The sequence below is a fragment of the Ochotona princeps genome, chromosome 24 (assembly GCF_030435755.1).
Source record: "Ochotona princeps isolate mOchPri1 chromosome 24, mOchPri1.hap1, whole genome shotgun sequence".
Taxonomy (NCBI): domain Eukaryota; kingdom Metazoa; phylum Chordata; class Mammalia; order Lagomorpha; family Ochotonidae; genus Ochotona; species Ochotona princeps.
The window spans coordinates 33,966,704-34,038,792 of record NC_080855.1 but is presented as its reverse complement, the minus strand read 5'-3'; the positions used below and the strand labels follow the sequence as shown (position 1 = coordinate 34,038,792).

At 41.2% G+C, this 72,089-nt stretch overlaps 1 protein-coding gene across 1 annotated transcript; it reads right to left on the bottom strand.

Moving 5' to 3' along the window:
- Window positions 1-21,630: 21,630 nt before the first annotated feature.
- LOC131483199 (cytochrome P450 3A6-like) lies at window positions 21,631-70,230 on the bottom strand (the record flags this gene model as incomplete). The annotated part of the gene is made up of 13 exons (XM_058680605.1): window positions 21,631-21,708; window positions 23,296-23,458; window positions 26,339-26,565; window positions 28,326-28,486; window positions 29,790-29,856; window positions 30,075-30,202; window positions 50,061-50,209; window positions 52,152-52,240; window positions 52,586-52,699; window positions 54,253-54,352; window positions 56,609-56,661; window positions 63,074-63,176; window positions 70,220-70,230. Coding segments are annotated over 13 exons (1,443 nt in total), but the record flags the coding sequence as incomplete, so codon positions are not given.
- Window positions 70,231-72,089: the final 1,859 nt, after the last annotated feature.

Genomic DNA, 72,089 nt, shown 5'->3' with positions numbered 1-72,089 from the left:
AGGAGATCCAGAGGAAGATCCTGACTTGTGGTTTCAGATTTGTTCAACTCCAAATATTGTGGCTATTTGAGGAGCAAATTGGCAGATGGAAAATCATTCTCTGAAAATTCCCAGTTTTTAAATAAAGAAAGCTATATCACCACAGCACTTGCGGTAGTGCCTTCAGTGTAGACAGAGATCAAAATAACAGAGAATTAGTCTAGAAATAAACTTTATTTTCATGATCCATTAAATTTTGTGAAAGTATTACAAAAATTTAAGTAATGAGGCCTCCAATTCAACAAATACTGCTAGCAAATTGGACAGTCACACACACAAAAATACAGTCAGTTCTTTTTTTGTTTTGTTTATTTATTTTTTAAAATTAATTACATGCATTATGTGACACAGTTTTATAGGTACTGGGATTCCCCCCACCCCTTTCCAAACCCTTCCCCCATGGTGGATTCCTCCACCCTGTTGCATTACCACAGTTCAAGTTCACTTTAGATTCTTTCAAGGCAAGGGTATACCAAGCATAGAGTCCAGCATCTTATTGTTCAGATAAGACCAAAGGCTTGTTGGGGAGACAATCTCTACTCTGAAGGCAGAGCCAGCAGAGTATCATCCCTATCAATTAAAAGCCCGACATAACATCAGCAACAATCTATAACGTTATGAAATTAATTGACATAATATTCAGTAACCAACATGTTAAAAACTGCAAGTACTTTTCCACATCCTGTGACCCCTTCATTGACATTTCAATTTTAGCTTACACACACCGGGTTCTGTACACCTTAAAATGGGTATAGGATACTATTCAACTGTCTTGTGTCTATTTTCATTTTAGTATTTAGCAGTTCATAGTGTTGAAGCATAATTTTGCTGAACTTGGCTTTTTTGGGGGGGCAGTCTAGACTGGCTTATAACTATAACAAGGCATATGTCAACAGTTTAGTTGCAGAACAATTTTAGGAGGTGTGTGCAGAGAAATTTTCAATACCCTAGTGAGGAGTAACCAATCTTTGTGTCCCACCTAGCAATGTATAAGTGAATCCATGCTGATCGTTTCCAGTCTGATTCCAAGTTTTCCTTATTGTTCTCTTTTTATTCTAGAGTTTTGTTTGTGTGTTGTTTGTTTTGAGGGGTTTCAGGAGCGATCTTTGATATAGATCATAAAGAGTCTCACATTGATTGTTGGTTCATTGGTTACTTCACAATATCTTATTGCATGTGAGATAGGCTGTGTGAGTTTGAGATAATAATACAATTTGCATATACTGTTTCTCATATTGAGAGCATATCATCTTATATTAAGGTAAACAGGTGGTATCTAACCTTTTGGGATTGGCTCATTTCCCTTAGCATTATGGTTTCCAGTTGGGCACATTTGGCCACAAAAGAATGCATTTCATTGTTTTTTTAAATAGCTGAGTAGTATTTCATGGAGTAGATGAACCATAGCTTTCTTATCCAGTCTTCTGCTGATAGGCATTTTGGTTGCTTCCATGTTTTTGCAATTATTGATTGTGCTGCTATGAACATAGGGGTGTATGTTGATTTCTCATGAAACAAGTGTTTTGGATATATTCCTAGGAGTGCTATTGCTGGATTATACGGTATACAGATTTTGAGTTGTTTGAGTGTTCTCCATACTGATTTCCACAGAGACTGTACCAACCTGCAGCTCCACCAGCAGTGGAGTAGGGTTCCCTTTTCCACACATCCTCACCAACAAGTGTTTTTGGTGTTTTTGTGTATGTGGGCCAAACTTATTGGCGTTAGGTTTTATCTCATTGATGTCTTAATTTGGATTTCCCTTATTGCCAGGGAACTTGAGCATTTTTTCATATGTTTGTTTGCCATTTGGGTTTGTTCATTTGTGAAATGTCTGCTCATTTCCCATGCCAATTTCTTTTTCTTTTTATAAGATTTATTCATTTTATTACAGCCAGATATAACAGAGGAGGAGAGACAGAGAGGAAGATCTTCCGTCCGGTGATTCACTCCCCAAGTGAGCCACAATGGGGCGGTGCGCGCCAGCCCGAGGCCGGGAACCTGGACCCTCTTCCAGGTCTCCCACGTGGGTGCAGGGTCCCAATGCATTCGACTGTCCTCAACTGCTTTCCCAGGCCACAAGCAGGGAGCTGGATGCGAAGTGGAGCTGCCGGGATTAAAACCGGCGCCCATATGGGATCCCAGGGCTTTCAAGGAAAGGATTTTAGCCACTAGGCCACGCCGCCGGGCCCAACATTTCCATTTCTTGAGTGGCTTGTTTGTTTTGGTATTTTGGTTTCTCTGGAAATCTTTGTATATTCTGGAGATTAACCCCCTATCACCAGTATAGTGTGCAAAGATCTCTCATTCTGTGGGTTGATTTTTTACTTTGTTGATTGTTTTCCTTGCTGTACAGAAACTTCTTAGTTTGATGAAGTCCCATTTGTTTATTTTGGTCTTGATTGCTATTGCTTTTGGTGTTCTATTTAATTGATCAGTGGGTATGCAACAAGGTGGAATATTCCATATTGGGGGAGGGCAGGAGGAGGGGTGGGGTGATTCCCAGTTCCGACGAAACTGTATCACATAATACGATGTAATCAATGAATAAAAAAAAAAAAGAAAAAAAAAAAGAAAGACAGGGCCTACACCTAGCTCTTGCATCTTGTTTCCTACATTTTCTTCCAAACGTTTGAAGGTTTCTGGGTGTAGGTTTAGGTCATTTATCCATTTACATTTGATCTTAGTGTGTGGTGAAAAATATGGGCCTATGAAACTGTCACATAATGCAAAATAATTAATAAAAATATAAAAAAAATTTGTATGTAACACACTAATTTTTGGTCCTTACTTTGTTCTAGCATAGTCATTAAAAATGATCATTTTCTTTGTAAAAAAAAAAAAAAGAAGAAGAAGAAAAAAAAGACAAAAAGAAAAGACCTTCCCATTTGCCTGGATTGTCGTTTCTCTTTTCGTCAAAGATTATTTGGCTATATCTGTGTGGGGTCCCTTCTATTGTTTATATTCTGCTCCTTTGATCCTCCTCTCTATCTTTGTGCCAGTACCAGGCTGTTTTAGTAACAATCGTCCTATAATGCGTACAGAGGTCCGGAACTGTGATTCCCCCTGTTAACTTCCTATTCTTCAAGATAGTTCTAGCTATTCGTGCTTTTTTGTGTTTCCAGATGAACCTTTGGATCATTGTTTCCAGTTCCAAGAAGAACATTTTGGGCAATTTGATTGGAATTTCATTGAATGTATATATTGTTTTTGGCAGTATAGACATTTTAATGATGTTGATTTTACCTATCCAGGAGCATGGGATTTTACTCGATCTTTTGAGGTCTTGTTCAATTTCTTTTTTTTTTTTTTAATGTGTGCTGGTACACCTTTTTAAGATTTCTTTGTTTTCATTACAAAGCCAGATATACAGAGAGAAGGAGAGACAGACAGGAAGATTTCCCTCCGATGATTCAATCCCCAATTGACTGCAACAAACAGTGCTGCGCCGATCCTCAACTGGGAACCTGGAACCTCTTCCAGGTCTCCCACGTGGGTTCAGGGTCCCAAAGCTTTGGGCCATCTTCGACTGCTTTCCCAGGCCACAAGCAGGGAGCTGGATGGGAAGTGGAGCTGTCAGGTTTAGAACTGGCACCCATGTGGGATTCTGGCGCCTACAAGGTGAGGACTTTAGCCACTAGGCCATTCCGCTGGGGTCTCAATTTCTTTTTTAAGTGATTTATGGTTTTCTTCATAAAGGTCTCCTATGTTTTTGGTTAGGATTATTCCCGTATACTTAATACTTTTTTCAGTTATTTTGAATGGCATTTGGCTGGTTACATATTTTTCCAACTTGGGGCTGCTTGTATACACTATGGCTGTTGATTTTTGTTCATTTATTTTGTACCCTGCCACTCCAACAAACTCTCGTATATGTTCTAGAAGTCTCTGTACCATGTATCTTGGGTCTCCTATGGAAAGAATCATGTCATCCATGAATAGTGAAAGCTTGATTTCTTCATTTCCCATCTGAATTTCTTTGATTTCTTTGTCTTATGGCCTCTGCGAGTACCGCTAGGACTATGTTGAATATCTGTGAAGATGGGAGAAATCCCTATCTTGTTCCAGATCTCAGTGGGAAGGGTTCCAGTTTTTCTCCATTCCGTGTGATGCTGGCGTTGGGTTTTTCATATATTGCTTTGATTATGTTGTGGATTGTTCCTTCTATGCCTACCTTGGTTAGGGTTTTTAGCAGGAAGTGGTGTGGGATTTTGTCAAAAGCTTTTTCTGCGTCTATTGATACTATCATGTGATTCTTGTTTTTCAGTTTTTGGATGTGGTGTATCACATTTATGGATTTCCTTATGTTGAACCATCCCTACTTGATGAATCCTACTTGATCCAGATGAATGATCTGTCGGATGATTTTTTGAATTCTATTGGCTAGGATTTTGTTGAGAATCTTAGCATCAATTTTCATCAGAGAGATCAGTCTGTAGTTTTCCATCTCTATTGGTTCTCTATCCAGTTTTGCGATTAAGATGATGTTGGCTTCATAGAATGAGTTTGGAAGGGTTGCTTCTTTTTCTATTGTTTTGAAGAGTTTATAGAGGATTGGAGTTAGTTCTGTACCGAATGTTTTGCAGAATTCTGTAGTGGAACTTTCTGGGCCTGGGCTTTTCTTTGTTGGCAGATGTTTAATCACTGACTCTATCTCTGCTTTAAGTATAGGTTTATTCAGGTCGTTTGTTGCCTCTGGGCTAAGTTTTGGTAGGTTGTGTGAGTCTAAGAACTTTTCCATTTCTTGGTGGTCTTCTGATTTGTTGGAGTACAGTTCTTTGTAGTGATTTTTAATTATGTTCTTAATAGTTGCAGTGTCAGTTGTTATGTTGCCTTTTTCATCTTTGATGCTGTTAATTCTCGCTTTCTCTTGTTTTTTTCTCTGTCAGTCGGGCCAGTTGGGTGTCTATTTTGCTTATCTTCTCAAAAAACTAGCTTTTGATTCATTGATTTTTTTAATAATTATTATGCATTATGTGACAGTTTTTTAGGCTCTGGGAATCCATCCACCCGTCCCCACGCCCTTCCCCCTTGGTGGATTCCTCCACCTTGGTGCAGTATTACAGTTCAAATTCAATCAAGATTCTTTCCTTGCAAACATATACCAAACATAGAGTCCAGCTATGTATTGTCCAGATGGGTTGAACAGTTTCTTGGGGAGACCATTTCTGGTCCAAAGTTAGAGCTGGTAGAATATCATCCCAGTCAATTAAGAGTCCCAATATAACATTAACAGCAATTTGCAACATTATGGAATTGACATGGTTTTGCGTAACCAGTATGTCCAAAAAAAACAAAAAAACATGTTCTTAACCACAACCTATGATTTGCTCATTGACATTTCAATTTTAGTTTGTATACAGAACCGGCTGCTATATACCTTAAAATGACTATAAGGTACCATTCTGCTGTCTCATGCCTATTTCATTTTAGTATTTAGCCATTTGTTGTGTTGAAGTATAATTTTGCTGATCTTGGCAGATTTTAGGATAATCTAGACTGGCTTGTAACTCTAACAAGACATTTGTCAACATGTAAGGTGCAGAACATTTTTTGTGGGGGGGTGTGCAGGAATACCCCAACACCACGGTGAAGAGTGACTAATCTTCATGTCCCACCCAGCGAGGCATGAGCAAATCCATGCCAGCTTTTTCCTGTCAGATTCCAAGCTCTACTTTTTGTTGTTTGTCTATTTATTTTAGGTTTTTTAGTTTGTATGATTGTTTGTTTGCTATGAGGGGTTTTCGGAGCGATCCTGATGGTCATTGCAAGGGAGGGTGGGGGTCCAGAGGTGGAGCCAGGCTCTGACCAGAGAAACCTCTCCTCCCTGGTCCCGAAGGACGTTTATTGTTCTTCTGTTTCTGCGGACCACTCAGGGCTTCTGGTTGTCTTTCCGATGACGTTGGCTTCTGCGCGGTAGTGTTTGGACTTCTTCCATCCCCTGTGGAAGCTCCAGTTGGAGGTGGGTGACCTCAGAGTACTCGGCCTCCAAGGCATCCAATTCCCTGTGGCCTCCTTGGCAGTTGGGATATAGTCCTTGTTGCTCGTATTAATAGTTTGTGGTGAAGGTCTGAGAGTCTTCATGGTTGGGATCCAGGCTTCCTCCTTGCCACCTGCTCCACCCTGGAGTGCCCCCTGCTCTACGCACATGACCTCCTGTTAAGAGGTTGTCAGGATCACACCTCATACCCCCCTCATGCATTGGTATAGTAGTTTTATTATTGTTTAGTGCCGCTTTGAATCTGTTGTCTATGAATTACCAGATTTGATCTTGATAGACTATATTGTACTTTTTCCTCACTCTTTTTATGGTCCTGAAAGGCTTCCCTGCACTCCCCCCATTACGGATTAACATAGCATATTGAGGGTATAGTAGGTTTTACAGTTTTTCGATGTAGATCTTAAGTATTCTGACATTAATTTTTGGTTTATAGATTATATCGCATTGTCTTATTGTATTGGATACAGGTTGTTAGAGATTGCACTAATATTGCAATATACAGGTACTATCTTTCAAGTTGTCATCTTTTCATCTCAGATTAAGGCAAACATGTGGTATTTAACTTTTTGGGATTGGTTCATTTCTCTTAGCATGATGGATTCCAGTCGGGCCCATTTGTCCACAAAGAACTGCATTTCGTTTTTTTTAATAGCTGAGTAGTATTCCATAGAGTAGATGAACCATAGCTTCCTTATCCAGTCTTCTATTGATGGGCATTTTGGTTGCTTCCAGGTTTTTGAGATTGTAGGTTGTGCTGCTATGAACATAGGCGTGCATGTTGGTTTCTTGTGTAGGAGATGTTTTGTATATATCCCTAGGAGTGCTATTGCTGGATCATATGGCATGTTGATTTTCAGTTGTTTGAGTATTCGCCAAACTGATTCCCATAGAGGCTGTACCAGTCTGCAGTCCCACCAGCAGTGGAGAAGGGTTCCCCTTTCCTAACATACTCGCCAGCAAGTGTTGCTGGTATTATGTATGTGTGCCATCCTTACTGGGGTTAGGTTGTACCTCAACGTTGTCTTCATTTGCATTTCGTTATTGCCAGGGAACTTGAGCATTTTTTCATATGCTTGTTTGCCATTTGGGTTTGTTCCTTTGTGAAGTGTCTGCCCATTTCCCATGCCCATTTCTTGAGTGGCTTGTTTGTTTTGACATTTTGGTGTTTTGTAGTTCTTTGTATATTCTGGAAATTAGCCCTCTGTCACCTATGTCGTGCGAGAAGATCTTCTCCCATTCTGTGGGTTGCTTTTTTACTTTGTTGTTTCTCTAGCTGTACAGAAGCTTCTTAGTTTCATGAGGTCCCAATTGTTTATTTTGGTCTCGATTTCTACAGCTTTTGGAGTCTTTTTTAGGAAGTGAGGGCCTACCCCTAAGTGTTCCAGTGTGTTTCCAACATTTTCTTCCAAAAGTTGGAAGGTTTCTGGATGCAGGTTTAGACCTTTTATCCATTTATATTTGATCTTGGTGTATGGTGAGAGATGTGGGTCTATCTTTTTGTTTCTGCAGGCTATCAACCAGTTGTCCCAACAGCATTTATTGAACAGACCTTCCCATTTGCATGGATTGTTGTCTGTCTTTTTGTCAAAGATTATTTGACTGTATCTATGTGGGTTCCTGTCGGATGTTTCTATTCTGCTCCATTGATCTTCCTCTCTATCTTTGTGCCAGTACCAGGCTGTTTTGATAACCACTGCCCTATAGTATGTCCAGAGGTCTGGGACTGTGATTCCCCCTGCTAACTTCCTGTTCTTCAGGATGGTTCTGGCTATTCGTGGTTTTTTGTATTTCCAGATGAACCTTTGGATCATTGTTTCCAGTTCCACGAAGAATGTTTTTGTCAATTTGATTGGAATTGCGTTGAATGTATATATCGCCTTTGGCAATATAGACATTTTAATGATATTGATTTTACCTATCCAGGAGCATGGGATGTTACTCCATCTTTTGAGGTCTTCTTCAATTTCTTTTTTAAGTAGTTTGTAGTTTTCCTCAAATAGGTCTCCTACATTTTTGGTGAGGTTAATTCCCAGATACTTCATACTTTTCTCTGTTATTTTGAATGGTATTTTGCTGGTTAGATCTTTTTCCAACTTGGGGCTGTTTGCATACACTATGGCTGTTGATTTTTGTTTATTAATTTTGTACCCTGCCACTTTACCGAACTTTCGTATAAGTTCTAGGAGTCTCTGGGTTGAGCCGCTTGGCTCTTCCATATAAAGAATCATGTCATCTGCGTATAGTGAAAGTTTGACTTCTTCATTTCCCATTTGGATTCCTTTGGTTTCTTTTTCTTGTCTTATTGCCTCAGCGAGTACCTCTAGGACTATGTTGAATAGTAGTGGAGAAAGTGGACATCCCTGTCTTGTTCCAGATCTCAGTGGGAAGGGTTTCAGTTTTTCTCCATTCAGTATGATGCTGGCGTTGGGTTTTTCATATATTGCTTTGATTATGTTGTGGATTGTTCCATCTATGCCTACCTTGGTTAGAGTCTTTAGCAGGAAGTTGTGCTGGATTTTGTTGAAAGCTTTTTCTGCGTCTATTGATACTATCATGTGATTCTTGTTTTTCAGTTTTTGGATGCGGTATATCACATTTATGGATTTCCGAATGTTGAATCACCCCTGCATTCCAGGGATGAATCCTACTTGATCCGGATGAATGATCTGTCTGATGCTTTTTTGAATTCTATTGGCTAGGATTTTGTTGAGTATCTTAGCATCAATGTTCATCAGAGAGATAGGTCTGTAGTTTTCCTTCTCTGTAGGATCTCTGTCTGGTTTTGGGATTAAGGTAATGTTGGCTTCATAGAATGAGTTTGGAAGGGTTGCTTCCTTTTCTATTGTTTTGAAGAGTTTGTAGAGGATTGGGGTTAGTTCGGGTCTGAATGTTTTGTAGAATTCTGTAGTGAAGCCATCTGGGCCTGGGCTTTTCTTTGTTGGGAGGTCTTTAATCACTGATTCAATCTCTGCTTCAGTTATGGGTTTGTTCAGGTCGGTTTTTGCCTCTGGGCTAAGTTTTGGCAGGTTGTATAAGTCTAAGAACTTTTCCATTTGTTGGTGGTCTTCTGTTGTTGGAGTATAGTGCTTTGTAGTAATTTCTGATTATGTTCTTAATGGTTGCAGTGTCTGTTGTTATGTCGCCTTTTTCATCTTTGATGCTGTTAATTCTTGCTTTCTCTTGTTTTTTCTTTGTCAATCGGGCCAACGGGGTATCTGTTTTGTTTATCTTTTCAAAAAACCAACTTTTTATTCATTGATTTTGTGTATCGTTTTTTTGTTTCTATCTGATTAATTTCCTCCCTTGTTTTGATGATTTCTTGCTTCCTGTTGTATGTGGGGCTCTTCCGCTGCTGTTTTTCCAGTTCCTGGAGGTGTGTGCTTAGTTCCTGTATTTGGCGCCTCTCTTGGTCCTTGACATGGGCTCCAATTGCGATGAATTTACCCCGCAGCACTGCTTTGGCCGTGTCCCATAAGATTTGGAATGTTGTGTCAGAGTTTTCATTGGTTTCCTAAAATTTTTTGATCTCATCTTTAATTTCTTCTCTGATCCATTGTTCATTTAATAGCATATTGTTTAGCCTCCAAGAGTTTCTGTATTTCCTGGGACATTTTGAATTGCTGATTTCCAATTTCATTTCGTGGTGGTCTGAGAGGATACATGGTATGATTCGTATCTTTTTGAAGTTATTTAGGTTTGCTTTGTGTCCTATCATGTGGTCAATCCTGGAGAAGTGCCATGTACTGCTGAAAAAAATGTATAATCTGTGGCCTTGGGGTAAAAAGTTCTATAAATGTCTACCAAGTCCAGTTGTTCTAATGTTTGTATGAGCTCTGTTGTTTCTTTGTTGAGTTTTTGTTTTGTTGATCTGTCTATAGTTGTTAGCGGAGTGTTAAGATCGCCCACTATTATTGTGTGTGTATCTATGTCTCCCCTTAAGTCTGTAAGTAATTGCTTCACGAAGCTAGGCGCATTGGAATTAGGTGCATATATGTTCACGATTGTAATTACTTCCTGATGGATCAGACCCTTCACCATTATATAATGTCCTTCTCTGTCCTTTTTGATGTCTGTCAGCTTGAAGTCTAGGTCATCTGAGATTAGAACAGCTACCCCAGCCTTTTTTTCTCATCCATTGGCATGAAATTTCTTTTTCCATCCCTTCACTTTCAGTTTCTTGGTGTCTTTTCTGGTTAGATGTATTTCTTTTTTTTTTTTTTTTTTTGAAATTCCAAACTCTTTATTATCACCATTATTTTGCTGCATGTATTTTTTTTATCACTTTCAGTTCTGTATCCTATTGCAAAAATTTCATAATGCCAAATAACCTAGAATATATTCTTATTTTATTACACTCAACACTTTCAATAATGCAAATGCTTTGGAATTAATTACAAACATAGTTTCTTCAAATAAACCACCATACTTATTCTGTTGATTTATAATTGCATATATTTTAAAGCATACAATGCAATTTTATACATTTAATATTATGCAAAAAATGCTTAATCTGTTTTCATTGTTTATTCTTATATTATGGGTTCTTAAAATTTTTTCAAAATGCCTAAATAAAGTCATTATTTTTTTCCCTTTTTCATTTCTCCTTTACATGACCTGCAGATTGAAGCTGAGATTGCACTCAATATATAGATCAATTTAGGAAAACGAACTAGTCATGGTTAATATTAAGTAGATAGCATAGCCATAAAAAGTAAGTTTCAAAAAAGTAACAAAATGAATGGATTGATTTCATAGAATGGTCAGTTCTTCTTGGGTTCTTCTTCACTGATGGCAGACCTACTACTAGAAATTCTTAGAATAATTGCAATCCATAGAGTCAGTTACTATAAACCGTTCCGTAAAACTGCTGTGCAAGTAGGTATGTAAGAGGACTTATAATAAAAAATGCATGGTCCATTATCCCCAACAGAAGTTACATTAAGGTGAATTACTAGAGCTGAGCTTGTGGAGGGTAGCTGGAAACCAGTCCTGCAGAAAGGCTTTGAGTAATGATCTAAAAACACAAGCCTCAGATTCTCCTAAACAGAAAACAAGAAGATGAAGTGTTTGTTAAGAGCCCCAGGTTGAGCTTTGTTCCTGGGTTGTTAATTCCTGAGTAACTTCTGGCTAGAATCTTATCCATGATTGGGATAAAAATATCAACAGACGGAAGCAGATGCTTGCAGTTGGATGTGAAAGATCATGTGGCAGGCCCTCACATGAGGGTGAAATGCTGAGAGCACCCTACTGCAAGATTTTAAACATTTGGTGATCTTTTGTTTTTCATTCACTAAAACAGATTATTGAATCTTCCTGTTGCCTTCATGATAGTTTAGTGACATGTAGGATATAGGATGTAAGCAGTCAATGTTACTGTTCTCCCCTAATTTAGGCTCCTGCAGCATAAAGTTAACACATCCCTGGTCTCTACAAAAACCCGTGGCATTCAGACCGATTACAGGCCATTGACTTTTAGGGTTTGCAGTTCCGTGAGACACATCTTCCTTCCCTCTGCTCTTCGCAGGTATTTTACTTGGCATTTAAACTGGCTTCCCACAGGAAGTCCTGGTGTTTTCATCGCCTCAACCTCAGTATCATCCCACATCATACCACCTTTTTTTATTAAATTTATTCATTAATTACATTGTGTTGTAATTACATAGAATCTGGGATTCTCCCCCCACACTCCCCACATGGTGGGTTCCTCCACCTTGTTGCGTAACCATAGTTCAAGTTCAGTTGAAATTCCCTCTTTGCAAGTATATGCCAAGCATAGAGTCCAACATCTTATAGTCCAGACAAGTCCAACTACTTATTGGGTAGACCCTCTCTGGTCTGAGGGCAGAGACAGCAGAGTATCATCCCGGTCAAATAAAAGCACTAATATACCATCTGCAACAATTAACATCGTTATGGAATTAATTGACATGGTATTGAGCAGTCAACATGTTAAAAATAAATGCGATTTCTTAACCACTTTCTGTGACCTCCCCAATTCACAGTTCAGTTTTAGTTTATATACTACATATGACATAATATCCATAACATAACATGTTGTGCTTAACATCATATCATCTTTAGATGTGTTTCTTGTAGGCAACAGATAATTGGGTCCTGTTTGATGATCCATTCCGTTAATCTATGTCTTTTGATTGGTGAGTTTAGGCCATTTGTGTTAAGAGTTAAAATTGAGTGGTTGCGATTTTGCCCTGCCATGCATGTGTGTTTTTGTGGGTGTTGGTGTCTGTTTAATTTCCTCTCCTTGTGTGGACTTTAGTGGGGAGACCGTCCTCTTTGCCTTCTTTGCTTGTGGTTTGTCTCCTTTTTTTCTGGATTTAGTGCATTTCTAAGGAGATTTTGTAGAGCTGTTTTGTGTTGGCATGTTCTTCTAGTTTCTCTTTGCTATGGAAGTATCTAATTTCATTCTTGAATACAAATGAGATCTTTTTGGGCAAATTATTCTTGGTTGACAGTTGCTCTGTTTCAGGATTTGAAAGACTTTATTCCATTCTCTTCTTGCTTGGAACGTCTGTTGTGAGAAGTCAGCTGTGATTCTGATTGGGTTTGCCCTATACGAGTTCTTTTCTGTGCTTTGTACATGTCTCAGGATTCTTTCTTTGTCTTCGTTGGAGTAGAGCTTGAGCACCGTATGTCTGGGTTATGGTCTCTTTGGATCGTATCTGTTGGGAATTCTCTGTCCAGTTGGATTTGGGATTGGCTCATTTTCCACGTGTTTTAGAAGTTTTCCTGTATAATTTCGTCGAACACCCTTTGCATTCCTGACTCTTTTTCCGCTCCCTCGGGAATACCTATAATCCTGATATTTGATTTTCTGAGGTTGTCTTTCATTTCCTGTATGATATTGTTGGTTTTATTCAGACTTGTCTCCAGCTGTTTCATGAGCTGGGTACCTGCATTCTGCATGTCTTCAGTCTCAGAGATCCTTGCTTCTGCTGTATTTATTCTTTTGGTTTGACCCTCAACTTTGTGTTCTAAGTTGAGGATTTTGGTTTTGATTTATTGTATTTCTGTGACTATGTGGTTCTTGAATTCCTTGAAGTCTTCCCAGTTTTTCTCATTGTCTCTGATGAATTTTATCATTTTTTAAAGATTTATTCATTTTTATTACAGCCAGATATACACAGAGGAGGAGAGACAGAGAGGAAGATCTTCCGTCCAATGATTCACTCCACAAGTGAGCCACAACGGGCCGGAGTGCCGATCTGAAGCCGGGAACCAGGAACCTCTTCTGGGTCTCCCACGCGGGTGCAGTGTCCCAATGCATTGGGCCATCCTCAACTGCTTTCCCAGGCCACAAGCAGGGAGCTGGATGGGAAGTGGAGCTGCCAGGATTAGAACTGGCACCCATATGGGATCCGAGGGCTTTCAAGGCGAGGACTTCAGCCACTAGGCCACGCCGCCGGACCCCTAATTTTATCATTATTTTTTAAAATTCCTTATCTGGTAGAACTTCCATGTCCTCCTCTCACATCTCCAAAATAGATATTGGCTTTTGGTCTTTTTTTGGTGGAGTGCTGGCTCTCTCGTCTGGATCATTACTTTTTCTGATACTTCTTCCAATTGCCTTATTGTTTCTTGTTGATTTGGGGGATTTATTCTCTGATTTGTTTATTCTCAGTTTCTGGTCTCAGTGCAGAAGCCTGGAGTAGGTGTGAGTCTGTTACTGCTTTTTGGTTTGCATATGGAAGAGAATTTGCATATGGAAGAGAACTGTAATGGACCTTGATCTTGGGTGTGTGGAGGGCTAAGGCAACAGGCCAGCACACGTGGAGCTTGGGACTGGCGGTTTAGGAGAATCTCAGATGAACATACAATCCACTTGGCTTCCAAAGACGGGACAGGAGCACTCATACACTCCTGGGTCAATGATTGTGGATTGAATGGGGAAAGGAGCATGGAATATGTAGTTGGGAGGGCCACTCTGGGAGTATCTTGCAGGTGAGGAATGACTCCTGTGGAGCTCCCAATGACAGGACCATTGAATCTATAGGTAAGCTAAGCGACTGTAACATGACATTGCCGTATACAGGGGAGAAGACAGAAGACCTTTATGGATCAGACCAATGCACCAGGGCACATGGGAGACCTGAGCTGGGCTTGTTAGCGTGGAGCACTGTCATCCACCACACACCAGCCTACACAAAAGCTAGGGCTTGGGGCATGTCTGGCAAGGGCTATATCCCAGGTTCTGACAATGAGTGTCAGAACAGGTGACAGGTCACATTAGGCTGGCCCATGACACAAACCAACATGCAAGATAATCAGGTTCAGGGGTAGATTCTTTAGGGAATATATGGGTCTAACCATGTGGAATTACAAGTCCCACTGGTTAGCTTAAGAGTTTGGGAGGTGAGGGATTGAGATAGGCATGACCATGGAACCTGCCAACACTGGGCCTCTGTGAACAGGCTCAGGCTAAGCAGGTCCAGACTGCAGCACCCACATGAATATTATAAAAGAGGATGTAGAGCAGACTGGGACACAACATCCCCTAGCTCATACAAGGCTATGGTGAGGGTAGGGGACCAGATGTCTAGGCAAGGGCCTAATACCCTCTGGTATGTGTGACATATCTTGGAGCAGGCAAAATGGGAGAACTTGGGAAACTAGGTGGGTAGGTCAAAGCGCCCAGTGGTGAACAGGTGGTGCAGGTCTGGGCTGAGCAGCCTAGGCAAGATAGCTCCATCCATGTCAAGTTTGTGGGTTGGTTTTGGATGTGGGTGGAATAGGCTGGCTGAGCAAACCTTAGCCTACTGGTGAGTGCAGAAACCAGGCTGGAATGTGAGTCATGCTGTGCTAGGGTATCGTACCTACTGCCTTACAAGAGCCAGGGATGGGAGCAGACTGAGCAGGGCCAGATTGCAGCACCTGCCAGCAAGAGTTAGGACTGTTTGCAGGCAATATCAGCCTGGCTGTGGCAACCAAACCTAAAGCCAAAGGCCAAAACAGGTACGAAGCTGTACAAAGCTGGGCCTGGCAGGGGTTATTCTACCTCACTCTGACTAGGCTGCAGCTCCCATTGGTTTGCATGAACGCTAAATGTGTGGCGGAAAGGATGTGACTAAGCTGCAATACACATTAATATGCTCAGAAGACAGAATTTGAGATTACTGACCCAGCCATTGGAACTAACGCTGTGTGCATAGGCTGATTTGGATGGCAGACTGCCAGACCCTGTATTGGCAATTAGGTCTGGGATTACCTCAGATAAAGTTTCTTTTGGAATCCCCCCAACTGAAGTGCTGGCTAAAAAGCTCCAACCATGGAGGAAATTGTAGGTTCCATGGTCTGAACATGGAATGTATGTGTCAGATCTGGGCCTCTTCAGTGGTTTTGAAGGAGCGGTGGACAGTATACTCAGATGCATATGGAGGATATGCCTTACACTGGAGCCTGCAGAGAACAAATGGTACCATAGCAGAGGATGGAAGATTTGCTTCTGGTCATACAGTGTCTGGGGGCAGTTTGATTTCACCCCTGAATCTCCTAGGCAGCCTCGGGTGACCTGTGGGCTAACATGGGAGCTAGAGGAGTCAGCCTGGGATCTTGCTCAGATGAACAGGGGACGGCAGAGTGGAGGGGGCCTGGGGTCTTTCCCTCACTCTCACTCTCTTCATTTAAAATTGAACAAAATTTAAAACAAGGCCCAAAATGGGTGCAGGAATTCCTTAGGCCAAGAAATTCTGTACGGAAAGCCATGAAGAAGAGACACAGGGAAAGGCCTCAAAGCATTTGTTTAGGGCTGATAACAAGCAATAAATCACTTGTACAAGGGACACAAAGTACATTTCTGTACTGTCTTATCACTGAACTTCCAGTTTGCAATTGGGTGTCTGCAAACACAGAATCATTGTTGTGCATGCCCTGATAGGGAAAATTTTTTTACTAAATTCCTTGGAATCCAACATTACACCAAAAGAAACATAATGCCTGTCCGTAGAACAGGGAACACAAAAAAGTACAGTATATACCAAATGTGCACCTAAGTCAAAGCACATTTTTAAAGATTTTCTCTTAATAATTTGACTTAAAATAAAAAGAGCACATGGGAATTTTATCTGCTCCTGACTTACATCACAGAGATGTGAGAACAATGTAGCAACAATTCTTATTTTCATTGGCTTCACCACAGTTCCCAACTGCTGCCACCAGAGTAAATGTCTCCTTTTTCCAGTTTGAAGTAATGACGGACTTTATGTTCAGAATTGGCTCACTAACAGGTTCACATCTGATGCTTCTCTGTGAAAAGGCAAATTCACAGGAGAAAAACACACGAAATGCAAGAGGATGTAACATGTAGAATCTATTTAACCATAGTCACCTCTGTGTCCCTGGTCATTGGGAACAGCAATGCTCCATTTATTAAAATACAGAGGGGCACACTCAAGCAGGAGCATTTTATGACCTCACTCAGAAGAGAATGACTAGGGTAGGGGACACTGACCTTCCTTCTGCTGCTTTCCCAATGTCAAGAGTCCGTACGGTAGAAGTATGTGTCCTGAATAACATCGATATCAACACAATGAGACCAGGAGAGTCCCTCACTGCATTTCTGTGTCCAATCAGACACATGAGTCCACAGAAAGAGAAAAATCATCAAAATGCCTTTAAGGGATAACCCATAACTCTGCCACATGGCACAGAGATTGGGAAAGAAAAGGGACAGTTAGGGTGGAGAAGATGTCAGAGTAGTTCTTTAGTCCATAAATACAAGTAGTCAAGAGTGTTGCCATAAAATTCTCTTCTTCACAACTCACAGGGCAACATCTCTGAGGCTGATAATGGGAATGACTGAAACTCATAAAGTTCTCTCCAGAATCCAGCTAGTCACTCTGAGCAGTGAACTCCAGGGATTTGATCTGGAACATTGAACTTACCACATTGTTTATGAAACTTATTGAGCACTCTAGGAAGAAATTATTTGATTAGCATATATCAATGATGCATAATAATGGGCCACACTATGATGTCTCAATACATCTATACAGCATGTATTGATCAAGTCAGATTAATTAGCACTGACATTGTACACCACTGCTTTACACTTGGGGCCTTTAATCTCTTCTAGCTCTTTATTAAAAACAAACAAAAAAACTGTTAGTATGAACTGCAGTCACCCAGCAGAAAGTGATGTGGAGCATTCACAATTATACCTTCCATTTAGCCATTTTGGGACCTGTTGTCCAATCTTGAAAAACACTACCTCTTCTATTTCTTCTCCACAACTTCACAACAATTTTAATAGGTTTTCTTGAAAATAGCCATTATAACTGGCAGGAGGTTACTTTTCACTGTTGTTTTGACTTGCATTACCTGGTGATTTGAAATATTAACAATTTACTCATATTCTTTTTTTTTTTAATTATTTATTATTTAACTTCAGTAATTACATTGTATTATGTGACACAGTTACATAGATACTTGGGTTCTCCCCACCCCTCCACAAACCCTCCCACCATGGTGGATTCCTCCACCTTATTGCATAACCACAGCTCAATTTCAGTTGAGATTTCCCCATTGCAAGCGTATACCAAACATAGAGTCCAGCATCTTATTGTCCCGTCAAGTTCAACGGCTTCTTAGGTATACCCTCTCTGGTCTGATGACAGAGCCAGCAGAGTATCATCCCAGTCAATTGAAAGCTCCAACATACCATCAGCAAAAATTTACATCATTATGGAATTAATTGACATAGTAATGAGTAACCAATATGTTAAAAGTAAATGCGGGTTCCCAGCCACCTTCTGTGACCACCTCACCTATACTTCAATTTTAGTTTATACACAACATATAACATTCAAAACATAACATGTTATACATAACATCATATCATCTTAAATTAAGGCAAACATGTGGTATTTAACCTTTTGGGATTGGCTCATTTCCCTTAGCATTATGGTTTCCAGTTTGGCCCATTTGGCCACAAAGAACTGCATTTTGTTTTTTTTAATAGCTGAGTCGTATTCCATGGAGTAGATGAATCATAGCTTTCTTATCCAATCCTCTGTTGATGGGCATTTTGGTTGTTTCCATGTTTTTGCAATTACTGATTGTGCTGCTATGAACATAGGAGTGCATGTTGGTTTCTCATAGAACAAGTGTTCTGGATATATTCCTAGGAGTGCTATTGCTGGATCATACGGTATGTTGAATTTGAGTTGTTTGAATATTCTCCATACTGATTTCCATAGAGGCTGTACCAGCCTGCAGCCCCACCAGCAGTGGAGCAGGGTTCCCTTTTTCCCGCAACCTCGCCAACAAGTGTCGTTCGTGCTATTATTCATATGGGCCAGTCTTACTGGTGTTAGGTGGTACCTCATTGATGTTTTAATTTGGATTTCCCTTATTGCCAGGGAACTTGAGCATTTTTTCATATGTTTATTTGCCATTTGGGTTTGTTCCTTTGTGAAGTGTCTGCCCATTTCCCGTGCCCATTTCTTGAGTGGGTTGCTTGTTTTGACATTTTGGTTGTTTTGTAGCTCTTTGTATATTCTGGATATTAGCCCTCTATCACCTATGTCGTGTGCGAAGATCTTCTCCCATTCTGTGGGTTGCCTTTTTACTTTGTTGATTGTTTCTCTAGCTGTACAGAAGCTTCTTAGTTTCATGAGGTCCCAATTGTTTATTTTGGTCTTGATTTCTACTGCATCTGGAGTCTTTTTTAGGAAGTGAGGGCCTACCCCTAAGTGTTCCAGTGTGTTTCCAACATTTTCTTCCAAAAGTTTGAAGGTTTCTGGATGTAGGTTTAGATCTGTTATCCATTTAGATCTGATCTTAGTGTATGGTGAGAGATGTGGATCTATTTTTTTGTTTCTGCAGGCTATCAACCAGTTGTCCCAGCAGCATTTATTGAACAGACCTTCCCATTTGCCTGGGTTGTCGTTTGTCTTTTTGTCAAAGATTATTTGGCTGTATCTGTGTGGGCTTCCTTCTGGTGTTTCTATTCTGCTCCATTGATCTTCCTCTCTATCTTTGTGCCAGTACCACGCTGTTTTGATAACCATTGCCCTATAGTATGTCCAGAGGTCCGGAACTACAAAGCACTGTACTCCAACAAATCAGAAGATCACCAAAAAATGGAAAAGTTCTTAGACTTCTACCACTTGCCAAAACTTAGCCCAGAGGCAACAAACGACCTGAACAAACCCATAACTGAAGTAGAGATTGAATCAGTGATTAAAGACCTCCCAACAAGGAAAAGCCCAGGCCCAGACGGCTTCACTCCAGAATTCTACAAAACATTCCGAACAGAGCTGACCCCAATCCTCTACAAACTCTTCAAAACAATAGAAAAAGAGGCAACCCTTCCAAACTCATTCTATGAAGCCAACATTACCTTAATCCCAAAACCAGACAGAGAACTAACAGAGAAGGAAAACTACAGACCTATCTCTTTGATGAACATTGATGCTAAGATTCTCAACAAAATCCTAGCCAACAGAATTCAAAAACACATCAGACAGATCATTCATCCAGATCAAGTAGGATTCATCCCTGGAATGCAGGGATGGTTCAACATTCGAAAATCTATAAATGTGATACACCACATCCAAAAACTGAAAAACAAGAATCACATGATAGTATCAATAGATGCGGAAAAAGCTTTCGACAAAATCCAACATCACTTCCTACTAAAAACCCTAACCAAGGTAGGCATAGATGGAAAAATCCACAACATAATTAAAGCCATATATGAAAAACCCAACGCCAGCATCATACTGAATGGAGAAAAGCTGGAACCCTTCCCACTGAGATCTGGAACAAGACAGGGATGTCCACTTTCTCCACTACTATTCAACATAGTCCTAGAGGTACTCGCTGAGGCCATAAGACAAGAAAAAGAAATCAGAGGAATCCAAATGGGAAACGAAGAAGTCAAGCTCTCACTATATGCAGATGATATGATTCTTTATGTAGAAGAGCCAAGAGACTCAATACAGAGACTGCTAGAACTTGTACGAGAGTTTGGTAGAGTGGCAGGGTACAAAATTAATGAACAAAAATCAACAGCCATAGTGTATGCGAACAGCCCCAAGATGGAAAAAGACTTAACCAGCAAGATACCATTCAAAATAACAGAGAAAAGTATGAAATATCTGGGAATAAATCTAACCAAAAATGTAGAAGACTTATTTGAAGAAAACTGCAATCTGCTTAAAAAAGAAATTGAACAAGACCTCAAAAGATGGAGTAACATCCCATGCTCCTGGATAGGTAAAATCAATATCATTAAAATGTCTATACTGCCAAAAGCAATATATACATTCAATGCAATCCCAATCAAATTGCCCAAAATATTCTTCATGGAACTGGAAACAATGATCCAAAGGTTCATCTGGAAGCACAAAAAAACCACGGATAGCTAGAACTATCCTGAAGAACAGGAAGTTAGCAGGGGGAATTTACTCATATTCTTTATTCTATTTGGAGGTTCTTTGGAGAACTGTAATTAATTTCTCAGTTTTTGATCAAGGTACATGGGGTTTGCTGTTGAGTTCCGTATATGATCTGGAAAATGATGAACAGAGTTTAAATATCCTCTCCCTGTAATATGCCTTAAGAATCAATCTGGAATTCCTGAAGTGGCATCACACAATGTGTTCATGTGGATGTAAAATGTCAGCCATTGGTTCTCGCTGATTCAGTACCATAGATTGCCATTTCAACACCAAAAATGGATTAGAAGAAAACTTTATAAAGAGATTGGCATATTTAATGGATATTTATTCTAGTAAATACAAACAATAAATTGAAGTATAGGTGAGGTGGTCACAGAAGGTGGCTGGGAACCCGCATTTACTTTTAACATATTGGTTACTCATTACTATGTCAATTAATTCCATAATGATGTAAATTTTTGCTGATGGTATGTTGGAGCTTTCAATTGACTGGGATGATACTCTGCTGGCTCTGTCATCAGACCAGAGAGGGTATACCTAAGAAACCGTTGAACTTGACGGGACAATAAGATGCTGGACTCTATGTTTGGTATACGCTTGCAATGGGGAAATCTCAACTGAACTTGAGCTGTGGTTATGCAATAAGGTGGAGGAATCCACCATGGTGGGAGGGTTTGGGGAGGGGTGGGGAGAACCCAAGTATCTATGTAACTGTGTCACATAATACAATGTAATTACTGAAGTTAAATAATAAATAATTAAAAAAAAAAAAAAAAAATGTCACTACTAAGGCGACATCATTTATTCAAATATTTTTATTAGTATTGTTGATAAACTACTAAGAATGATAAATTGTGTGATCCAGCTAAACAGGGATGAGAGGACTAAAAGAAGATGAAGAGAGGTGATTAAGAACAACCAGAGAGTTTGAATCTACATATCTGGCACTGATTTAGTCAGCTCCTCTTTATTACACAAAAGAGAATACTCTGCACACACAGATGGCTCAATGTGCCTATTCCCTGCAATGCTTCTTTGTGTGCCACAGGTTAGTTACAACATTATTTCTTACCATTATTATCAAAATGCATTAAGGTCTCTGGTGTTTTGCATGCATCTTCCATGAAGAGCAAACACAAAGTCCACAGATAATGAAGCACAATGTACAGTTCAATTTCTTGACACAACCTTTAGAATAATGGGCTTCTCAGGCTTGAGGATTCCTTTTGTGGTTAATTTAAGGGGCATCTGCAACAATGAAGTAATCATACAGAGAAGGAGAAAATTAAGCACAATCAATAACAGAATCAAAACAGAAAAGCTACAAGAATAACGATACTGAAAAATGCTAACATCATTCCTGACCATACGGTTGACACATTTAGAAAAGTCTCATGAAGTTAATATGTCTATGTTGAAACGTAAATTACTCTTGAGTGGATAACATATTTCAAGTGTATAAATAATTCTGACCTTATGGAAAATAATTTGCATTTTGCAATGCAAAAAAAATATGTGCTTTTTGTTTCTAACATTCCCTCTTGTTTTCCAACTGTACTATGAATTGTGAATGCAGGAATTCTGAAGTTCTGAAGAGCTTTCATGAATCCTCTTAGCTCCATTATCAGGGATCCATTCAATTAGTATGGGAAAGCATGCAGTAGGTCTCATCTCAGTAAAGACAAGCTGCAGCAACTCCTCACAGACATGAGCAAGAGCAGTATGAAGATGACTGGAAGCCTGCCAAGGAGGAGGTATCCCATAGCACATGTGGTGATTCCATTTCTTCACACACTTATAAACTTACATACTGAATTTCAGTTGGTGACCAATTCCACTCTCCTAGGTTCCTCTGCAGAAAACATACTGAGGTCAAGGAGATGAATATTAAATGCAACTTAAACTCTAGACATAAGTTTCTTAGGGCCTTCCCTGGCAGGAATCAATGTGCCCATACTCTGTAATGATACTCTGCCATAGCTCATCACAGGACCAAATCCAGAGAAAGATGGAAAAAGATGAACACTGGACAGCTCCTGACAACCACTGGAACTGGGATTGTTAGCAGCCATTCCACACAATCACATGGCAGTTCAAACCTCTGTTACTGCATTTTCATGGTATTAACAGTTTGCATTTGAAGATAGAATCAAGAAGGCTATAAACTGAAACATCCTGGGAGAGGAATTAAAAACACCAAATCAAAAGTAATTGTAAAAATGCTAATATTCACCTGAGGGTTACAAAAGTATGTACTTCAGAACATCAAAATATAACAATTAATTTGCCTTCTAAGGCATAGGCAAAGTCACAGATTGGTTCTCATCTATCTTGATCGTCACATTGAAGTTCTGAAACAAACCTGACATATGTGATGCTGATGATCAAATATAATGAGCTATTGATTCTCACTGATTCTGTTCTATAAATTCTCACATTAATGGACATGAAGGCAGAAGATCATTGTTTACTATGAACATAACAAGTGATCATATTTAAATTTGAAATTCCACTTATACACATACATTGGAGAAATACACAGATCTCTTGGTAATATTGTTTCAAGTAAATTCCAAATCAAAGTCAAATCATTCTTGAAGCATGTTTTTTGCATGCTATCAGTGGGATGAGCCCCCTAAAACACATTATTGAAGATTTATTCAAGGACAAAAGTGACACTCAAGAGTATAGATTTAGGGCAGCATTCAGGGATGTAGGAAAAGCAGAATCAAACCTAATGATGTAATGACAAAATATTCTATTCGAACACAACAGTGTTCAGTTTAAAAAAAAAAAATGCCAGAAAAGCATTCTCATTACATGAAGTACACTAACCTGAGTTTCCTCACAAGGCTTGAAGGAGAAGTTCTGTATTAATCTGACGAGAGCAAGCTTTACATTTATGAGAGCAAACCTCATGCCAATGCAACTTCGAGGACCAGCTCCAAAGGGAAGGTATGTGTAAGGATTGATTTTGTCCTTGTTTTTCTTATTGAACCTGATTCCACAACAGAAATGAGCACACGTTAGTGATGTGTAGAACCACAAGAATCACTTAGTTGGAGTTATCAATTGGACCTTTGAAATGATTATGGCTTGGCCATTCAAATCTTACTGTTATTGAGCTTTAAGAGTTCTATATTCGAGAGCTGTTCCAGTTAGCAATTACCCTCACCACACAGGACTTTCCTGTCTCGCTGGTGAGATAATGTGAGTGCTATTTAAAAAGACACTTACCTTTGCACTTTAAAATTACGTTGAAGGTGGTGATGAGAAGTAAGAATGGTGGAAGGGAAAGCGGGTTCCTGCTTCAACTGACAACCATATGGACATATGTTAACTAAGGAAGATGATGCCTCTTAGTATCTAAACTAAACTACCCCTATTTTCTCTCTTCTCCAACCTCCTTCCCACCTGTCTTCCTCCTCATTCTCTTTCACCTTTCTTTCACTACACTCCTTATCCATAGTCTTATTCTCTTTCCAAATTCTCCATCAAATACTCCTTGACATTACTCCCCACCAGCATACTCCTTCTCTCTTGCCATAATTGTTTAAGTGAAATACTGACATGACATTTGATGCTATCATACTTCAATAACATCAGTGATATGTATCTCTTCAATCAGGTCATAAATTATTTGAATATAGGACCTGGAGGCGTGGCCTAGCAGCTAAAGTCCTCGCCTTGAATGCCCCGGGATCCCATATGGGTGCTGGTTCTAATCCCGGCAGCCATGCTTCCCATCCAACTCCCTGCTTGTGGCCTGGGAAAGCAGTTGAGGATGGCCCAATGCATTGGGGCACTGCACCCACATTGGAGACCAGGAGGAGGTTCCAGGTTCCCAGCTTCAGATCGGCGCGCACTGGCCCGTTGTGGCTCACTTGTGGAGTGAATCATCGGACGGAAGATCTTCCTCTCTGTCTCTCCTCCTCTCTGTATATCTGACTTTGTAATAAAAATAATAAATCTTTAAAAAATTATTTGAACATAAAGCCATCATTTATTCATAGAATTCCTGGATAGTTCATGGTATTGAGAAGATAATGTTTATATTGGGAAAATGACCATGGAATATTGTTCTTTGACTTTAAAATAGAGTTACAGTTTTGTACAATATTCTTAGGTTTCTATAGGTTTTTTTCTTTTTGAAAGATTAATCTATCATTTTTTATTGGGAAGTCAGATATACATATAGGAGGAGTGACAGAGAGGGAGATCCCCATCTGCTCTTTCACTCCCAAAGTGGCCACAATTGCTGTAGCTGAGCCAATTCAAAGACAGGAACCAGAAGTCTCCTCTAAGTCTTCCACATGAGTTCAGGTTCATAACACCCTGGTCCATCCTTGATTGCCTCCCTGGACATTAGCAAGGAGCCAGATAGGAAACAGGGCTTCCAGACACTAACCAGCACTCACATGAAATCCCGGTGTGTGCAAGGCAAAAACTGCAGCTGCTATGCCAATGCACTGGGGCACTATTGGTTGCTTTGCTCACAATATCTTATCAACAGAGGGAGGGCAGCAAATATTTTAGTCACAATAGCATATCATCAGAGCAAAGTAGTGTATGAGAGAGCTGACATAGGTGATGGGTATTTGTATAAGTATTAGGCCCATGCAGATGCAGTATAAGTGCCCCCAAAGACTTGTATTTCTCTATTACATATGGGAATATTTCAAACATTCTCCAGCTTCAACATTGATAACATCCAATGTTCTCATTGTTTGGCCCAAGCACTGACACTTAAAGGTTGATGACTAAAGTAATCGAAGAGAACCCTACGTACTTATCACCGAACATGAACGAAGCTACAGAAAGTAGAAATCCTGGCCTCAGGATACAAAGAATTCATGGCTTTGAAAACAAAGGGTTATGTGAACACTAATTTACTTGACTTATAGTTACCACATGAGCATTCTGTGCCATCAGTAGGGACAACATGCCCATAATAAAATTTCTGTCAACAGAAAGTCCATCTGTATGTAATAAAAATGTCTGCATCCCAAGACTTCTGACTTGCCAGCCAGTGTTCTACAAATTTCTTCATTTTCCTTACCAAAACAACAATGGTAGCTGATCAACCATTTCCAAAGTGTACAATATCCAAAAACCTGACCTATATTACTACTTCCAAGAGTAGCAAACAGTTTTGAGAGCCAGTGACTTCACACTGAAAGAAGGATTCGCTCACTGTTAAGTAAGTTTGTTGGCTGCCAGAAGATAGCACATAGAACCAGGATCAGGGTACCCAGACTCTCCTGACCTGACTGACTCTTCTGTCCATCCACAATGAGGACTTCTCATTAGCACAGCCTGTGGTTTTACAATTGCTTTACAGGAAGAGGACACCAGATTCAAGGTGGAAAGCTTTTCTATAAGTACTGTGACATTTCACAGGCAATGTAATTAGCATAGGAAAACTGGAAAGAATTTTTAAAAGACTGTACACCTAAAATAAACTATAGTTAATAAATTACAGCTAAATGCAAATATTGCAAAAACTATATGAATATTTATATGTATATACTTTCTATGTATATCAGTAGACGACAGCATCCAGGATCCACAATAACACACAATTCACACACTCAAGTCCCTAATAGAAAATTGCATAGCATTTTCAGAGCCTCCTGTGTAATTTAAGCTCACCAGATGCAACAATGGTCTGGATTTAAGGATGACAATAGTACCCTTTCTCCAGTTATCACTTTGAACAATTTTGAAAACAATCATTATTTTTCCATAAGAAAAGCTTCTAAAAATAATGGATACAAATGATTCTATTCTCACGCATTCCTTGTCTTCACACAGATTTACCACATATGCTTGAACTAGATTGTTTCAGCATAGGTTCCCCTTTCCAGGGATCCTGTACCTTTCAGGGCGGAATTCACAAGGCTCTGTCCAGTACTTCGGATTCCGGTGGAGGACATACATCGGAATTGCCACAATTGTCCCTTTGGGAATGAATACCCCATTTATTTCAACGTCTTTCTTGCATGCCCTATTGATTCTGCTGCCAACTGGGTATAATCTGAATGATTCATTCACCACCATGTCCAGATATTCCATCTGCATGACAACATCAGATGTGACAAGTGTCTGGGTAGAAAGAAACACATTTTGACAAAATGAGATTTGAAATTAAAACAGATGTGTCCTCCATCCTGTTTAATGAACAGTGCATTCAGATGTGGAAAGTAGTTGTGAACAAGGAGATTTTGAGGACAAACCCCTAACCAGGCCCAGAAAACACGAGCATGGCCTTACAAAACTCATGCTGCCTCATGTGTATGAAAGAGATAAAAATTGGGCATGGTGTGGTTGCCTAATGGCTAAAGAACTCGCCTTGCATGTGCCGGGGTCCTCTATGGGTGCTGGATCTAAATAGGGCAGCCCCACTTCTCCTCCAGGTCCCTACTTGTGGCCTGGGACAGCAGTTGAGGACAGCCCAAGGCCTTGGGATTCTGCACCCGCATGGGAGACCCAAAAGAAGCTCCTGGCTCCTGGCTTCAGATTGGCTCATTTCTGGCTGTTGCAGCCATTTGGAGAATCAATCATTAGATTGAAGATCTTCCTCTCTGTCTCTGCTCCTCTCTGTATATCCAATTTTCAATTTAAAAAAAATGACAAAGCATTTTTAAAAAGACAGAGTAGAACACTGTGCTTAAAAAAATATGCAAAGTCACAGCCACCTCTCAAAAAGAGGCTACAGCACTGCCAACAAAATGGAATGTTAAAAGCAGAGAATCCCTTAATCTACCTCAGAATTTTCTCCTCAAAAATGCTGGTTAGAAACTGCTTTGACCCCATATAAAATATTGGAAAGGGCCAAGATTGGCATGTAGCAGGTGAAACCACCACTTGCAATGACACCATCCCTCATGAAGGTCAGGAGGTATCTATTCCATTTTCATCCATCTCACAGATAATGATCTGGAAATGGCAACATACTACATTCCAGGACTTTCTGCCCTGGTCACCATTAAGGGAGACCATCAGCAACTCTGACTGTTGCCTTCATCCTGATGTCACACTTGGCATTGTGTACATAAAGGAGTGGCAAGAAAATGAAATATCTCCCTATCCCTCCTTCTCTTTTTCTAATTGTCCTACTAGGTACCCATTATATATATATATATAATCGGTATATATATATATATATATAATGGGTATATATATATATATATATATATATATATATATATATATTGGGTACATATATATATATTAATATGACAATAAATTCAGGTCAAGTGAGGTTCTACAGAGAAAAGAAAACACTTGCACTCCACATATTATTTCTAGAACAGTCCCTCATGCATAGCTTAAGGCTGTGTTTATCTGGCCATCAAACAGCCATGCCACGCTGGATTTCAGGCTCCTTCACAATCGACAGCAGACACCCTGGATCATCTCATGTCTTCTTTAACACTGGTGGTGTGAATGGAGGATGAGAATGGCAGGAAACAGAACAGAGTCTGCCACCCTGGCCAGCCCTGAACAGCCCTGGCCAGCTTCACTCATGCAACAGCTCTACAAGACAAAATCCAGCCAAATAAAGCAGACCAAATGGCCACAGACTTGAGTAACAAAGACTCCTTCTAGGTGCCATTGTGGATTCTTGTAACTGACACATAGGACAAACACTGACTTACAAAGTTGTTGTAGTTCTGTGAGTAGCACCTTCATCCCTTTTTCCCCATGAGTTTTTCTCTTTAGATTATTCCTTTACTGGTAAATGAAGTATCTTCACTGCATACTTTGCAAGCAGTCCCCTGAACAGTGCTCTGGAGGCATTCTACCAAGACACTACTCCTGCCCCACAGTGCACCCATCCCAAGTACCACTCATTCACTCACCTTATTGGGAAAAGCTGCATCAACCTCCTGCTGCAGTTTCTGCTGAATATCAGGGTGAGTGGCCAATAAATACATGGTGAAAGAAAGAGTATTGCTAGTGGTCTCATAGCCACCAAAAAGAAAAGCAATTGACTGGGCTACCAATTCTGTATCAGTCAGAGCTAACAAAAGAAGAAAAACATTTTAAGCAAAGTAGGTCATTGTGAATCACCCTATAGTAGATGAAAAACATTCATATATGAACAGATGTTATTGTACATCAAGTTAAGCTACTGCCTACAAAGACAGTATTGCATTTGACTGCTGGATTCACGTCCAGGTTCCTGATTCCAATTCAGCATTGTGGTAGTGATTCCAGAAAGGAATAAATATATGGCTACACTACTTGTGCCCCTGAACATGCACAGTAGATTTCCAGGTTCCTGGATTATCCCTGGCCAGCCCCAGCCATGGCAGCCATGTGTGGAATCAACCAGTGATGGAGGAATACTCACTCTCTGGTTCCCAATTTAGTTCTTATTTTAAATAAATAAATACTTAAAGGAACAAAAAGATTTCAAAAGTTTCAAAATTCTTGTAGGAAAAAAACGTGTAAGTACCCAGCAGGTTGGCTCAATTGGCTAATGCTTCACCTCCCATTGCCAGCATCACATTGCCAGTACTTATCCCAGCTCTTCTACTTCCCATCTAGCTCCCTGCTTACAGCCTGGGAAAGCAACAGAGTAGGATCAAAGGTAAGGGTTATGCAATGGCAAGGAAGAGTATGAAAAAGCCCCTGACTCTCGGTTTAGGATTGGCTAAACTCTTGCCATTGTGGCCCTTAGAGAGTGAATCAGTGGTTCAAGTCTTTTCTGTCTTTCCTTTACTCTGTAAATCTGATTAGCATTTCCAATGACATTTTTAAAAAGAAAAAAAAAATAAAGAAGAAATTCAATGTCAACAGATGAATGTTATTCACACAGTCAGGAAAAAAATATTTCCTTGAGTTCACTTTATCCCAGTCTATCCCATGCACTGCTATCCTCTCTTTATTACACTATCCTTACCACCAATTCAGTTAGGTGATGTCAGGACAAAGCTTCCCTGTCACACATGCGCAGTGCAACCAGTACACCATTTGGATAATATGCGGTAGCATTGTCCTTAAGGAAAATACATTAAATTCTACTTAAAGTATTTGAAAACACTGAGTGTAAAATAATAAGACTTTACTGAATAAAAACTAAAGGATGTTTCACTTATGTATATGTGAGTTAAATTATGGGGACAAGAAGGGGCTACAGATAAAATTGTGACATTTAGAATGTAGTCCAATGATGAACTGCACCTAGGAGCTCATGAAAAATTCAGATTTCCAGCAACAATTACACAGGACAACATGGAAATTCTTCATAACTCTGAAAATAAATCTACCATCTGACACAGCCATTTCTCCCTCTGAGTTTCCCATGCATTCTTGGTTACCTTTGTAGGAATCAACTTCCTTGGAATTCTGGGAGTTAATCAGGAGTTGCAGAAAGTCCACTCGGTGCTGAAAGAGAGGTCAAAGACAAGATAACCCCATATCAGAAGTCCATCAGGAGCTCAGCACTGCGGCTGCTCTCTGAGGAGACCACACTCAAGTCTAGAGGTCTGCCTGGAGTGGCCTGAGTCATCATCTTAATGCTATATCTCAAAACGATCATATGGTTGAAACCCCAAAACCTGGGGGAAAAAAGAACATCCTCATGCAAGTAGCATCAGATTTACCTTTTTGTTATCTTTGAGACGTTCTTCTTTAATCTTTTCAACAAAGGTTTTCAAAAAATCTGTAACATCTCTGGGGTACCTACTGATATTCAATGCTTCACATACTGGGGTAAGGAAAGGAAAGAGTGCTACAGGAGAAAGAAAAACAAAAGAAATGATAATGAAAAGCAAAATTTATGTTACACAATTACAATCTCTGAATCAGGACAGTGAAAGTCCTCAGGGTTCTCAACAAGGAAGCATTCCCTCACCATTTTCTTTAGTTTTCCAGAACAAACACTGAGCAATTGCACAACTACATACAGAGGCCATTGCTAGAATGGACCATCAATGGCCTTTTCTCCATTTTTGCAATGAAAGGGCCCTTGACTGAAACTCACTAGATGGAATGGCACAAGTGACTGCAAATGAAGAACAGGGTACTGAACAAATTCCTTAAAATGAACTGTAGACCCATGGTGATGCAACTTAGAAAACAACCTAAGAGAAATCTAATCAGAAGTGCAATGACCAAGAGCAAACGAAGAGACAGGCACAATGAATATTATAATGCCTCCCCCACAAAAAGAAGTAAAAAATTTTATCAACTGTGAAGTAAACTGAGGAATGCATTGAGGAAATGGGGGCTAAAGAATTTTAAAATTGACATTCCTTTGCTGAGATGGTGAGGGGATGGGAGTCTGAGGATATGGGCTTGGTAGGGGGAGGAGGACACATCACCAGTGGGGCACATGAAGGCCTTAGAGTTCACATCTAAGCAGGCAAACAAACCTGGAGAATTCCTCATGTTCTTGGTGCCAGGTGAGGTGAGGATAGGGGCAGGCAGAGCCACAGGGCAACATGCTGCCCTGGCGTGCTTGTTGACCAGGCCTGGAATACTTCAATAGGCATGAATTATGGGTGGGTAAAGGGGTAAAGCAATAGGCTAGCACATGTACCAGGAGCTTGGGACTTCACTGGACAGGTAAAGCTGTGGACCAGCACACCACTCACTACGCTTGCAAAGGTTGAGCTGCAGAACACAGGCACTGATGGGCACAATGATTGTGGATTCATTAGGGAAAGGGGTAAAGGGATATGGGGAAGGCAGGACTACTCAGGGAGTTTGTTGCAGTAAGAAACGATTCCTGAGGAACTCCCAGCAACAAGGCCATTGTACTTGAGAGCTGACCATATGGAGGGAGAGGCTAGGTCTGGGTCTGACTGATGGACTGCAAAATGGCAGAACTGAGTTGGGCTTGTTAGCATGAAACACTGCTGACCACCACATGCCAGCTCACACAAAAGCTAGGGCTAGGGTCCTTCCTGGCAGGATTAGATCACAGTATCTGATAGTCAGTGCCATTATAGGGGAAGGGTAACATTAGGCTGGCCCGTGACACCAGCACAATAGAGAAGCAGGTCCAGGGGTCGATTCTGTGGGCGATATGTGGGCCTAATCCTGTGGGATCACAAATACTGCTGGTTAGCCTGAGATTTGGGATAATGCTGGGCTGAACTAGGCATGACCATGAAACCTGCCAGCACTCATGTATAGTGGGGGTAGGAACAGGCACAGCAGGTTCCAGTTGCAGCACCTGTATATGCACCACAAAACAGGGTATGGGGCAAATCAGACCAAAACATTAACCAGCTCATGAAAAGGCTGGGATAAAAGGGCAAGCTATGCCAGGTATGGATCTATACCACCTGGCATGTGTGAGATCTAGGTCTGGAATTGGACAAGGTGAGGAACTTTGGAAACTCCCCTGGTGGGCCATCGTTCTCGCTAGTGAACACATGTCTCAGGTCTGGATAATGGGCATGCTTTGCATGGTAGCTCCACCCAATGACAAGTGTGGAATGGTTTTGAAAGGCTGTGGAACAGGCAGGGCCAAGCAAACCTTAACGAAATGACAAGCACAAAAAATATGCAGTAGTTTGGGTCATGCCAGGCTTGGCTATCATACCTACCAGTGTACATGAGGCAGAGATGGGAATAGACTGAATAAGGCCTGGATGCAGCACTACCTACAAAAGTTGTGAGTAGGGCCAGCCAAGTCAGGCTAGGCTATGGCATCTGAAGGCAAAGCGCAAGACAGGGGAGGGGATATACCAAACTGGACCAGAGCAACGAGTGCCATGCACATCATCTGTGCCTGGAAACAAGCCTGGTTGCAGAGTTAAGGGGATGCCCAGGCTGAATAATGTCATATCTGGTGAGTGTAAGGTTAGAGTGGGGGCTGTAATCTGGTCTGGACATGGCTGCAATGTATCTCGGCAAGGGTGTGGACTACATATGGTGTGTGACAGACTAGATTACAATTCAGAACCCACTGGTGCTCATGAGAACCAGGGTGGATAAAGGACAGCCATGCGTGAGCCATGCCTGGGTGTGGACCAGGCTTTGGTGGGCTAAGCACCCAACAATGTGTGAGGTCAGGTCAGGAAAGGCCATTGTTCCTGTTAGGACAGGGCATATTTTAAGTTGGCTGGGCATGGACGCACCTGTATGTGAGAGACCTGGCACTGGAACAGTATCTGAGGGAGGAGCTTAGGGAACTCCTCTGTTGGTACACAGTCCCTGCAGGTAAACACAAGATTCAATGCAGGAAGCAGCCAAGACCAGGCCAGTTTATGGCTCAGGTCTGTGGCAAGCCAGGATGGGCCAATTCATATGACCCTCTGGCGAATCTGAACACAACAATGCAGTGTGGGTTGGACAAGTTGGACCATAATACCAACCAGTTCACGTTATGGCCAGGACGGGAGGAGGAAAGCAAGGCTGAGCCATGGTAGAACACCAACTGTCAAATGCCGATGTGAGGGGCTCATGCTAGACTGTAAAACATTTAAAGCAGGGCCTGGCGGTGTGGCCTAGCAGCTAAAGTCCTCGCTTTGAAAGCCCTGGGATCCCATATGGGGGCTGGTTCTAGTCCTGACAGCTCCAGTTCCCATCCAGCTCACTGCTTGTGGCCTGGGAAAGCAGTCAAGGATGGCCCAAAACTTTGGGACCCTGCACCCGCACATGGGAGAGCCTGAAGAGGTTCCTGGATCTCGGCTTCGGATCGGCATAGCACCAGTCCATTGCGGCTCACTTGGGGAGTGAATCATCGGACGAAAGATCTTCCTCTCTGTCTCTCCTCCTCTCTGTATATCTGATTTTGTAATAAAATAAATAAATCTTTAAAAAAAACATTTAAAGCAATAAAGAACAGCACACAGTGATCAAAGAATCCAAACAGCAAGAAGAGATCAACTGACAGGTTTATTAGGATTTTTTTTTCAACTCTAAATTTACTTGTTTTTTCTCTTGCTTTGCTTTGCTACTCTGAGCAAAACAGTGCTTGTTCAACTTCTTTTTAAAAATAGCTTTTTCCTGAGAACCAGGACTAGAGGCAGACCTGACTAGACAGGTGCTGATACACACTGGCAAGAGTGTAGGGTGGAGGGTGGAGTCAGCTGAGATGAGTTAGGCTGCAATGGCCAATTATGTGTACAAGAGCTGAAGGGAAGGTAAGACAGACTGGACCAATCCATTGCACATGCTGGCAGACACAGAAACTAGGACTCAGGTCCAGCTCAGTGGAAGTTTTTGGAGGTCACTCTGAGTGGACTGTAGTTCCCAATGGTGTACATGAGGGCTAACTATGTGGAGGACAGGGTTGGGGTAGGCCACAGCACTCATTCTTTTGTGTAAGAAATGGGACTGGAGAAAACCAAGCTGGTGGAATAAGGTTATGACACATTTAAATAGACAAATATTAGCCAGGGTCAAGCAGAGAGGACACCTACCAGGAAATAGGAGAGGACAGACTAACATCAGAGGGGCATTTGGAGACTGATAGACACAGTAAAGCAGTGAATACAATGGTGTGGTGCTACAATGACTGAATACAGCAGTAGCATTCAGCAAGTGGTGATCTGAACTGCACCAGGAGCCAGAAATCCACCAGAAAGCAAGTGAGAAGTGGGACTCCTTGAGAACTCAGGAGGTGAACCCAGTCAAAGCATTGCCCAACCTGCTGGTTTGTTTGAGTTGACCAGGAGCAGAGACAGAGCAGCAAATTTCAAATAGGTGGTGCGGGAACAGGGTGGATTTTATAAACTAAGTCCACTAAAGCCAAATCGAGTGCCCTCTTGTGTAGGGAGGTAATGGCTACGGGACAGAACTGTGCATGAACTAAGTTGTAAGTGAACACATTTGTGGCTCAATGAACTACAACAATGTGCCATCCTTCAAATTTCACCCAAAATGGGTCCAGGTGGCCCCCAAACCTAATGGCCAGCAGATGAAGAACTCCACAAGTTTCACATGAGCTGTCATTTGGTACAATGTGGCAAAAGCTTTGCCACTGTAGGGACAAGAGTGAGCTGCACATATGCTATCATCTTGGGAATTACGTGAACTGAAACTGGGAGAAGCATTCAACAGGCAATGGTGCAAGAATAATGCAGGGTTACAGGAAAGAGAGAGATCAATGTTGAAACCTCTTGAGCAAAACCCTTGAGGCATGCTCCAATTCAAGGACTTTGCAATGACATCTGTTGCTATGCCCCATCCCTCCGGTACTGAGGTGTTTTGGAGGCCGGGTGTGGCTTCTCCCTTTACTCTCTCCTTCCCCATATACAGGAAGAAGGAGAGGAAAATGTGGACACAATGGTTTCACCCATTTTGCCCTGATCCTACACCTTTTCTACTTCAATTGACATAAACATCACCAAAAAACTTTTAAAAAAACAAAAATAAAAACTGCTCATTTCCATTGCTATGTGTAGTTTTTTAGTTTCAATTCATTTTGATGTGATTTTTTTATCATTTCCTGCTTCCTGTTCACTTTTTCTGTTTTAATAATCCTTGAGATGCATTATCAGGGACTAAGATGGCCAACCGCGTAGAGCTGGTATAAGGTGGAGTAGAGAGAGGATGGGACCAATCCAGCAAAGAAACAAAGCAGGAGACACAGAATTGCAGGGAGAGGAGAGGGAAGGTCACTGGAGTTCACTGAAGTAAGAAGATCTACACAGCATGGAGGAACAGCCATAAAACGACAGAAAGGAAAGACAGCACACTGCATGAAACTTGGTGAGTCGTGGTCCCAGGCAGGGGGAAGGCAGCGGAGTCTCAGCTGACCCAGGGAAGACAAAGGAAGCTAAAAAAAAAAAAAAGTGCCCACACCTGCAGGGGCACAGGCCACTGGAGTGCTGGAGACCCTAAAGGTAGCTACAGGACTGAAAATAGGGGCCATCAACCCGTGCTGAGGTAGAGGACAAGCAGCGGGTGTTTTCCAGCAATGCGCCTCCCAGCAGGTCAGCAGCTTTGAGAGAGTGCAGAGGGGATTAGAGCTCTGCTCTGGGGCTGGGTCGCACCAATCCCCGAATCAGCTCCAAATTGTGAACTAGCTGCTAGAGATTCCAGTGGAATCTCCTGCTGTGCTCAGCCAGAGCCCCAGAGGCTGGGCAACACTTGCCAGAGCCTCCCAACCTGGACGGTAGGGCAGGCTAACAGGGGCACGGCTACGTGCCTTCCACAGCTCCACTCCTTTGAGAGAGTGCAACAGGGAAAGAAGCCTCGCATGTGAGCAAGGCAGAGTTGTGAACTGGGCGCAGCAAATAACTGAAGACTCAGGTGGATTAGCCTGCTGTGTTCAGCTCAAACCCCAGAGGTGGGACTTTGCTCAAAAATCTGCCAACCCCAGAGGGGCAGCATTTTTGACAGAAAGCTCAGGGGAGAGGAGCAGGGTACTAGGGTTGGATCCACAGAGCTTTCCTAGCCAGCTCCGGGCTGTGGATACCTAGCGGTGGGCAGCTAGAGGCTGGGGCAGAACCCCCTGCTGTGCTCGGTTCAAGTTCCAGAGGCGGAACGCTGCTCAACAAAGTCTGCTAACTTGGACTAGCAGAGACACAATAGTGTGTCCCCCAGCGACTGTGGGTGGCTAGAGGCTGGGGCAGAACCCCCTGCTGTGCTCGATCCAAGCTCCAGAGGCAGAATGCTGCTGAGCAGAGTCTGCTAATGTGGACTAGCAGAGACACAGTAGTGTGTCCCCCAGCAACTGCGGGTGGCTACAGGCAGGGACAGAGGCCCCTACTGTGCTAAGTTTAAGCTCCAGAGGAGGAACACTGCTCGACAGAGTCTACTAATGTGGACTAAAAGAGACACAATAGTGTGTTTCCCAGCAGCTGCGGGAGGCTAGAGGCTGGGGCAGAACCTCCTGCTGTGCTGGATCCAACCTCCGGAACCTATTCCGCACAGTCTGCCTATGTCGTCTAGCGGGGACACAATATTGTGTCTCCCAGAAGCGCAACATCTTTGAGTGGCAGTTGCAGGGGAAGGGGCCTGGCACCAGGGCTGGGCTGCAGAGCCTCCTGACCCAGCTCGGGGCTGTGAACTACAGACTCCAAGCAACAAGCAGTTGGAGAATCAGGCAGAATCCCCTATTGTGCTCAGCTAGAGACCCTGAGGCAGTATTGCCACCCAACAGATCTGCTGATCTGGGAAGAAGCACAGGCAAGCAGGGCCATAGCAGTGTGCTTCCCAACAGGGGAGCACGTGTGTGAGGGTATAGTAGGGTATGGAACCGCAGCTCTATATCTGCCCAAAGCAAAGATAAGAAGCCTGAGGTTGCAAAGTCTCTCATCTATACCCTATCCCCACTGGCATACGCAAGACAACACCTAGCCAACTAGCTGCATGGAACTAGATTGCAGAGACATAAACCCAGGCGCAAATGAAACAACCCAACACCCACCCCACCATCACCTGCTGTCAACAATAGAGTAGGAAGAATTATGCTTATGCCAACGTTCCATGCAGCAGCAGCTGGATCACACCTCCTATAGGCTACAGCACTGAGGGCAGCAGCTGTGGACAAGCAAGTCAGAGATTAAAATTCCAAAACGACAAGAAACAACAAAGCAATGAGAAGTATCAGAAAAGTAATGACTCAGAAGAAAGATCAAGCACTCTCCCCACCCCCCTAAAAAAAGACAAATCTCAATATCAGAGATGCAAGATGAAGACATAGAGGAAGTACCAGATAAGGAATTGAAGAAATTAGTGATAAAATTCATCAAAGACAGCGAGAAGCGCTGGGAAGATTCCAAGGAATTCGAAAACCATGTCACTGCACAAATAATTCGAGTCAAAAGGGAATCCTCGATATAGAGCAGAAAATTGAGAGCCTAACCAATAGAATGAATACAGCAGAGGACAGAATATCAGAATTGGAAGACAATCAGAATGAAAGGCAGCAGCTCATCAAACAGTAGGAGACAAATCTGGAGAAAGCCAATAGGTCCATACAGGAAATGAAAGACAACCTCAAAAAATCAAATATTAGAATAATAGGCTTTCCCGAAGGAGTGGAAAAAGAGATAGGCTCACAACGGGTGCTCAATGAGATAATACAGGAGAACTTCCAGAACACTGGAAATATAAATCCAGCACAAATCCAGGAAGGAGAGAGAACCCCCAGCAGATTCAACCCAAAGAGAGCCTCACCCAGACATGTAGTCCTCAAGCTTCCTTCATGCGAATACAAGGAAACTATTCTAAGACAAGTAAGAAGAAAGGATAAGATTACTTTCAGAGGAAGGAAAATCAGAATCACAGCCTATCGCTCAGAAGAAACACTCCAAGCAAGGAGAGAATGGGGTAAAACATTTCAAATATTGAAACAAAACAACCGCCAACTGAGAATAATGTACCCAGCAAAGCTCTCATTTGTATTTGTAAATGAAATCAAATCCTTCAACAGTAAAGAGAAACTAGAAGAATACATCAGCATGAAACCAGCTCTAGAAAATCTCCTCAGGAAGATGCTAAACCCAGAAAAAAAAACTGAAAACCAAAATCAAAGATGGCTAATGGGAAGACCTCCCCAATTAAAGCCATATGAGAAAAGTCAGCAAACACACACTTGCACGCTTACACGCACATACGGTAGCTAAAAATCACAACCTCTCAATATAATCCCTAAGCACAAATGGCCTAAACTCACCAATCAAAAGACACAGATTAACAGAATGTATCAAAAAACAGAACACAAACATATCATGCCTACAAAAGACGCATCTAACCAAAAAGATGCGAAGAAACTGAAAGTAAAGGGGTGGAAAAAGATATATCACACCAATGGATGAGAAAAAAAGGCTGGGGTAGCTGTCCCAATGTCAGATGATATAGTCTTCAATCTGACAAACATCAAAAAGGACAGGGAAGAATATTATATATTGGTTAGGGATTGATCCTTCAGGAAGTAATTACTAACGTGAACATATATGCACCAAATTCCAAGCGCCTAACTATGTGAAGCAATTGCTTACGGACTTAGAGGGGAGACATAGATATGCACACAATAATTGTGGGTGATCTTAACACCCCATTAACAACAATAGATAGATCAACAAAACAAAAACTCAACAAAGAAACAACAGAGCTCATACAAACACTAGAACAACTGGACTTGGTAGACATTTATAGAACTTTTTATCCTAAGACCACAGATTATACATTTTTTTCAGCAGTGCATGGCACCTTCTCCAGGACAGACCACATAATAGGACACAAAGCTAATCTACAAAACTTCAAAAAGATACGAATCATACCATGTACCTTCTCAGAACACCATGGATTGGAACTGGAAATCAACAATTCAAAATGCCCAAGGAAATAGAGAAACTCTTGGAAGCTGAACAATATGCTATTAAACTAACAATAGGTCAGAGAAGAAATCAAAGATGAAATTTAAAAATTTATGGAAACTTGGGGCGTGGCAGAGTGGCCTAGTGGCTAAGATCCTCACCTTGATCGCATATGGCCGCTGATTCTAATCCCAGCAGCTCCACTTCCTCTCTATCTCTCCTCCTCTCAACATATCTGACTTTGTAATAAAAATAAAATAAATCTTACAAAAAAATTTATGGAAACCAATGAAAACTCTGACACAATATTCCAAAACTTGTGGGACACGTCCAAAGCAGTGCTACGGGGCAAACTCATCGCAATTGGAGCTCATGTCAAGGCCCAAGAGAGGCGCCAAATACAAGAACTAAACACACACCTCCAGGAATTCGGAAACACAACAGCAGAAGAGCCCCATACACAACAGGAAACAAGAAATCATCAAAACAAGGGAAGAAATTAATCAGATGGAAATCAAACAAAACTATACACAAAATCAATGAATCAAAAAGCTGGTTTTTTGAGAAGATAAACAAAATAGACAGCCCACTGGCCCAACTGACAAAGAAAAAAACAAGAGAAATCAAGAATTAACAGCATCAAAGATGGAAAAGGAAACATAACAACAGACACGGCAACCATTAAGAACATAATTAGAAATTACTACAAAGCACTGTACTCCAACAAATCAGAAGACCACCAAGAAATGGAAAAGTTCTTAGACTCACACCACCTGCCAAAATTTGGCCAAGAGGCAACAAATGAACTGAACAAACCCATAACTGAAGCAGAGATTGAATCAGTGATTAAAGAGCTCCCAACAAAGAAAAGCCCAGGCCCAGACGGATTCACTACACAATTTTACAAAACATTCTGAACACAGTTAACCCCAATCCTCTACACATTCTTCAAAACAATAGAAAAGGAAGCAACCCTCCCAAACTCATTCCACGAAGCCAACATTACCTTAATCCCAAAACCGGACAGAGAACCAAAAGAGAAGGAAAACTACAGACCTATCTCTCTGATGAATATTGATGCTAAGATACTCGACAAAATCCTAGCCAAGAGAATTCAAAAACACATCAGACAGATCATTCATCCGGACCAAGTAGGATTCATCCCGGGAATGCAGGGATGGTTCAACATCCGGAAATCCATAAATGTGATACATCACATCCAAAAACTAAAAAATAAGAATCAGATGATAGTATCAATAGACGCAGAAAAAGTTTTCAACAAAATCGAACACCACTTCCTACTAAAAACCCTAACAAAGTTATGCATTGAAGGAACAATCCACAACATAATCAAAGCAATATATGAAAAACCCAACGCCAGCATCACACTGAATGGAGAAAAACTAGAACACTTCCCACTGAAATCTGGAACAAGACAGGGTTGTCCGCTTTCTCCAATGCTATTCAACATAGTCCTAGAGGTACTTGCTGAGGCCATAAGACAAGAAAAAGAAATCAGAGGAATCCAAATGGGAAACAAAGAAGTCAAGCTTTCACTATATGCAGATGACATGATTCTTTATGTAGAATAACCATGAGACTCAATACAGAGACTGCTAGAACTTATATGAGAATTTGGTAGAGTGGCAGGGTACAAAATTAATGAACAAAAATCAACAGCCACAGTGTATACAAACAGCCCAGAGATGGAAAAAGATTTAACAGCAAGATACCATTCAAAATAACAGAGAAAAGTATGAAGTACCTACAAATTAATCTAACAAAAATGTAGGAGTCCTATTTGAGGAAAACTACAAACTACTTAAAACAAAAATTGAACAAGACCTCAAAAGATGGAGTAACATCCCATGCTCCTGGATAGGTAAAATCAATATCATTAAAATGTCTATCCTGCCAAAAGCAATATATAATTCAACGCAATCCCAATCAAATTGCCCAAAACATTCTTCATGAAACTGGAAACACAATGATACAAAGGTTCATCTGGAAACTCAAAAAAACCACGAATAGCTAGAACCATTCTGAAGAACAGGAAGTTAGCAGGGGGAACCACAGTTCCAGACCTCTGGACATACTATAGGTCGGTGGTTATCAAAACAGCATGACACTGGCACAAAGATAGAGAGAAAGGTTGCTTTTTTACTTTGTTGATTGTTTCCCTAGCTGTACAGAAGCTTCTTAGTGTGATGAGGTTCCAATTGTTTATTTTGGTCTCAATTTCTACGGCTTTTGGAGTCTTTTTTAGGAAGGCAGGGCCTACTCATAAGTGTTGCAGTGTTTTTCCAACATTTTCTTCCAAAAGTTGGAAGGTTTCTGGATGTAGGTTTAGGTCCCTTATCCATTTAGATTTGATCTTAGTGTATGGTGAGAGATGTGGGTCTATCTTTTTGTTTCTGCAGGCTATCAACCAGTTGTCCCAACAGCATTTATTGAATAGACCTTCCCATTTGCTTGGATTGTTGTCTGTCTTTTTGTCTAAGATTAATTGACTGTATCTGTGTGGGTTTTCATCTGTTGTTTCTATTCCGTTCCACTGATCTTCCTCTCTATCTTTGTGCCAGTACCAGGCTGTTTTGATAACCACTGCCCTATAGTATGTCCATAGATCCAGTACTGTGATTCCCCCTGTTAAGTTCCTGTTCTTCAGAATGGTTCTGGCTATTCATGGTTTTTTTGTGTTTCCAGATGAATCTGTGTATCATTTTTTCCAGTTCAATGAAGAATGTTTTGGGCAATTTGATTGGGATTGCGTTGAATGTATATATTGCTTTTGGTAGTATAGACATTTTGATGATATTAATTTTGCCTATCCAGGAGCATGGGATGCTGTTCCGTCTTTCGAGGTCTTGTTCTATTTGTTTTTTGAGTGTTTTCTAATTTTCTTCATAAAAGTCTTCTACGCTTTTGGTTAAATTTATTCCCAGATATTTCATGCTTTTCTCTGTTATTTTGAATGGTAGCTTGTTGGTTAGATCTTCTTCCATCTCTGGGCTATTTGCATACACTATGGCTGTTGATTTTTGTTCATTTATCTTGCATTGTGCCACTCTGCCAAACTCTCGTGTGAGTTCTAGGGGTCTTTGTATTGAGTTTTTTGGTTCTTCTATGTAAAGAATCATGTCTGCGAACAGTGAAATCTTGACTTCTTCATTTCCCATTTGGATTCTTTTGATTTCTTTTTCTTGTCTTATGGCTTCTGCAAGTACCTCTAGGACTATGTTGAATAGCAGTTGTGATAGTGGGAAGCCTTGTCTTGTTCCAGATCTCAGTGGGAAGGGATCCAGTTTTTCTCCATTTAGTATGATGCTGGCATTGGGTTTTTCATATATTGATTTGATTATATTCTGGATTGTTCCTTCTATCCCCACCCTGGTTAGGGTTTTTAACATGAAGTGGTGTTGAATTTTGTCGAAGGCTTTTTCTGCATCTATTGATACTATTATATGGTTTTTGTTTTTCAGTTTTTGGATGCAGTGTATCACATTTATGGATTTCCTTATGTTGAACCATCCCTGCATTCCCTGGATGAAACCTACTTGATCTGGATGGATGATCTGTCTGATGTGTTTTTTTGTATTCTATTGGCTAGAATTTTGTTGAGACTCTTAGCGTCAACATTCATCAGGGAGATCGGTCTGTAGTTTTCCTTCTCTGTTAATTCTCTATTCAGTTTGGGGATTAAGGTGATATTGGCTTCATAGAATGAGTTTGGAAGAGTTGCTTCCTTTTCTATTGTTTTGAAGAGCTTGTAAAGGATTGGGGTTAGCTCCGGTTGGAATGTTTTGTAGAATTCTGTGGTAAAACCATCTGGGCCTGGGCTTCTCTTTGTTGGGAGCTCTTTAATCACTGATTCTATTCTGATTCGGTAATGGGTTTGTTCAGGTCTTCTGGTGCTTCTGGGGTGAGTTTTGGTAAGTGGTGGGAGTCTAGGAATCTTTCCATTTCTTGGTGGTTATCGGATTTGTTGGCATATGATTCTTTGTAATAATTTCTAATTATTTCCTTAATGGTAGCAATGTCTGTTGTTATGTTGCTTTTTTCATCTTTGATGCTGCTAATTCTTGCTTTGTCTTGTTTTTTCTTTGTCAGTCGGGCCAGTGGGGTATCTATTTTGTTTATCCTCTCAAAGAACCAGCTTTTTGATTCATTTGTTTTCTGAATGGTTTTTTTAATTTCTTTCTGATTTAGTTCTTGTCTTGTTTTGATAATTTCTTGTTTCCTCTTGTTTGTGGGGTCCTTCTGCTGTTGCTTTTCCAGTTCCTGGAGGTGTGTGCTTAATTCCTGCATTTGTTGCCTTTCTTGGGCTTTGACGTGCGCACTAATTGCAATAAGCTTACCACGTAACACTGCTTTGGCAGTGTCCCATAAGTTTTGGACTTTTGTATCTGGTTTTTGTTGGTTTCCATTCATTTTTTGATCTCGTCTTTAATTTCTTCTCTAACCCATTGTTCGTTTAATAGCATATTGTTCAGCCTCCAGGAGTTTACATGTTTCCTGGGACATTTTGAGTTGTTGATTTCCAGTTTCACTCCGTGATGGTCTGAGAAGGTACATGGTATGATTCTGATATTTTTGTAGTTAGTTAAACTTGCTTTGTGTCCTATTATGTGGTCTATCCTCGAGAAGGTGCCATGCACTGCTGAGAAGAAGGTGTAGTCTGTGGCCTTAGGATGACATATTCTATAGATGTCTACTAGGTCCAGTTGTTCTATTGTTTGTGTGAGTTCTGTGGCTTCTCTGTTGAGCTTTTGCTGTGTTGATCTATCTATTGGTGTTAGTGGGGTGTTCAGATCTCCCAGAATTATTGTATGTTCATCTATGTCTCCCTTTAAGTCCAAAAGCAGTTGTTTCACGTAGCTGGGTGCATCCAGGTTAGGAGCATAAATGTTAAGAATGGCGATTGGTTCTTGTTGGATCCTCCTTTTCAAGAAAATGTAGCGCCCTTCCCTGTCCTTTTTGACGTTCCTTACTTTGAAGTCCATATCGTCTGAGAATAGGACTACCACACCAGCCTTTTTTCTCGTCCAATGGCATGGAATATTTGTTTCCACCCTTTCACTTTTAGTTTCTTGAGTTTCTTCTGGTTAGATGTGTTTCTTGCAAGCAGCATAAAGTTGGGTCCTGATTTTTAACCCAGTATGCTAATCGGTGCCTTTTGAGTGATGAATTTAAGCCACTTGTGTTGAGGGTTAATATTGAGAAATTATAATTCTGCCGTGCCATATGCTTTTTGAGGCTGTTGGTAATTGGTTGTTGTTTGGTGGATGGACGTTCTGTGGGTGGACGTTATTAACAGGAGGTCATGTGCGTGAAGCAGGGGGGCACTCCAGAGTGGAGCAGGTGGCAAGGAGGAAGCTTAGATCCCAACCACGAAGACTCCCAGACCTTCACCACAAATTATTAATACAAGCAACAAGGACTACATCCCAACTGCCAAGGAGGCCACAGGGAATTGGATGCCCTCGGAGTCCGAGTACTCTGAGGTCACCCACCCCCAACTGGAGCTTCCAGAGGGGATGGAAGAAGTCCAAACTCTACCGTGTAGAAACCAATGCATTGGAAAGAACCAGAAGCCCTGAGCGGTCCGCAGAAACAGAAGAACAATAAACATCCTTCGGGACCAGGGAGGAGAACTTTCTCTGGTCCGAGCCTGGCTCCAACTCTGGACCCCCACCCTCCTTCGCAATGACCATTGGGATCACTCCAAAAACCCCTCATAGCAAACAAACAATCATACAAACTAAAAAATCCTAAAGTAAATAGACAAACAACAAAAAGTAGAGCTTGGCATCTGACAGGAAAGAGTTGGCGTGGATTGGCTCATGCCTCGCTGGGTGGGACACAAAGATTAGTCACTCCTCACCATGGTGTTGAGGATTTTCCTGCACACCTGCCCCCCCCAAAAAATGTTCTGCACCTTAAATGTTGACAAATATCTTGTTAGAGTTACAAGCCAGTCTAGATTATCCTAAAATCTGCCAAGATCAGCAAAATTATACTTCAACACAACAAATGGCTAAATACTAAAATGAAATAGACATGAGACAGCTGAATGGTACCTTATAGCCATTTTAAGGTATATAGCAGGCGGTCATGTATATAAACTAAAATTGAAATGTCAATGAGCTAATCACAGGTTGTGGTTAAGAATTGCTTTCTTTTTTTTTTTTTTAACATACTGGTTACTCAAAACCATGTCAATTCCATAATGTTACAAATTGCTGTTGATGTTATATTGGGACTCTTAATTGACTGTGATGATATTCTACAAGCTTTAACTTTGGACCAGAAATGGTCTCCCCACGAAACTGTTCAACCCATCTGGACAATAAGTAGCTGGACTCTATGCTTGGTATACGTTTGCAAGGAAAGAATCTTGATTGAATTTGAACTGTAATACTGCATCAAGGTGGAGGAATCCACCAGGGGGGAGGGGCATGGGGAAGGGTGGGGCGATTCCCAGAGCCTATGAAACTGTCACATATGCAAAATAATTAAACAAAAAGATAAAGAAGATCATCAATGCAGCAGAAAAGAAGCATCAGATCTTAACCCACACAAATACAGCCAAATAATCTTTGACAAAAGGACAAACGACAATCCAGACAAATTGGAAGGTCTGTTCAATAAATGCTGTTGGGACAACTGGTTAATAGCCTGTACAAACAAAAAGACAGACCCACATCTCTCACCATACACTAAGATCAAATCTAAATGCATAACAGACCTAAGCCTACACCCAGAAACCTTCAAACTTTTGGAAGAAAATGTCAGAAATACTCTACAAGATCCAGGGGTACGTCCCTACTTCCTAAAAAGGACACCAAAAACAGTGGAAATCAAGACCAGATTAAACAAATGGGACCTCATCAAACTAAGAAGCTTCTGCACAGCTAGAGAAACAATCAACAAAGTAAAAAAGCAACCCACAGAAAGGCAGAAGACCTTCGCGCACTACGTAGGTGATAGAGGGCTAATCTCCAGAATATACAAAGAACTCCAAAACAACCAAAACACCAAAACAAAAAAAGCCACTCAAGAAATGTGCACGGGAAATGGGCAGACACTTCACAAAGGAACAATCCCAAATGGCAAATAAACATATGAAAAAATGCTCAAGTTCCCTGGCAATAAGGGAAATCCAAATTAAAACATCAATCAGGTACCACCTAACGCCAGTAAGACTGGCACACATGATTAACAGCACCAACAACACTTGTTGGCGAGGTTGCAGGGAAAGGGAACCCTATTCCACTGCTGGTGTGGCTGCAGTTTGGTATAGCCTCTATGGAAATCAGTATGGAGAATATTCGAACAACTCAAAATCAACATACCATATGATCCAGCAATAGCACTCCTAGGAATATATCCAAAACACTTGTTTCATGAGAAACCAACATGCACCCCTATGTTCATAGCAGCACGATCAGTAATTGCAAAAACATGGAAGCAACCAAAATGCCCATCAACAGAGCATTGGATAAAAAACCTGTGGTTCATCTACTCCATGGGATACTACTCAGCCATTAGAAAAAAAAAAAAAACAAACAAAATGCAGTTCCTTGTTGCCAAATGGGCCCAACTGGAAACCATAATGCTAAGGGAAATGAGACAATCCCAAACGGTTAGATACCGCATGTTTCCCTTAATTTAAGTTGATATGATGTTAGTCATAACATGTTATGTTATGGATGTTATGTCATATGTCGTATATAAACTAAAATTGAAATGTGAATGGGGTGGTCACAGAATGTGGTTAAGAAATCATATTTATTTTTAACGTACTGGTTGCTCAATACTATGTCAATTAATTCCATAACGATGTTAATTGTTGCTGATGGTATGTTAGTTCTTTTATTTGATCGGGTGATACTCTGCTGCCTCTGCCCTCAAACCATAGAGGGTCTCCACAAGAAGCAGTTGGACTTGACTGAATTATAAGATGTTGGACTCTATGCTTGGCATATGCTTACAAACAGGGCAACTCAACTGAACTCGAACTGTGGTGATGCAACAAGATGGAGGGACCCACCATGTGGGGAGGGTGTGGGGAGGTGTGAGGAGAATCCCATTTCCTATGAAATTAGAACACAATGTAATTAATGAATAAATTTAATTAAATAAAAAAAGAAAAGAAAAAAGAGATGCATTATCAGGTCATTTATTTGAGATTTTGATTGCTTTGTAAGCATCTCATGGTATAAATGTCCTTTCAATGCTGTTTTGGCCACATATCATGAGTTGTGATATTTTTTATATTTTTTTAATTTTTTTTTCCTACAGATTGATTCAGTGACACATAGGCCACACAGTAGCATAGCTTCTTCAAGAAAGTTTTTATTTCCATTTTCATTTCTTCAGTTTCACATTGGTCATTCAGTAGAATGTTATTTAACTTCATGGAGTAAATTATCTATATTTCTCCTGTTCTTGATTTTTCTATGGCTTTTCATTATGGGTATATTTAATGACTATGTCATACAGACTTTCTTGAACAGGAGTGAAGATACAATGCAGTATGCAACTCTACTTTCAACTTACAAATTGTCTTCCAATGAAACTGTTAAATATGTCTTAACAATAGGATGATGGCTCTCTGCCATTGTCCATACCTACAATGTCAGGATACACTTAAAAGCAGAATGATGGACTGTTTATGATGGAATATACTATTGTGATACTAAAAGGGATACTAAGAAAGGGAAGGTGATTTAGGAGGTGAGAGGGGAAATCCCAAAAACAATGGAACTGCATCAAAAACTAATAAAATTAATTAATTAAAAATACTTGGAAGAATATAAACTTTCAGATTCATACTATGAAACTAATATTGCTCTGATAATAACATTAGATATCAAGGTCTGTGCAGAGGCAACCTGACCAATAAGCTGTCTGCAGATTAAATGACTCAATCAGGGTCTGGCAGAGTAGCCTAGTGTCTAACATTCTTGCCTTCCATAAGCCAGGATCCCTTATGGGCACCACTTTGTATTCCTGCTATTCCTCTATCCATTCTTGCCTGTGGCCTGGGAAGGCAGTAGAGATGGCCCAATGCCTTGGGACCCTGTACTTGCATGGAAATCCAGGGAAGAACCTCCTGGCTTCTGGCTTTGGATCAACTCAGCTCCTGCTGTTATGGCTGTTTGGGTAGTAGACCAGCGCATGCACACTCTTACTTTCTGTCTCTCCTCCTCTCTGTAAATCTGACTTTCGGATAAATAAATGAATCTTTGCAACAGCCAGAAAAGGATGTTGACTACTGGCTTCAGATTAGCTCAACTCCAAATGTTATGGTTATTTGAGGAAGGAATCAGCAGACAAAATATCACTCTCTCGTAACTCCCAGTTTCAACATACAGAAAGCTAAAAGACCACAGCAAATGGGACATGGCCTTCTGTATAGACAGAGATCAAAATAACGGAAGTTGAGTCCAGAAGTAAACATTATTTCCATTTTTCCACTGAATAGCAAGAATGATTTATTTCCATATAAGAGATGGGCTATTCAGTTCAACATTTAGTGCTGGTACAATTGGATAGTGACAGGCCAAAAGAAAAGAGTCAGACCCTTATTTATTATTCTGTACCTAGCTAACTTCAAGGACTGGCACTGTATTGTGAGACATTAAGTCATTTTCTGCAGCAGGGGCATTTCATATGGATTCTGGTTCAAGTCCTGCTGAAACCAATTCCCATCTAGGCTACTGCTAATGTGCCTTGGAAATGCAGCAGAAAATGGCACAAGTTCTCAGGCCCATGCACCATTTAAAGACATTCATGGAGCTCCTACTCCTGGATTTGGCTTTGCCCTGCCCCCAGTACTTGAGGCAATTTAGGAAATAAGCCATATCAGAGATGAAAATTTCTCAGTCCCTCGTTCTCACCTCTACACCCAACCTCACTCGCTGTCTCTGTAACTCTGTCATTCAAATCAATAAAAATAAGTCTTTAAAACATTAAATGCATCAACAGCAGATATAAAACTATACAATTCTAGCATAAAAGCCATAAGGGTTGAGTTCATGGTTTCAGACTTGGAAATGGATTCCTAGAATTGATACCCAAATCACAAACAATAAAAGGAAACACATAAATTTTACATCACCAAAAGTTAATCATTTGCACTTACACAGCTACTAGCTATACAGCTAAAAGAAACCCACAGAACCGGAAAAAGTAGGATGCTGCACCCTTTCCCATTTCTATACCTGCAGGATCAAGACATGTCTAAATAGCACAATGAGTGACATATGACTGCTTATTAATCAACATACTATTGCAATAATATAGGGGACATCAGAGGAGTGAGGATTTGAAGAGGGGTAAAAGAAATTCAAGAGTCTATGGAATTGTATTATAAGATAAAAATTTAGAAATTAATAAAACTGGAATAAACAAAAAATTATTCACACTTACACAGAAACTGTCAAGAGTGGTAAAAGACAAAAATCAGGAGAAATCTTACAAGCAATTTATCTGTCAGGAGATTTATCTAAACCATAAAGATTTCTTGCAACTCAAAAACACAGAAAAAATAATTCAAGTATTATGACACTGGAAATTGAGTAGACAATTATTGAGAGAAGGCATGAAAATGGTAAATGTTGGTTAATGTGATTATCAATTTGAGGATGAACATTTAAACCAAAATGGGTTATGAATTCTATTCACTAGAGAGGCTATATGATGAAAACGATGGAAGAGTCAAGCACTGGCAAGGAAGAGAAAAAGTTGGAACCTTACATACTCTAGGTGAGAAAGCAAAATTATACAGGTTTTATGAGAAATCCTTGAAAGTTACTGAAATAGCTAAATAGAATTATTGCCACAAATTCTACTACTGAACTTACATTCAAAAGATTGAAATGGATATAAAATCATGAATTTAACATAAATTTTTAAAGAATGAACACAGTTTTCAAGCCAAAGCAATAAAAATTCAAATGCCCAACAACTAATAAATCCATTGATTTAAAAAAATGAAAAGTTACATAATGGAATAATGTTACTTGCTGCTTCATAGAAATGATGTTATGACACACACACATCAACATAGAAAATCATTGAGAACCTAACAATGATTGAAATAAGCCAATCACAAGGGAACATGTATTACACAATTCCATTTGAACACAATTTAAGAAATAGTCATTTTCTGAAAATAAAAGATTAGTGGTACATGGGCAAGGAGTGATGAAGGAAGGAACAGAATTGCTGGAGTGACAAAAATATTCTAGAATTGGCAACAGTGATGACAACTGTACATTTAAAATGGGTACATTGTTGCTTCTGAATTACTTCTCAAGACATTTTAAAAAGAGGAAGAAATGGTGCAATACTTACTGACTGAGAAAAGTAAAGGACTAAAGATATTAAGATTTAATAGCCTCCTGAGATTTTTTAAGAAAGGATCATGTGGGTTTCTAAGGGAATCAATGTTCACTCCAAATAATGTTGCAGTGATCACATCCACGCTGTATGCCTCAAAGATTCTGTGGAGAGAGATACAAGGACAATTAAAACCAGCACCTACTTGCCATTCTTGAGCCACACATGCAGCAGGCAGTGCTGAGAAAGCACATGTCAAGCAAAACAGCAGAGAGCCAAACAATTCCTGGACCACATCCAGAGGCAGGCATTGAGGCTCAGTGGCTGAGGTTTAATAAGCACATATCACCAGTCAGAATTCTGTTTCAAATCCAGCCGACCACACTTCTGATCTAGCTTCATGCTAACACATCCCAGTATGCAAAAGATGGTAGTTTAACAGCTTGGTTCCTTATCAGACATGCAGCACATGCATGCGTTCAAACAACCTAGTCTGGTGAACCAGCAAATGGAAGATAGCTCCCTCTCTACCTCTCTCTCTCTCTCTCTCTCTCTCTCTCTCTCTCTCTGTCTGTCTCATTGAGATAAACATCTTTATTTTAAAAAATAGAACTACCACCTAGATCATCAGAATGATCATTACTACTATCACTCACATTGAAACATATCAAGGGTGGAAGATACAGTTGTCTTTGCCCTGGGTAGCAGGGACTCTAGTAAAATTAGAGATGCATCTAAGCTCAAGCAGAGTTAAAGACCATAATCACACAGGTTACAGAACTCTGTGCTGTATTTCGACGTAAGACCTAAGCTTTAGCAGGATAGCTGGAATAATTCACTCTTCCCTGGGACTCATGAAGATGGCGCTCATCCAGGTCTTCCCTTACCTTAGAAACTGTCTGCAAAGATGATTTTTTCCTAACACATTACTAAATATCAACACTTTGATCTGAATTACAGAACAATCAATTTTCCCTTCATTCATTGACAAAACTCTAAAATACACCCTCTTTTCCATCTCCAGAATCTGAGGTGGCCCTGAGGGTAGAATTCCCTTTAAAAGGTATATCCAAGAATGACTGTGGTTAAATATAATAACTCTACATTAAACTTATTAACAAGAAGAATTCATAACTGTGTGAAATGCTATCTGCTTCTCCAGGAATTCATAATTTACAAAGCAGACTCCTGAATAATTCAAAGTTAGTACATTCTGACTGAGAGAGCAAAATTTTCAAAAATTTCAAATGATGCTAATTTTGATGCTGTATTTCATATGTTAGTCCTCTGTCCAAATAGCAGCTCCGCTAATAAATTCCAGCAAACGCACATTCTTGGAGATACCATGTATTAAGTCAGGCACTTGCGTCATTGCACCCCCAGGTGAGACTAGATTGAATCCCTAGCTCTTGGCTTAAGCTTGGCTAATCCCTAGTTGTTGCAGATATTTAGGATCAGGACACAGAATATATCTCGTTCTAGTTCTTTCGTCACACCAAATGAATATACATAATATAAATAAATATTCAAGTTTAGCTAATAAATTATTTTGTTGCCATCCCCAAAGGCTTTTCTGGGGCTTCTCTCTCCACATATTCAAGAAATTTGAAGTAAAAGATATACTTCAGTATTTAGCATTTTTCTAATATAATCAGCAATTCCATGAAGGCATTTTGGTTCTTCCCACACACACACACACACTGGGACTCTCCTGGCATAGACCCTGCTTCCCGATTTGTACCAAATTCTTCCCTTAGTTCGCAATCCCAATTCCATACCATCTTAAACAAAACACAACAAAACAAAACAAAAACAAACAAAAAACTTCCACAGAATCATATTCCTTCTTTCTACACATGAATTTTGTCTCTCAAATAGCCGAAGTGACAGCCAAGCTGGTAAATATTATGTGCTCTATTCCAAGAAAACCCAGTCTGTCCCCAACTTCCTTTCTGTTGCATGTTATCCTTTCTGGTGGAATCACTGGAGTTGTAGCACAACATACACTCTTTCGTATGTTCACTCTAGGGATTCCCGAAGGAAAAATTTCAACTCCATGCCATGTACTGAAAGAGCCCAGAACCCCACAAATACATTCTTACTTACTTGTTCAAATTGACAGGCTTGCCTTTCTCTGCTTCCTGAATCAAGTTTTTCACCAACACATCTCCATAATGGGCAATGATGGGTAGCATCTAAGTACACACACACACAACACCAGCCACAATGAGATGCAGAGATCCAGGTCACATAAGGAAATAGTTTTCTAATGAAGCAGGAGTGACAAAATAACTCTATATACACCACTTCATCCACAGTTAAAAGTAAATATTCAAGTCAAAAGGATTGGATTATCAAAGCAGAGGTAGCTCATCAACATTTTTAATGAATGCAATTCTCTTCTAGATTATAAAGAGAAAAGGTCAGTTTAAGGAACATTGGTGCCAATAAACTTTCTGCTTCAAATGGACTAGGATTGTCTTTCCATTTTTTTTTCCAGACTCAGTTAAGTTTGTAATTAACATATACTAATTTATTACCCCCTTGACTTTTCCACTAGTGAAGGTTGGAGACAACAGTGTTCTTATTCTCTTCCATTCTTCATCCTTAGAATCGGTGACGGAGCTTTTCATAAATCCCATTGGTCCAAAAGACTAAAATTCAAATAAAGACATTTTGCCCAGCATAAGTTCTGAAGATCATCACTGTTATAAATGTTTATTACACACACATCAGGCATCTCAAACTACTTAATAGAAGTCTACCACTTGGTATGCTAACATTATGTGCTCATAAATATTATTCTAAATGCCTAGCCTCATAAGAGAGTAGATGTAATGTGGTCTGAGGCATTTATTTTCCATTTTCCTATAAAAATCAATTTGCCATATATCAGAGAATCTGTCATTCCAGGAGACTAAACAGAAATAGAAACATCCTCTAATATAGAGCACAACAGAAACGAATTGCTGGTGGACATCCAGATGGCCAAAAGAGCCTGTATGTTTCTTTGAAACAATTTTGTTTTCCACTCTGCCCTACTCTCTATACACAAAAACATGCACATGAACAACAACTGATATAAGAAGAGAACTTTTCTTAAAAAGTAAAAATACATTTCATTTAGGTTTAGATATTCTGCTTTGAGATATTTATTCCCCCACCAAACCATGAAATCATAGTATCAAAGAACTAAACACAGAAATCCTGTTATTCACAGCACAATGGATGGAATGGAAGCTTATTATATTAAAACAAATAAACATTACACAGAAAAGCAAACACCAAACGTTTCTCTCATGTGTAGAATTTTTATAACACATTCTGAACAAAAAGGAGGCTTTGAAGCACTGCAAGAGGAAATAGAGAAGGATGTTGAATGGCAGGCACCATAACACTGTGTCGTAATAAGATTCAGCATCCTGATACAGAGTGGCACATCTATACTTCACAACACTTATTTTTTTATTGAATGAAACACTGAAAGAGAAAAACTCATAAGCCCTGGCATAAAGAAAAATACAAGAAAATACAAGGAACAGTATCAGTGGGACCCCATAACTGCACCTACTGTGCTATTTATAATTCATATGCCTGCTAATGGCAGAGGAAGGCAAAGGAGAATGACCAAAGTGTTCTGGTTCCTGCATCCATGTGGAAAACCAAGAAGAAGCTCCTGGCTCTGATCTTCATATGGGCCAAACTCTGGCCATTGCAGCAATCTGGGAGTGAACCAATGGATGGACACTCATGCTCTAAGTCTCACTCTTGCTCTCTTTCACTCTCTGTTTTATTCTTTCTCTCCTGCCACCATCTTTTTCAGTAACAGGCTTCTGGCATATTTAAATGAAAAATCCTTTACAAAATTAAAGTCTAAACATGTTTGTGCTGCTAGTTACACAAACCTGCATATCTGCTCCATGTGGCTAGCTACATACACACACACACACATACACACACACACACACACACACACACACAGAGAGAGAGAGAGAGAGAGAGAGAGAGAGAGAAAAGTGAAACATGAAATCTGATCTGAATTATGTTTGTTTTCTCCTTGCCATTGGAGAAATACACTAATTACGAAATGAAATGAAAAACAAAATGAAACACACATGAAACTTCCCTGATAATTTTGGTACTATACAATATTTAAGAATAAAAGCTTAACAATTAATACTTAAACTTGAATAATAAGCATGCCTACACGTCGGTTTGTGAAGCTGGAGTAACATTCTTTCAGCAGCACTGTTTTCAGCATCTCTGGATCAGTGATGACCAGCACAGGCTGTCGACCATCATACAATCTAATATGGGAAAACAGAAATGATTAAACACAGCAAGCTTAATGCAATAGCCACAACCAAGCAAAGGAACCACACTTGGATCCTGATGTCATGTTTCTCATACTCCTTTTGTATAACACACAGCAACATCCCTTTTTGGTTCAAGTTAGAGTAGGATGTACAGTAAGATTCCAACCACAGAAGACACACTTGTTTTCATACAGGCAAGATCACTCAAGAAAAGTAAAATAAATTTAGAAACTAAACAGCTCATCATGAAAATCACACATATAGAAATAATACTAGATTGCTGCCATGGTGGCATAGCAATTGAAAATCATCACTGGAAAGGCTGCTCAACATTAAAATCAGCTCACAAGTAGCAGCCTGGGAAAGCAGCAGAAGATGGCCCATGTGTTTCTGATCCTGACATCCATGTTGAAGATTGAATAAGCCTCCTGGCTCCTGCCTTCCTTGGTCTCATACAAGCTATTTGGCCACACAGGGACTCAAAACCCAAAGGGAAAATATCTCTTTCTCTGTTTCTCTTTGCCGTTATGATTATGAAAACATAATCAATAAATATTTTTAAAGAATTTTAGAGCATTTCTTAGATCTAGGTTCAAAGAATTTAAAAGATAAGAGGATTTCAAATTTCACTAAGTAAAAGATAAGTTGAATTTGAGGTAAAGTTTTAACTTATGCATAATTTGTTCATCATACACAATTTCAACAAACCCTTTTGTAATACTATGTATTTCATTATTTTTTCAGCTTCCTATTTTGTTATTTTATGATACAGTTCCATAAATACTTAGATTATCCTTCTACTATATTACTATGGTGAAGTCCTTCATAAACAGTCACAAGTCCAACATTCTGCTATTTAAGTATCCTGATATTATATGTATACATAGTAGCAGAGAGCCCAGCATCCTGTTGTTATGGTATATGTAACACTTTCATTGTGAGTCCATTTGTGATTTTGAACTTGAGATGCATACTACATTGTGTCTTCATGTCTGGATATGATAGTCTCTCTTACACAGCTAGGACGAGGCCTGAGGTGGCTAGACAGAGAGGCACTCAACAACATCCATGACGGCTGGATAGTTGAGCTGGTTTGATGGAACTAAGCTTCAATATCCATTGACATGTACGAGAGCCAAATGGGATGTGGGACAGACTGGACTAGTCTGCCGCACATACTGGCAAACCAGGGTAGGGGGTGGGCCTGGTGGGGGTTATTGTGGGTCGCTCCAACTAGGCTGCAGCTACCACTGGTCTATGTGAGAGCCGAGCATGTGCTGGGCAGAACCAGGCTGGACTGCAACATTGGTTCCAGTGCAAGTCGGGACTGAAAACAGACCCAAACCAACAGCTGCAACCACCAGCTGATTGTGGTGATGGACTGTGCCAGGCCCTGTGCTTGCTAGAACAAACAAGAATCTAGTCTGGGAACACCTCAGACAAAGTTTCTTTGGAGATCTCCCCAATTGAAATGGCAGACTCAGAACCCTAACCAAGAAAAGAAAGAAGAAAGAACAAGTCAATCAACCACCTCCGCTATATGTTGGTAGCGAAATACTGGGCCAACAAAGTCTCTATGTTGGACTGTGTCAACCAGTAGATTCTTCAATGACCTCATAGTGCTTGGCATGGCGAGATTGGCAGCGATTCATGACTGGTGAACTATCAAAACCACTTAAGCAAGTATCTCAGAGCATGCCCCACAACCGGGACTTGGTGTTGGTGGCAAACTCGGTGGGGCCTCTCCCTCAATAACCCCCTCAGATACATGAAGGAAACACTATGGAAATAATAGTCTTACCCACTTCCCTGCAGCCCTTGAACCTTTTTACCATAATTAACTATGTCAAGATTGTCCAAAATATAATAAAAAAATAGAATAACCTTCAAAAAATAAATAAAAGGAATCAACAGACAGAAGATATGCTATCACGTGGACACAATCGCATATTAGAATGTCCTGGAAAAATGTATTATACTCAATTATTGATCCAAAAGCAACCAAAATATAAAACAACCATGCCCTGTTCAGATTGGGGTCCCTTGGTCAACAACCGCTGAAAACATCGATGACCTACAACATTTACACCAAATTCAGACACTGACACGTGGGGTATATGAAGTCTTTGGTAGAACAAGCCTTTACAACTTTAACCTGGATAAGCTTAAATCAAAAGGCTCTGAGCTAAGGTTGTCCCTTATACAGTGAGTACCTCACCAGAATGAGGAAGCTTTCCAAATACTCACCCCCACATATTTCCATATTTTTTAAAACATTTCATGTCTAAATCCCACACACCCTGTGAAGGGAAATGAAATGATATGTGATTATTATTGTAAACAGAGTAAACTTGATATCGATACATTTGAAGTAAACTGAACAAAATGCAATTACAACTAGCTTAATACTATTACACATTAATTATTCAGAATCTCAAAATTTGCAGGTACCTGGGAGAAAAAGAGAGAAGACATTTGAAGTGCACAATTCAAAGGCAATCTTGAGTTTCCCTAAATATTGTGGAAACCCGGTGGCTTAACCTTGTCTACAGATATGACGCAACCCTTGTCACTGTGAAGAATTTTCCTGGGCCTTTGTGGTCTCCATAAATCTCCTAAACCAGCAATTATTTTCCTCCATAAGCTATTGAGGAAACTGAGACTTGAGGAAAGCAGTGAGGTTCACAGGGATCCATCCACTCACTTCTCTAGATCTCACGAAATTTCTAGACTTCTGACAGAATTAAGAAGCTAAAGACATCAGTTAATCTCTTTTGTTCTCAAAAGTGTAGGTCACGCTTGGGTATGTTTTTTAAAGATATATTTGTTCTTATTACAAAATCAGATAGACATAGAGGAAGAACTTCCATCCAATGATTGACTCCCCAAGTGATCACATTGGCCTAAGCTAAGCCAGTGCGAAGCCAGGAGCCAAGAGCCTCTTCTGGGTCTCCTGCAAGGGTGCAGGGTCCCAAAGATTTGCACCATCTTCTACTGCTTTTGCAGGCCACAAACAGGGAGTTGAAGGGAAGCAGCACCACCGATATTAGAACTAGTGCCCATATGGGATTCCTTTGCTACAAGGCAAGGTCTTTAACTGCTAGGCTACTTAGTTGTGCCCCGACCCAGGATCTTATAATAACTGCATATGGACGTGCATTCCAGCATAGTAGCTAAGTCACTTCTCTTATATTTGAGTATCTGTGTCACATATCTGGGCCTGCCTCCTCACTTTAAATTTCCACTGTTACAAATCCTAGGCTGCATGAGGGATGGCTCAACTAACAGGGTACCTCCATTCTACTCAGAAGACCCGGATTCAGCTGAACTTCTGAGCTTCTGACCCAGTGTAGTCATGGTATTGAAGGCATTTGCAGAGTACACATGCACATCAAAGCTGAATCTCCTCTCCCCGAACTACTTGTTAACAAATAAATACACAAAATACGTTCAATATTCTGGTCATAAATAGCTATGTGCCTAATAAACTAAAGTTTCAAAGCTATGCATGGGGAAGAGACCAAACGTTATTATGACCTCTGCTGCAGTCAGGAAAACTGGAATCTTGAGCATACAGCTTCATAAGTCAACATGGTGTCCACATGCTGCATTGTCCAAATACCAAGCTCTGCTTTATGTTCCTGAGAAAGTGCCAAAGAAAACTGAAAGTTCTCTTCATAATGCTCACACAGTGTAAATATCAAGTCACAGCTGAACATCGAGTGTTGATGAAACACAAACATTCCCTATTTAATTATGCATTTATTTTTATTGCAAAGTCAAACAGATAGATAGATAGAAAGATAGATAGGAAGAGAGACAGAGATGAAAATCTTGTGTCTGATGATTCACTCCCCAAGTGACCACAATGGCCAGATCTTTGCTGAACCAAAACCATGTTCCACGAGATCTTCTAGGTCTCCCATGTGGGTGCAGGTCCCAAAACGTTGGGCCATGCTCAACTGCTTTCCCAGGCCACAAACACAGTTAGATGGGAAGCAGAGCAGCTGGGATTAGAACCAGAGCCCGTATGGGATCCTGGAGCATTCAAGGTAAGAACTTTAGCTGCATGGCCACCATACCAGACTTCAAAATGCCCTATTTTACTGAGGCAAATAGGATTTTGAGCCCAGACTAAACTTCTCCATCACCTGGAAGTGATCCAAACATCTGTCAGAATGTTAGTAAATTAAAACTTGTCAGGATTCCATGACTCCGGGCCTTGGGACTGGGAGCTTGGGGCAGCTTGCAATTCCCCACAGTGTGGCTGTGGCGGGATGCCCCTGCAGGGCGGGATGCTATGTGGGGGACTCAGGCCAAGGCCGCTGCCGAAAGGCAGTGACTGAGTCCTTAGATTTGGGTGGCCAGTGCATCCACTGGTGCCAGGCTCTGCATGCTGGTGGCCCAGCAGCAAGCTCTGGGGTTCTTACAATATGGACACCCATGAGTAAGGCCAGCTTTAGTATAGGTGAGACATGAATTCTTGGTGATTACCAGTAACATGGTCAGGAAACTTCAGGACAAGAGTGGGACTGAGACCTGATGATTTCAAGGGGAATATACAAAAGATCTATTTGGGCCAGATGGATTCAACAGCCAAATTAGGAATCCTGAGATGGGCTGTTAGCATAAAGCATCACTGAATGCCACACACCAGTCCACACCAAAGCTGTGGATGGGGGCCTGTCTGGCAGGGCTAGGTACCATTACTTGACTGGGTGATGGAATAGTGGACTGGTCGCATTTGGCAGGGTCAAGACACCAACTAGTGAGTGAGAGAATTTAGTCGAGGGGTAAACTCTATGGGGGAATGGTGGGCCCAATCCTTTGGAAATACAGCTTGCTGCTGGGCCACAAGCAGGCAGAGCCTGGCACCAAAACAGGCTAGCTCGTGAGCTGGGGTGGCGATGGGCTAAGCTAGGAGTGACCATGGCACCTGCCATCACTTATGGGTAAAGAAACCGATGGCAATCTGGCAGGTCAAGGCAGCACCACCCGAAGGTGCATCCTAAAATAGGATGTGGGTGGGCTGAGATGCAACCGGAAGGGGGCGGTCTGGGTAGGGTCAAGCAATCTTCAATTCACAGAAAAGAACAGAAATCAGGAAATTAGAGTGGGTGAGGGTTGGTTGGGCTTTGCCACATCAGATGGCAGAGGCTGGCACCTAGGGCCAATTCTGTTAAATTAAATGTCAGAACCACCTGGAGAGTGCATAATCCAGAAGTTGGAGTGGCCTAGTAGACAGATACTGGACACCTCCTTCATGGTTAGCTATTCCCACTGGAGAGCATGAAAACCAGGATGGGGCAGGGGTGGCTAGACAGAAAGGCACCTGCCAGTATGTGTGTGGGCTGGATAGTAGGTTAGTTGAGTTGAACCATGCTTTAATGCCCATTGACAAGTACCAGAGCTTAATGGGATGTGGGACAAACTAAACAAGCCTGTGGTACATACTGGCATGCATGGGAACTAGGGAAGGGAGCAGGCCTGGTGGGGGGTTATGGGGAGACGCCCCAACTAGGCTGTAGCTCCCACTGGTTTGCATGAGGATGGAGTAAGAAGTGGGCAGGATTGACCTGGAACACATTACACATTGGTTCAAGTGGATGACAGGCCTGGAAACAGAACGGACCCAACGGAGATTGGTCACATTAGGCAGGGTCATGACAGTAACAAACACGCTTGAGAACCATATTAGGGGTCCGGCGGGGTGGCCTAGCAGCTAAAGTCCTCACCTTGAACATGCCGGGATCCCATATGGATGCCGGTTCTAATCCTGGCAGCTCCACTTCCCATCCAGCTCCCTGACTGTGGCCTGGGAAAGCAGTTGAGGACGGCCCAATGCATTGGGACACTGCACCTACATTGGAGACCTGGAAGAGGTTCCTGGTTCCCGGCTTTGGATTGGCATGCACCAGTCCGTTGTGGTTCACTTGGGGAGTGAATCATTGGATGGAAGATCTTCCTCTCTGTCTCACCTCCTCTCTGTATATCTGACTTTGTAATAAAAATAATAAATCTTAAAAAAAAAAAAGAACCATATCAGGGGGATGATTCTGTGGGGAATGTGTGGACCAAACCATATGGAAATTCTAACCCCATGGGTTAGTTCAAGAGATGGAGTGGTGATGGACTAAACTAGGTGTGACCAAGGAGCCTGTCATCAATCACAGATTAAAGAACTGACAACAGTCTAGACTGGTCAAGGCAGTAGAACCCGAATGTGCATTCTGAATAGGGTGTGGGGTGGGCCGGGCTGCAATGTTCACCAGCTCATGCAAGGCCAAAAGGAAGGCCAGACTATGCCATGCACTGGCCTAATACCCAATGGCATGTATGAGAACTTCATCTGGGAGGGGATCTAGTGGAGGAACTTGGAAAACTCCCCTGGTGGGTCATAGTTCAACTGGTGAACACGTGATTCAGATTTGGGAGTCGGACAAGCTGGGCAAAGTTGCTTCAACAGCTGGTCAATGTATGAAATGGCAATGGAATGGGCATACTGGGCAAAACTGAGCAAACCTTTGCTCATATGTAAAATCAGAAGCCAGGATGGAGCACAAGACATACCGAGCTAGGTTCTTGCACCTACTGGTCTACGTGAGCCACTGACACTAAGCCACAGTGTCTAAGGCAAGGGTCGGGACAGGTGAGGGGCAGCGCCAAGCTGAGTCAGAGCAACCATCTATGGCTGGGAACAGGACCAGTTGGGGAGCTAAGGCAACACCCTAGCTGGGTTGAGGTGCCCACCAAAGGGCACATGGACTGGAAGAGAGGCTGCGTTCTGGTCAGGATACAGTTGCAGTCTCTCTTGGCACAAGTGTGGACTGGATGCAACGGGCCAGGCCAGACTGCAACACCTTCGGGTGTTCTGGAGGACCAGGGTAGATGTGGGATGGACTAGGCTGGGTCTCAGCCACTACTGAGCCATGTGTGAGCTGTATGGATGATCCGTGGCTGGGCTGAAACATCCAACAGCAAGACCCAGATTGGGTTGAGGGCCAGTCAAGAAAAGCCACTATTCCTACTAAGACAGGAGGTGAACTGAGTGGTGCTGGCTCGTGGACCCACTGGTGTGCACTAAATCTGACATTCTGAGGGGTTCTGATGGAGGAGCCTGGGCAACTCCTCTGGCGGGACACAGACCCTGCAGTAAGCACAAGACCAACAGCCCAGAACAGGCTATCAAAATTATCCCACTGGCATACATTTGGCAAGGGTTGGGTGCAGATCAGGCTGAATCACTTCGCATCATCCACTGGCTAATTCGGATGCCAGAACAGTGTGGGACGAGCCAGGTTTGGTTGCAACAAAAGCAGTACACAACACAGAATGCCATGGTGAGGTTGCCTGTGCCACATGTGACCACAGCACCCAACAGCACATGTGACAACCAAGAAGTGAGGGGGAAGAGCCGGCAGGGGAATAAGGGGTGGTTCCCTTGTTGGACAGCTACTCCCACTTGGAGAGCGTGGGCTGGGATGGGGGCAGACCAGACTAGGCAGGGCTACAACACCTGTGCACTGCATGTGGACCAGATCAGGGAAAAACCAGGCTGGCTGATTGATCCTACTGGTGTAATCTACAATTAGAGTGGGGAGGGTTGCTTGGGCTTAGCCACAGCAGTAGCTGACACTGAGGGCTAATTCTGTCAAGTTAAGCCACAGAACCACCTGGAGAGTGCATAATCCGGGAGTGGGAGTGGCCAGGGAGGGAAATAGAGGGCTCCTCCCTCTTGGGTTACCACCTCCACGGAAGGGCACATAAAGTGGAACAGGAACTGGAGTGGCTAGACAGAGACAGCCAACAACATCCGTGAGGGATGGATAGTTGAGTTGGTTAGATGGAACTAAGCTGCAAAATGCATTGACATGTACAATTGCCGAATGGGATGTGGGACAGACTGGACTGGTCTGCTGCACATACTGGCAAACCAGGGTAGTGGGTGGGCCTGGTGGGGGATTTATTGTGGGTCGCTCCGTCTAGGCTTGAGGCCACACTGGTCTGTGTGAGAGCCGAGTAGTGCTGGGCAGAACCAGGCTGGACTGCAGCACCCATTGGTTTCAGTGGAAAACAGGGCTGAAAACGGAACCAACCCAGCAGTTGCAACCACCAGCTGATTGTGGTGATGGACTGTGCCCGGCCCTGGACTTGCTAGTACATACAGGAATCTGGTCTGGGAACACCTCAGGCAAAGTTTCTTTGGGGATCCCTCCAATCGAACTGCTGGACTCAGAACCCTAACCATGAAAAGATAGAGGGCAGAATAAGTAAACCACCTCAGCTATGTGTTTGCAGCGAAAAACTGGGCAAATGGAGACTCCAAGATGGACTATGTCAATCAGTGGATTCTTCAACGACTTTATCATGCTTGGAGTGGCGAGATTGGCAGCAATTCATAACTGTTGAACTATCAAAACCACTTGAGAAAGATCCTAGGAGCATGCCCACATCAGGGACCTGGGGTGAGTGGGAGACTGGGTGGGGCTTCTGCCTTAAAATCCCCTTTTACATCAGATATATGAAGGAAACAATGCGGAGCTAATTGTCTTACCCATCTTCTTGTAGGTTTTGAAGCTTTTTACCCTAGTTATGTGAAGATAGTCAAAAAAAAAAAAAAAAAAACACGTCCCCTGTGGAGAACTTCATTTCATAAACCACAACAGTCTATGCAAATATGTGAAGAAAAACAACAGTTCAAATGACACTCACCTTGCGGTAACCCATGAGCGTCCCCAGGAAAGGTAGAGGTGTTGGCCCAGGAATTCCCAGCTTCTTAAAAAGGCCATGTGTAGAGGTGCCATATCTGTAAAGTCAAGGAGGAATCACGTCACAGGTGTTTTTTTGTAGTTGACACCTGCTCAGATACCAGCATAGACAAGCTAGGGAGGTAACACATAGCCAAATGATTAACAGCAGATTCGTTATCTACTTCCTCATTACAACAACTCCACCAAGAAGTCGTAATGACTTGATAAAGACTCTGAAGTCTTCAAAGCCCCAATCCTGGACTGAGTCCCTGAAAATCTCCCCCAAATGACAATGATATTGAGAGGTTCAGAATGGAATGCCTGCAAGTTATTTCATTCACTCAAATACAGTAAAGATTCCTGTTCTGGGTACAAACTGGGGAAAATAATTTTTCTTTGCTTTGAGTACAAGTTGTTGCATAACTGCCTCCAACAAATATGGGAGTCACTAAGAGTCTCTGATGTCATTGTTCTTGCAGTTTGCTTTCAATTTTAGGCTTTGCATTCTGTTTCTATAAGCCATATCCTATTTAGGGGATGGCCCGTCTTAAATCTGCCTTCACACCATATATATAACATTTTTAAATTTATATAAATAATATATATTAGATATCACACATATAATATACATATATATTATATATGTTATATGTCATATATTATATATTATATGTTATATATCATATATCATATAACATATATCATATGTCATATATTATATATCATATATCATATATTATATATTATATATCATATATCATATATTATATATTATATATTATATATTATATATACACATATAATATATTACATAGATTACATATATTATATATTACATATATTACATATATAATTTTTGTTTGAAATTCATGTTTGGGGGTACTGCCCTATATGTAAGATATGAACAGGGAGAAAACTACTCAAAATGAATTATTGGCATCCCCATTTCCACAAAATTAAAGTTGTGTTTGCAGGTTTCATTGGCCATGAAAATGTGAGCAGTTTTAGCAATGTATTTTCTTTTCTATTCTTTTTCTAATATTTATTTATTGCGTGGATTTACATATATCTTACTAGGTAGGAGACAAATGATTAGTTACTCCCTCACTAGGGTATTGAAGCTTTCTCTGCACACCTCTCCTAAAACTGCTATGCACCTAAACTGTTGGCATATGCCTTGTTAGAGTTGTCAGTCAGTTTTATAACCTTAAAAACTGCCCGGTTCAGCAAAATTATGCTTCAACACTATAAACTGCTAAATACTAAAGTGAAAATAGACACAAGATAGCTGAATAGTACCTTATTGCCATAGAAGCTGGTTCTATACAAACTAAAATTGAAATGTCAATGAAGCAGTCATAGGATGTGGTTAAAAACTTGTATTTTTTTTAACATATTGGTTACTCAATACCATGTCAATTAATTCCATAATATTGTAAATTGTTGTTGATGTTATGTTGGGGCTTTTAATTGATCAGGATGATGTTCTGCTAGCTCTACGTTAAGATCGGAGATGGTCTCCCGAAGAAACCGATGAATTTATCTGGACAATGAGATGCTGGACTCTATTCTTGGTATAGGCTTACAACGAAAGAATCCTGCCTGAATTTGAACTGTAATACTACAACAAGGTGGAAGAATCCACCATGGGTGGTGGATGCACGGGCATGGACACAGGGGAATCCCAGAGCCTATGAAACTGTGTCACATAATGCAATGTAATTAATTTTAAAAAATAAAAAAAAAAAAAGAATGGGAGAAGATATCCGCGCACGACATTGGTGATAGAGGGCTAATCTCCAGAGTATACAAAGAGCTACAAAACAACCAAAATGTCAAAACAAACAAGCCACTCAAGAAATGGGCATGGGAAATGGGCAAACACTTCACAAAGGAACAAACCCAAATGGCAAATATACATATGAAAAAATGCTCAAGTTCCCTGGCAATAAGGGAAATCCAAATTAAAACATCAATGAGGTACCACCTAACACCAGTAAGACTGGCCCACATGATTAAAAGCACCAACAACACTTGTTGGCGAGGTTGCGGGGAAAAGGGAACCCTACTCCACTGCTGGTGGGGCTGCAGGCTGGTACAGCCTCTATGGAAATCAGTATGGGGCTGCAGGCTGGTACAGCCTCTATGGAAATCAGTATGGAGAATATTCGAACAACTCAAAATCAACATACCGTATGATCCAGCAATAGCACTCCTAGGAATATATCGAGAACAATTGTTTTATGAGAAACCAACATGCACTCCTAGGCTCATAGCAGCACAATCAGTAATTGCAAAAACATGGAAGCAACCAAAATGCCCATAAACAGAGGATTGGATAAGAAAGCTATGGTTCTTTTTTTTTTTTTTTCAGACTTTAGTGTTACAAAGACTCTTTTTTTTTTTTTTTTTTTTTTTTTTTGCTGGCTCTGTCATCAGACCAGAGAGGGTATACCTAAGAAGCCGTTGAACTTGACGGGACAATAAGATGCTGGACTCTATGTTTGGTATACGCTTGCAATGGGGAAATCTCAACTGAACTTGAGCTGTGGTTATGCAATAAGGTGGAGGAATCCACCATGGTGGGAGGGTTTGGGGAGGGGTGGGGAGAACCCAAGTATCTATGTAACTGTGTCACATAATACAATGTAATTACTGAAGTTAAATAATAAATAATTAAAAAAAAAAAAAAGAAAGCTATGGTTCATCTACTCCATGGAATACTTCTCAGCTATTAAAAACAACAAAATGCAGTTCTTTGTGGCCAAATGGGCCCAACTGGAAACCATAATGCTAAGGGAAATGAGCCAATATCAAATGGTTAAATACCACATGTTTGCCTTAATTTAAGATGATATGATGTTATGTATAACTTGTTATGTTATGTATGTTATATGTTGTGTATAAACTAAAATTGAAATGTAAGTGAGGTGGTCACAGAAGGTGGCTAGGAACTCGTATTTACTTTTAACATATTGGTTACTCATTACTATGTCAATTAATTCCATAATGATGTAAATTTTTGCTGATGGTATGTTGGAGCTTCCAATTGACTGGGATGATACTCTGCTGGCTCTGTCTTCAGAACAGAAAGGGTATACCTAAGAAGCCGTTGAACTTGACTGGACAATAAGATGCTGGACTCTATGTGTGGTATACGCTTGCAATGGGGGAATCTCAACTGAACTTGAGCTGTGGTTATGCAACAAGGTGGAGGAATCCACCATGGTGGGAGGGTTAGGGGAGGGGTGGGGAGAACCCAAGTACCTATGAAACTGTGTCACATAATACAATGTAATAAATGTATTAAAAATAATAAATAAAAAAACAAAACAAACAAAAAAAAATCTTAATGGTGGCAAAAAAAAAAGGTAAATAGGAGATTTATTTATTTTATTGGAAAGGCAGATATACAGAGAGGAGGAGAGACAGTGAGGAAGGTCTTCCAATGCTTCACTCCCCAATTGACCACAACAGCCAATACTGTGCCGATCCAAAGCCAGGAAACAGGAAACTCCTCCAGGTCTCCCATGTGGGTGCAAAGCTCCATGGCTTTGGGCCGTCCTCGACTGCTTTCCCAGGCCACAAGCGGAGAGTTGGACGGGAAGTGAAGCTGCTGGGATTAGAGCTGGTGCCCATATGGGATCCCAGTGCATTCAAGGTGAGGACCTTAAACTCTACGCTATCATGCCAGGGCCAATGTAAGTATTTTCCTAAGACAATCTAGCTGATCTGAACTTGGGAATATGTGACTATGCATATCTTCCCTTAACTAACATTCAAGGATTCATACCCAAGCCATGCCTTCTCTCATGAAAACCACAATTACAACTGCTGATACTCACCTTGTAAACAACACCAGGCACATTCACTCGTTTCAAGATGTTCAGTCACAAAGCACTAATTTTCTTTCTTCTGCCTTTCAACCATTTCTGAACCAAAACCATGGAGACCAATGCACTTCAGGCCATACATACCTGTTACCTGGTTTTACTGTCATATATAGACTCCAATATTTGAGGTCCTGGATCCTTGTTAATGCTCACTACAGTGACACTGAGATAGCAGACCAGAGGAAGAGAAGCAGAAGAAGTGGAAACTACTTTAAGGCTGAAGCTGTAAAATCCACATGGATGGCCCCATGGTGGGAAATTTAGCAAGTGTTACCAAAGTATAAACTTTTTACAAATGATTTCACATATACAGCCACTCTGTTAGCAACAAGTCTTCCACTCTTCTTCACAGTAACAGGTGCATACATTATGGAATACATATGACATGTTTTATATGATGTGAGTTATGATTAAGCCTCTTGAGATATTAGTCTTTAGGGCAGGATAGGGTACCAAACTGTCAACTCAGTAGATCTTATGGGATTTCACAAAACTGAAAACCTGTATGAACACACATGCATTTGGTTGCCAGACACCCCAAGCTATTACAATAGGGCATTGGGATCCCTCCAGTAGGACAAGTATTGAAAGTAAGACACCACGTGCCAAATTCTGCAGGGCTGAAGGGCTTTGCTTATTCCCACTCCATTACATGCTTTATTATTGCCACAATGGCCAATAAATTAATTTTTTTCTACTATGTTCCAGTGTCAGTATTCTATTAAAACATTAGTTCAAGTCTTGGCTTCTCCACTTCCAGTCCAGTTCTATATAATGTGTTTGGTAAAGCAAAGTCATTCAAGTACTTGGGCCCCTGCAACACAAATAGGACACTCAGAAAAGTTCTGACATCTGGCTTCAGATCAGCTGTTGAGGCTACTTGTTGAATCAACAAACAGATGAAAAATCTTTTTCTCATTGAATTCACCCTGTAATCCTTCATTATTTATGTATAATAATCATTTTTATTATACATAAAATGTATATAATATATGCATATAATAAATCTCTAATCTTTCCGTCTGTCACATAACCTCCCAAATGAAATTGAGAAAATAATTTATTCTGCCACCAGCTCTGTAGGGTGACACTATGTCATTCATAAGTTCAGGAGTCAGCACAGTTGAGTAGAAGTTTAATCATGAGCCTCTGGAGCCGGCATCCCATACGGGAGCAGTTCATGTAAAGCTTCACTAGTTCAGAGACAGAAAAAATGGCCAACCTGAGAGGACAGGCATAGAAAGGGAAGCGCTGAAAATGAGACAGGGTGTGGCTGGAGAGAGATCTGCGGACCAAAGAACCACAGGAAGGAGTGCCAGAAGCTCCCTGGACATCAAGCATCCAAGAAGAAACACATAACTCAGAAGAAATCCAGAGAAGGAACACAGGAAACACAAAGGCCCGGTTAAAACGTGGTGAGTCATCCCGGGAAAGGGGCGCATCAGCTGGAAGCCCAGAGGACCCAGGGCGGCTGGAGACAGCAGGACGGGTTGCCTTTTGTGAAGGCCCCTACCAGCAGCAGCGACCGCTCCCCTCCTGGCGGAACTTCCAGCAACCAAAGCTGTGAGACTGCTTGGCGCTCTAAGCAACACGGGCCCCTAGAGGCACCTGGCTTAGCAGCTTTGTTGTGGAGTGGGCACCTGTGACTCCGGGACGCACAGGAACCCAGAGAGGTGGAGTACCCCAGGGGCGAAAAAGAAAAAATTTTCGGGCTTTTCGCTCCCTGAGAGAACCATACTGAGATTGACCCTGCTCAGTGCCCCCTCTCCCCCGGAATTCTCCCAGTCTGAAGCTGTGCGAGAACTGAACACTCCAACTTGTGTGGGAGCCGGGGCAGCGCAGGAGACTTGCACAGCTTGGCTTTCGCTACCATCTCGGGGGCGTTGCCCCACTGAGGACTTCCTCCTCCGTGTGGGCCTCTGCTGCTCGAGCCTTGGGATCCCCGGCCCCGGGCTGTGTTGGAGAGTTCCGCAGGCCTCAGCACCAGACTGCTCTCCGGAATTCCCGCTCGGGAGTGCTGCTCCGGAATTCCCTCTCAGGTGCTGCTCTGCTGAGAGGGGCGTCCACAAGCAGACTCTTCTGGGCAACCCTCCAGCTGGAAGAACCAGCTGAGTCGGCTCTGGTTTGGCCTCTCCCGCTGGGCCCAGCAGGGGATTCTGCCTGAGAGAGGCTACTTTCTCAGCTGCACTCTCTCAACTGTGGAAGCAGAGTCCTGGGGGGTGCAGGGCTGTGGGGAGCTGCGCCCCTTCTGGCTTCCTCTTCTGCCCAGGTCGTGGGGTTGTGCTGAGTGTTGTCCGGCCTCTGAAGCTCAGGCTACGCCCAGAGGTAAGAGCCAGTGGATGATCTAGCAGCCGCTCCATTGTTCAGAGCTGGTGTTGGGACTTCTGAGCCCCAGTCCACGGCCCCGCTGCGGTTCCCTCTGCACTCTCTTGGAGCTACTGAGGAGTGGGGAGGCGCTTCAGGGGACTGAGGGCAACTGCTGTGGACAAAAAAGTCAGACGCTAAAATCCCAAAACAACAGGAGGCAAAACACAATGCGGAGAAGTATCAGAAAAAGCAATGACCCAGAAGAAAGATCAAGCACTCCCTCCCAATACAACCAAAAACTAATCTCAATATCTGAGATGCAAGATGAAGATATAGAGGAAATACCAGAGAAGGACTTTAAGAAACTAGTGATGAAATTCATCAGAGACAGTGAGAAGCGTTGGGAAGAGTCCAAGGTATTTGAAAACCATATCACTGCAGAAACAAACCGAGTCAAAAAGGGAATCCTCGATACAGAGCACAAAGTTGAAAGCCTAACCAACAGAATGAACACAGCAGAGGACAGAATATCAGAATTGGAAGACAATCAGAATGAAAGGCAGCAGCTCATCAAGCAGTTGGAGACAAATCTGGAGAAAGCCAATAGGTCCATACAGGAAGTGAAAGACAACCTCAAAAAATCAAATATTAGAATAATAGGCCTTCCCGAAGGAGTGGAAAAGGAGACAGGCTTGCAACGGGTGCTCAATGAGATAATACAGGAGAACTTCCAAAACACCGGAAATATAAATCCAGCACAAATCCAGGAAGGACAAAGAACCCCCAGCAGATATGATCCAAACAGATCGTCACCCAGACATGTGGTCCTCAAGCTACCCTCAAGTGAACATAAGGAAACTATTCTAAGACAAGTAAGAAAAAACGATAAGATTACATTCAGGGGAAGGAAAATCAGAATCACGGCCGACCTATCAGAAGAAACGCTCCAAGCAAGGAGAGAATGGGGTAAAATCTATCAAATCCTGAAACAAAACAACTGCCAACCAAGAATAATGTACCCAGCAAAGCTCTCATTTGTATTTGAGAATGAAATCAAATACTTCAATAGTAAAGAGAAACTCGAAGAATACATCAACACGAAACCAGCTCTGGAAAATCGCCTCAGGAAGGTGCTAAACCCACAAAGAAAAAATGAAAACCAAAATCAAAGATGGCAAATGGGAAGACACCCCCACTGAAACCCATACAAGGAAAGTCAACCAGTCAGAAACTCTAATAATCGCAAATACACACTTGCACGCTTACACACACTCATGGCAGCCCAAAATCAATTTCTCTCAATATTATCTCTAAACACAAATGGCCTAAACTCACCAATCAAAAGGCATAGATTAACGGAATGGATCATCAAACAGCACCCAACTATCTGTTTCCTACAAGAGACACATCTAGCCAGAAAAGCCTGTAAGAAATTTAAAGTGAAGGGATGGAAAAAGACATTTCATGCCAATGGACGAGAAAAGAAGGCTGGTGTAGCTGTTCTAATCTCAGATGACCTAGACTTCAAGCTGACAGACATCAAAAAGGACAGAGAAGGACATTATATAATGGTGAAGGGTCTGATCCATCAGGAAGTAATTACAATCGTGAACATATATGCACCTAATACCAATGCACCAAGCTACGTGAAGCAATTACTTACAGACTTAAGGGGAGACATAGATACACACACAATAATAGTGGGCGATCTTAACACTCCGCTAACAACTATAGACAGATCAACAAAACAAAAACTCAACAAAGAAACAACAGAGCTCATACAAACATTAGAACAATTGGACTTAGTAGACATCTATAGAACTTTTTATCCTAAGACCACAGATTATACATTTTTTTCAGCAATGCATGGCACCTTCTCCAGGATCGACCACATGATAGGACACAAAGCAAACCTAAATAACTTCAAAAAGATACGAATCATACCATGTACCCTATCAGACCACCACGGAATGAAACTGGAAATCAGCAATTCAAAATACCCCAGGAAATACAGAAACTCTTGGAGGTTGAACAATATACTATTAAATGAACAATGTATCAAAGAAGAAATTAAAGATGAGATCAAAAAATTTATGGAAACCAATGAAAACTCTGACACAACATTCCAAAATTTGTGGGACACGTCCAAAGCAGTGCTGCGGGGTAAATTCATCGCCACTGGAGCTCATGTCAAGGCCCAAGAGAGGCGACAAATACAAGAACTAACCACACACCTCCAGGAATTGGAAAAGCAGCAGCAGATGAGCCCCACACAACAGGAAACAAGAAATCATCAAAACAAGGGAGGAAATCAACCAGATAGAAATAAAAAAAAAAAACCATACACAAAATCAATGAATCAAAAAGTTGGTTTTTTGAGAAGATAAACAAGATAGACACCCCACTGGCCCGACTGACAAAGAAAAAACAAGAGAAAGCAAGAATTAACAGCATCAAAGATGAAAAAGGCAACATAACAACAGACATTACAACCATTAAGAACATAATTAGAAATTACTACAAAGCACTGTACTCCAACAAATCAGAAGACCACCAAGAAATGGAAAAGTTCTTAGACTCACACAACCTGCCAAAACTTAGCCCAGAGGCAACAAACGAACTGAACAAACCCATAACTGAAGCAGAGATTGAATCAGTGATTAAAGACCACCCAACAAAGAAAAGCTCAGGCCCAGATGGCTTCACTATAGAATTCTACCAAGCATTCCGAACCGAACTAGCCCCAATCCTCTACAAACTCTTCAAAACAATAAAAAA